Here is a 72,089-nt window from a genome sequence, read left to right as displayed (position 1 = left end):
CGAGACTTTACTGGTTTGATTATCATCTTACTTATGTATCAACTCCAAATCGCGTAATTAATGATCTCTAAAACTATTTTTGCCGATAACCCATTTGTAAAAAAGTTACGAATTTGTAAGAGAGAGGGGCTAAAATATTGGAACTTTAGTTGGTGGTGTTTAAAATATTACTTGAAGAAGATAAAAAAGAGATTTTTAAAGTAGGGAAACTTGTATAGAGTACGTGAAACGTCCAGAATGGAACTTTCTGGTGTGCTGGACCACATTTGGATTATGAGAAGAAAAGGGTGTATTAGATTGAGAAGAATGAAGGTTAGAGTTTGCAGAGTGAGTTAAGGGAAAAAATTAATGGGGGTTGAAGAGTGAGAGTGAGATATGCATTATTGTGGGTGCAGTGCAGCAGAGGAAGAAGATAACGCGATGCAAGTTGGTGACTGGTGGCACTGTGCATAGCTTTCTTGATTTGGAAAAAGTGTGTGGCAGTGGAGAACGTGGGAAGTGTTGTGGTTACCTGTTTCTAACATCAGCAGAAGTCACCTCTTGTTCCTTCTGTTTGGTTTGGTGTGGTGTAGTTTTGTATGTGTTTCTGTGTCCATCCACTACGGATAAATCCCCTCCCTCGCTTTATTTCTAGCTCTCATCTCTCTCTCTACTTGTTTTGTCTCTTTCTTCTGATTTCATCTCCAGAGAGAAAGAGAAAAAAAAGAAAGCAAAAGCCAAGTGTAAGTTGCAATATTCAACACTTGCTCTTTCCTTTATTGCATCGCGGTGGAAGCTTATTCTCAACGCTGATGGAACTCAAAATTCCAAAAATTATGACATCACGAGTGTTTCTTGTTTTGGTGATAGAGCTGAACCGATGGGGTCAGGTTTTGTTTTGGTGCAGTTAATGGACATTTCCTGTTAATTTGACATAGGAGAAAGTGATTTCTCGCAGCACAAGATTGGGTTGGTTTGGAATTTCAACAGTGATGTGCATTTTATCAAATGCTTTACCTGTAAAGTCTTGAGTGATGCAAATGTGTTACACTTCATTCAAATCATGATATAATGGTATATGGTGGATCCATCTTCTTCTTTTTCTGCCGCCATACTCTAAATAGGAAAATAACTATGATTCACTGCTCTCTTTTATGGCTTATAACATTTACTTCTCAGCTTCTGCTTATTTACTACTTGCTTTTTGTTTTATTTATTTTTAAAGTATCTTTTGCATTTTGTTATCACCAAATATCGGTGGCTTTAAGTCTTTTTAAGAACTTCCGTTTGGATTTAGGGTTTACTTCAAATCACTCTCTTTTGCTTTTTTCCATTTTCAGTGTAGTGTTCAAATTTGTTTTCGGTAAAAATCTCTTACAGTAAATTAAATAAGAGAAAACTTTGTTTGCTAACAAAAGTTCTAATATATATATTTTACATTATACATTAAAAAACACTCTTCTGAATCTCACTTGAATAACTTCTCTTTTTAATATTTATTTCACGTGTGATTTTTCTACTTGTATTCCATCTCCCATTCATATATAAGTTGATGACGTCTTATTTTATCTTTAAATGACAATTTTAAGTTGATGTTCTTAATTATTTATATTTTTTCTATCTATTTTAAATTCTTTATGTTGAATTTCTAAAATTTTAAAGTTAAAAGTAATATGATATTACAATTTAAATGGTTTATTATAATTCATAACATAACTTATATGTCTCATATATTTACTTATTTTTATTTTTAAATGTGTTTTTGTTTTATATATCACAATTTATAATATAAATTAATGTTTATTCTACACTATACTTATTCAAATATTAGTTTTAAAAGAATTACACATGAGGCATCAACTACCATACAAAATTTAAAATGGTGTTATATCTATTACGATGATATCAACAGATTTAAAATAAATACCACAAGAAAATTTTTATGTTTTTAGTAACGGTCAATTTCAATGATTAAAACTAATTAATTATTATATAGTAATTAATTTAGATATTAATTTATAAATTAAAAATTACTGATAACTAAAATATTTTTTATTATATATAAAAAATTATAATTAATTTTTAAATTAATAACTAAAATAATTTTTATTATGAATTGATATTTAATTTGTTATTAATATTAATTATCAAAATTTTGATTATCAAAGAAATTAGTTTATAATTTAATTTTTAATTAAGAAATTAGTTTTTAAATTGGTCAATAAACATTTTTTTTATTAAAATTGATTATTATTTAAAATTTTTCTTATACCGAAAAGTATAAAATTTGTTTTAAATTATTTTTATTTTCTTAATTTTAGATTATAATTTTGAAACAACTTTTTAAAATCATATACAAAAAGAATTTGATACTATCACCGTATATAAGTTATAATATATTTTAGTTCATTAATTATTTTTACAATAATTATCTTAAATAAATATGTGTTTTGTGTGTTTTAAGAGTATGTATCATATTGTGTATTATTAAATTTTATTTGAAAAAAAAGGCGTGATAAAAGGTGAAAAAGGAAAAAAATTTATACCATTTCTCAATGTCTTAGTTTCGATCTTGACTTATTATTAAAACCATACGTAAAAAACGAAATAGAAAATAATAACGGCTAAAGAAAACAGATTTGAAATCTTAAAATTGTTAATTCATGAAAGAATATGAATATGAATATTATTATTATTATCTTTAAGAGGAAAAATCAATAATTTTGACATAATGAGTATTTAAAAAAAACACATTTTTAGGATGATATAAAGCATATTACTAAAAAAAACACATTCGATTTTCTTTTGAAATTTTTTTTTAAATAATACTTACAAGTTTTGTTATAGTTTTTTTTATGAATAATAATTTACAAGAAATTATTATTAAATCTTTTACAAAATATTTTACATAAAACTATTTTCACAATAAATTTTAAAAAAAATATTTACGAATTTTATAATTTAATAAAAAAATAATTATCTATAAATAAATTATTTGTTAATTAAAATTTTAAAAAAATAATAAAAAACATTTTTGCAAAATTTATATCGAATTTGTAAGAAAAATTCTATAAAATAAAAAAAATTAGTAGTGGTATAAGTTGCTCAATTTATTATATAAAATCAACAAAAAGATATTTTTGCATAGATGTATAAAATTAACTAAATTAAAGAATTTCTTATGAAGAATTCAACATATATAAAAGTAAAATAAATAATGGTGAGAATAATCTACTTTAAAGTATTAAATCATAAAATATCTTACAAAATATATAGAAAATGTTCTTTATTTAACAAATGGTTAAGTATGTTTTTAGTACCTGAACTTAGACATAAAATTGGAATTTGTTTCTCTTTTAAACTTTGATACATTTTGATCTTTAAACTTTAAAAATGAAGGGATATAGTCCTTTTAGACCAATTACATTAAATTTTTGACATGTCAATCGATGTTTTATGCTAGTATTTGAGTTGTTTACACAGTTTGACACGTTCTCGTTTCAATATCTGCTGAAAAATGCATTTGACACGTAAAAAATATATAATGTAATTGGACTAAAAGGAGTATATCCGTTCATTTTTAAAGTATAAAGACCAAAATGTATCAAAATTTCAAACAGGGACGAATTCCAATTTCACATCAAAATTCAGGGAATAAAAACATACTTAACCCTTTGACAAACTTACATTATGTGAAATATTTCCCTCAACAAAGATTTGGATTCAACCATATTTTTATTTTTAATTTTATCCAATTTGACTTATGATAGACTTAACTTAATTTAATCAAGACTTTGGTGGATTACACTATGTGAATCTAACTTGATTTGGATCTCGTTCAACTTGACATGACTCGGGTTTAAGTTGATTCAAGTTTAGATCGACTTGACTTAAATCAACCTAACATGAGTTAAACTCGAGACTTAAGCTGACGTAGACTCAAGTTCACCAACCTTAACATGGACCAGTGTTTACTTGCTTCAACATAAGCCTTTCCAGTTTATCCCAATTGGGCAGGACTTAGTTTGAAATAAGTAAACTCTGATCCATGTTAAGATTGGTGGTATATATATATATATATATATATATATATATATATATATATTAACAAACATTTAATCATATAAATTATTTTGTAAACTTTTTATTGTTTAATTAATATTTTTATTTGGATAAATTAAAATATATATTACCTTTACATCTTGGAATATTTCATTATAATTAATAATTAAATCTTAATTTATAAGTATTAGTGGTTTAAGTTACAATATTATTACATATTTGCATACTTCAAACATATAATACAAAAAGTTAATATCTTCAACTATTTTTATTTCAATTTTTAATTTAAAAAAGTGAGTTGGTGGGTTAGCATGTCCTATTATCCCTTTGATCCACCAATTTAGTATACTTGGTGAGACGAGCCAAGGAAAGTTAGTGAGTTGAAAACATCAATTTGACCAGCGTACCAAGGTTTTCTTTTCCACCCATATGCCTAATATAGACCTATTTTAACTCAACTCAAATTGGCTTCTAATTAGTTCACCCTAAAGTAGACCCATGATGACTTGTCCTGCCTAAGCCCCTTAGAACTTGGTATGACTTGAACCTAACTCAGTTTGACATAAACTTGACCCAACCTAAATTGATTTTGGTCTAGCTTGATTAACTTAATATGATTCTAACTTGAGTTAACTTGACTTGAACCTAACCTAACCTAACCAAGACTAATTTGTTTCTAGCCTAGCTCAAATTGACCTTGACCCAAACTTGACTTGTGGTTGAACATGATCTAGCTTAGATAGATTTTGGTTTGGCTTAGCCCAACCTAGCTTAGGTTTGACCTATACAAGTTTGAATTTGGTGTAGTGCAACTTAACTTGCCTTGGGTCCAACCTGCTCTAACCTTGCATCACTTAGGCACAACCTAGCTCGACCTTGCATAAGTTAGACCCAACCTGACTGGTCCTACCTTACATAGATTTGATCCAATTTAGTTTTTCATAACTTATGCTAATTGAAGCTCTCCTTTATTTTGAATTTTCAAAATCCAAAAAAACTATTTAACTCATGTGTTATTATTATACATAGGGATGATAATGTAGAGTGGATCGGTCCGCAGACCTACAAGAAAAAGTGTGGGACAAGCTGTGATTTTGAGCCTATTGGTCCACAGAAACTCGACCCACATAGTCCACAGTCTTTACTAGGGATGTCAACGGGGCGGGTAGAATACGAGTAATAGCTCCCCCGTACCCTATCCGCTGGATAAATATTCGTCTCGTACCCGTACCTATATCCGTCGGGTATCCGTTATGCGGGTATCGTCTATTTTTTTTCATATCCGCGGGTATCCACCGGTACCCATGGATATTTACAAAAATATTTAAAAAATAAATATTTAATTTTAAATTCAAATAAAATAAAATAAAATACATCATTGTCATAAATTTTAAATAAAGTTTAAACAAACTCAAGCCATACAAGTTCAAATAATTATAAAAATAAATATAAAATGACGTTCAACACAATGAAAATTCTTTAATTAGTGTTTTGATCAACAAGTCTTGAAAAATAATCAAATAATAAATCCCAACATTCACGTGCCAAGTATTCTTATTTTGATTTCATCATTTGACAACAAGCATACCATAAATGTCACTGTCTATATAGGGTTTGATGTATATGCCCAACTTCAAAGAAGGGAAAGAGAAAAATGTCAAGGGATGTACTTGGAAGAAGACAACGTACCAATATTTGAAGCTGAAAGAATGAAGACAGAAGAAAATAAGATGTGCAGCTTATAAAATATTAGATTAGAATGTTTTTTACTAATATATAAGGGCATTTTTGTGAATTAAAGTTTAACGGGTACGGGTATCCACGGGTACGGATACTATGATACCCGTACCCGTCCCGTTAACATGCGGGTATCAAAAATACCCGTACCCGCTGATAGCGGATATCCATTTTTTAATATTTGTTTCCCATTGTAAGTTTTATATGTGAATACTCGTGGGTACGAAAATTTTTGAAATTCTTAGTCTTTACATACTTGAGACGGGACAAGATCTGTTGACTTGCTAGCCCACAAATTTTCCCCAATTCAATCAAGCCTAATTTCTTTTCGCACTACTTGGCACTCACTTAGTCTTAAGTTGTTTCACGTTCTCCTTCCTCACCTTACCACTCACTGACCTCACCAACCTACAAGCAATACTATGATCCTATCATGCAATTTGATTTTCATCTATAGTTCTATATGTTAAATTCTCTTGTTTGATTGCTATGATCCATGGGTACATAAAATTGAATTAAATTTATGTGAATTTTGTATGTCCTTATACGAACATAGTTGAGATTATGTATATTTAATTTTAACTTTAAAAAAATTATTTTTAAGCTAAAATAAATATCTTTAAATAAAAATATCATCTATAAAATAAATATAAAAAATATTTATAATAAAATTTTAAAATTATTTATATTTCATTTTAACTCTAAAAAAGTGAAAACACGCGCGTGTGTTTTCACTGGCCTTTTATAATAGTAAGTTTAAATTAATTATTTATTGATATAATTGTACCCTTATTTTTTAGTCTGTAATATTTTGTCTAATAAAAGTTTGAAATAGCTATAAGGATCCTAATCATCATTTTATCCTTCTTCCAACCATGCTTAACAAAGTAATTAAGATTGTAAAAAGGCTTTAATTCAAAATGCAGAAAAGTTAAATATATTTTTTAGTATCAAATTATTTTTAAAAATTAATTTTCATCTTTAAATTAAATTATACATTTATTTTGTTTCTACCCTTTACAAAAGTAATAGAAAAGAACAATTTAACAAACTGTTTGTTAGTGTACATTATATATAAATTATTTTAGAATTCAATTTATTACATGGTAAATATTTTACATAATGTTTCTTAAAATATATTTTACATGAATTTTTATAAAATATAACAAAATAAGTATATATACTTTCCCTTAAAGCATAATTTTTAAAATAATTAGATGAAGAAAAAAAACATTATAAACAATCATAATTGTTCATATAATCATTAAAAATGATTTGTTTTCAACCACGGTAGAAAGAAAAAAAAATTGTTTAACACTAAAAATAATCATTTGACAAAGAATTACAAGAATTAAAGGATCATAAAAAAAAACTTTTTATTTATAAAAAAAATGAAAAATAATGAACAACAATCTTTTGCAGTGATTAAAATATCTTTAGCCAAAGATGTGATTAAATTAAAACCTTTTGCAGTGGTGATATAACGTGGTGTGGTGTGATAACTAATTTATCGTTCAAGCCTCCAAATTTTGAAACTTTGAAAGAAGAACAAGAGTGACCATTTCAATCAAACTTTGACATATTTCTTCTCTTGGACTGTTACCATGATGTTTTTCAACAACCACAAACCTAGAAAAATTGACAAGCGTTGGAGAAGGTGACGTGAGGAAGAGAAGAAAAAGGAGTTAGCTTAACTGCAACAAAAATGGAGTCTGCTGGAACCTTTGACGGGGGAAACTTGGTACCACATTAACATTGATTTAGGTAAAAGTATTACCACAAAGTGTTTTCAATGGATTTTTTTTATCAGTTCTGCGAGTTTTGTTAGTTAACATGCAAAACACACTGTTCCAATTATTCCAGAAACTGTATCAATTATGAACCCTTATTAATTACTGTCACACTTATTGTTTGCATTAAATGAATAAATTCACAACTCATGCTTATCGGTAACCATAAACTTACCCCATTCTTCTACCTAATCTCTGCCCTAACCAATGCATAGCTATTAATATGTTTCCTATCAAGTCTACACCTTAACACCCTTTTGACCCACCAAAATACATGATTTGGGACACATGCGTCAATCAAATAAGGAGAAATAAGATTTAGGAACTTAGTTAGTTAACCATGTTCACTTTTGTGGTTGTGATAAACCAAAAATTTTCATGTTATCATTAACCCATTCAACTTTTCTTTCTTCTTTCTTCACTATTATAAGAACCGTACAAAACTTTCTTTAGGTTTTTATAATCTACTTTCCCTCTAAGTAAAATGACTTAAAATATAGATAAGAAAAAGAGGGGCAAGGTATTCCTTTTCCAATCTTTTTGAAAGCTTCCCACAACATTTATTTTCATGTTTAGTGTTTTCTCATGTTAACTCCAATGACATACTCGATTATAAAAAAAGAATTTTCATTTACTTGCAAATGAAAATGTACATAGCTATTATATCCGTATAGTTTTTCTTTAGCTGCTCAACTCCTAGCAAAGTTGAGTTTGAGACTCAAGCTAAAAAAATTTCAATACACATTTTATGGCCATTCGCAGCATGTAGCAAATGTTACTTCCTTCACCTCACATTTAACCCTTGTAGCATTTTGTTTTTCACTATTTGTCTAATCAAGCTTACTAATTCTTCTGCTGCAATTAAAAAAAACCAGAAAGGGACTAACAAATCGACCGATTTTTTTATCCTTAACTCTTGTAGAATTTGCCTTGAGAATGAGACTGATATTGTTGATTCAAACATCCTTTTATCTATGATATCTATTTAGTGTCATCAAAAAAGCTAAGGCTAAGGAGCGAAAGTCAATACTAAACAATTGTTAGCATCGAATTTGTATATTACATGTATACGATTCTAGAATAATATGGACACTAATCCATTAATGTTAAGTTTTAAGGTTAATTCTAACTAATGTCAAGCTTTGAAGTTGATTCTAATTAGTGTTGATTTAGATGACACTAACTCTTAATTTTTAAATTTAATTTTTTATTAAAGCAATAGCACTAATATGCTTTAAAATTTATTTAAATTAGCGTCAACTTGACAAGCGATAATGATATTAAATTAGAAAATAAATTTTCATATAGCCCCTTCATATTCAATATATATATATATATATATATATATATATATATATATATAAAGAATGAATGGACGAAAGAGATGAATGTATATAAGGCAGATGAATGTGAATGGAATAAATAAATATGAAAGAAGAAGATGAGGAAAAGAACGTAGATGAAGGAAATGAGGGAAGAAAATGTAAATGAATGTTTGTGGATGAAGAAGATGAATATAGGTCAAGGAGATGAGTGTGAATGAAAGATATGGGTGTGACAAAATTTATGAATGAATTAATAACATGAGTGATAAAATTTATTTAGAAACTGGGAGAAGAAAATTATAAAGAAAATTATGAGTGAGAAAATTTGTCATCTTTAAATGTGGACCATTAGATTTAAGGTAATCTACAACTCATTTAATATGAATAACACATATGGAATAAAAACAATTAACATAATATGGGTTAAGCCAACATTAACTTAAATAAATGTGATTAGCGGCAGCCAAGATAACCTAATTTATTTTATTTTTTTATAATTAGTTAGTATTTTGTTAAACCCACGCTAGTTTAAATAAATAAATATTAAAAACAAATAATGTTAATGTTTCCTAAGTTGATACTAAACTTATTTATTTTAGTTTTTTTTAGTATATTTAGTGTTACCTAGTATACGCTTGCTTAAATAAATAAAATATAAAAACTAAATAAGGTTAGTATATGCTAATTTGACACTAATCTTATTTATTTTAGTTTATATAAATATAAATATTATAAATAAATAAAATTAGACTCTATTAAACTGACATAAACTTTATTTATTTTTAATATTTATTTTAGTTTGTATTCACATTAACACATATTTATTTAATAAATAAACTTTACATTTTACATTTTTTAATTTTTTTAATTAATGTTTTGTGTCATATTAGAGACGGTTAAACTACAGTAATAATGTCAGAATTCGGGCAAAGCTAATATTTGGAGATCAAATTTATGTTCTCTTGTAATGTACAAAATCGATCATGTCCATCTTGTAATATGAAACATCATATTTTACTAAATCATATGCTTTCTAATACTTAACTTTCATAAGGAAACATTTTCTTTTTCCCTCTTACCTCTTCAACGATTTCGTTTGCTACAACTCTATTATCTACCAATTTTTTATTCCCAATGAGAGACGTCTTTTACCCTAGGTAGGAATTCTTTCAGCTTATTCAATAAAACCTTTGAAATTGTATCATACAAGTATCTTATCAAAGAAACTGGACAATACTAGAATGATGATCCCTTTTAGCTATTAATATTATAATTTCATCGACAAGTACTTTTGATCGCCAAAATCTTGTATCATTTTCCAAATATCTTAATTAAGTCTAAAAACTTCTTCATATATTTGTAATTAAAACCATTTGACACTGTGTAACACCCGAACTATTATATAAATAATTGTTACTTAATTAAAATTTTGAAGTAAATCATTTGTCCTTCAATAAATTTTTGTTAAATTACTCTTTTGATCCCTCTATTTGTCAAGAAATTTCAGTTTGGTTTTCAAGTTTTTCGTTGTCTTAATTTGATAATCATTTTCTTAAAAATGGTTCAATTTGGTCATCACTATTAATTTTGACCAGACAGTGTTAAAGTCAACGTCACGTATCAATTTCTGGTTTTTTTGAATCTTTGAATTTTTTTTTGACTTTTTTTAAATTTTTTTTATTTTGTACACGTGTCATTTCACAATTGTGTCACATGTCAAAATGACTCAATTTGGTCCCTATATTTGTTTTTAATTTTAATTTAGTTCTAATTTTTGTAAAAATGAAGCAATATTGTCCTTCCTTAGATTGACACTCAATCTAATCTTTGTATACAACTTATGATGATATTCTTAATAAAATTGACATTTTTACTAAATATTTGTAGAAATATTTTTAAACAAGTTTTTTTTAGTTTTATTATTAAACAAAGTTAAACCTCAAACTTAATTTTAAAAATTAACAATTTTGTCATCATATATAAAAACATCAAATATATCATATTATACAAACCTAGTGAAAATTAAAAATCAAATAACTTGTCACACATAAATTTAGGAACTAAATTTAAAGTTCAAAACAAAACCAAAGTCTAATATTTTGTATATAATTTAAAGTTAATTTAAAATATTTAATAAAAACGTTAATTTTAGTAAGAATATCACCATAAGATTTATAAAAAAGTAAATTTAGTGTCAATTTAAGAAAGGACAATATTACTTTATTTTTACAAAAATTGGGACTAAATTGAAACTAAAAACAGATATAGGGACCAAATTGAGTCACTTTGACATGTGGCACAACTATGAACTGACACGTGTAAAAAATTAACAAATTAAAAAAAATTAAAAAATTTGAAAAAATCAGAAATTGATATGTGGCATTGACTTTAACACTGTCTAGTCAAAATTAACAGTGAAGACCAAATTGAATCATTTTTAAGAAAATGAGGACCAAATTGAGACAATGAAAAACTTGAGAAGCAAACTGAAATTTTTTGACAAATAGAAAGACTAAAAGAGAAATTTAACCTATTTTTTTATTTAAAGACAACATTAATTATAACGCAATCTCATAGATGTATGTACCTCAAAAATTTAATTTTATAATTATTCATAATATATTACATTAATATATAAGTTTTGTGCAGCATTAAGGATTCTACATTAGAATATATGACTATCTATATTTATTATTAATTTCTTCATGAATCAATATTAATACTAATATCTCCCGAATTTTTTCTAAACAACTCTTACCAAATTTTGTTTCTATTTGTACCACGAGTAGTGACAGTTCTTTTATACGACAGAGGGAGTCATGGCTCCCAATGCTTTTTATTTTTTCTATATATATTTTAAAAATATATTTATATATTATTATACTTTTATATTAATTTAGCTTAAAAAAGTTTTTTTTTTAAGTTAAAAATTACATTTTTTTCTCCCTTCTATAATTTCTTTTATTTTTTTTATTTGGTTTCTTTCTCTTCTCTCCTTTTTATCTCAATTTTCACCTCAATCTCTTATCATTTTTAAAAACAAATTACACCACGACAAAATTGATCAGTTAAGGAACATTTTAGACCAAACAATTTCTTGTTGAGTAAGTTCAATCTTTACCCTTTTTTTTTCAAAAAAATATGTTTTACTCTTTTGTGTGACTTTTCTACGTTCTAGGCAGATCTCTATTTGTTAGAGGTCATAAAATCTTGCTCTAATTATTGTTCAAACTCTTCTTTGTGTAGATAAAGTTGTTTTAGGCCTTGAAGTTCTGTAAGGAAAGAGCAATATTAAGAATCTATTTTAAGGTAAGAGAAACTAATCATTTAAAAGTTAATTTTTTAAAGGTATAATTAGTCGCAACATACCCACTTTCGTTCGAATATGTCTAAATGGTACCTGCTTTTAACTTTGTGTCTACTTAGTACCCAAATTAGTTAATTTGCATCAATGTACTCCCTTTTCGTTGACGCCGTTAAATAAGATAATGTCTGACTATGTGAACCTGGTAAGTGAGAAAACATTTTGTGACATGGCACAAAAGTTGTGTGTGATGTGGAACAATGCAACATAAGACAAAAATTAAAAAAAAGAAGTCACAGATTTGGGTTCCTTTCTCTACAAATGTTAGTGAAGATGGAGGAAAAGGGTTTGCCGAATTTGGGGGAGTTTGCTCGATTTGGACAAAATTGAAGCTGTAGTTGACATCAAATTGGCGTCTATTTCGGATCACAGGTGTGCAAACCAGTATTTATTGTTGTTGATTGCATGATTTGTTGTTGAGATCGTGGGGTTTAGGGTTTTTGTTTGAATGTTGTGCGTGGTTTAATTTAATGGTGTTATGTAGTGCTATTATCATTTTTTTATGATTTGGTTGACGGTGATGTTCCATAAAGACGACCACAGATGACTAAAATCGCGAGACATTTTCCACTTCAAGCACCACCTTACCCTTGCAGCAAATGAGTTTCCCGACCTTAAGATGAAGATGGGAATGGAAAATTAGGGCTTTCAAATGGGGAAAATCAATTCAAATAGACATGACACGTTAAACAAAAATTGTCACTGTACAGTTATTTTCATTGACACGTATATGTTCTGCAATGTCACATCAGTGCACTGTTAACGACGTTTCTGAAAACTTAACAGGATGAGCCACATTGATGCAAATGAACTAATTTGGGTACTAAGTAGACACAAAGTTAAAAACGGGTACTATTTAGACACATTGGGACAAAAGTGGGTATGTTACGACTAATTATATTGAGTCTTGATTTTGGGATTTAATTTGAAGTATTCATAATTTTATCTTTTTCAAGATAGGTGAGAGGTGACAAATTTATATTAGAAAATTATGATAAAGTGTAAAAAATTGATTTTTTTTTTCAAAAGGAAGGTTTGTGATGAAGACGAAAAAATGCATTTACATCAACTAAACTTGAGAAACTTAATGAGAATCCAAAAATTAAAGAAAATGAAAAACAACTCTCTAAAGTTCTTAGAGTTATATATAATGAATTTGAAAATGTTTTAGAACGTAATATGGGTAAGCAACCTCATGAACATGTTGAGAAATAAGATATAGGCCAAATTTTAAACAAGTGCAATGATAATTTATATTGAAAGGGATATTGCAACAAACTTTAGTTCTGATTCATTCATTGAAGATTTTAAGTGTTTGAAAAAAGGTAGAGTAACACTCTAACTAAAAGTAACTTTTGATTTGTGTGATATATTATTATTTATGATAAAACTTTATGTTACACTTTCATATATATTATTTTCATTTGTTTTATTCTATTATCATGTGTGCTTTTTTTAAATAGAGGAAATTATGAGAAAAACTAATTTTTTTGATTAGAAAAAATAATTTATATATAAAAAATATAATTTGTCCCCCCTAAAATTTTTGTTCAAGTTCCGTCACTGACCACCAATGATGTCTTTGTTAGCCTTAAATATCAATCTTAATAAACTTAACATACAATATAAAAAATAAAGATTAAGATTTGACTTACAACGACACTACGTAACCTCACTTTATCAGTTATATGGATCCACGTTCCACCTCTTATGATCCACTTTGAACATAAAAAATTACTTAGAAACTAATTTGATAGTCGAGTATTTCTCATTAAAAATATCGATAAAATCATAATTAGCTTTCTCAAAAATATATTCATTTGTAAGCTCACAAAGGAGATGTGTAGTCACTACCTAACCTTGCACTACAATAAAATAATTAAAATATATAGAAACTAATTTAGAAACTAAAATTATTTAATCATTATATTAACTAAGTTAGACACTATTTTATAAATTAAAAATTATTGATATCTAAAACATACTCTATTCTTATTAAAAGTTTATAATTGGTTTCTGAGTCAAAGTCTAAATTGATCTTTAACATAAGCTATCAAAATTTTAGCCACTTACTATTATTAATCTCTATTATTAATTAGAAACTAATTTAAAATTTAAAATATAATAGTAGTAAGTAACTAAAACATCAGTAGTTAATGTTAGAGACCAATTTAGACTATAATTCACAAATCAATTATAATTTTTTGTTAATGATAAAAATTATTTTAGATTTAAATTATTTTTTATTTATAAGACAATGACTAATTATTTTTTATCTCTAAATTAATTATTATTTAATAATTTTCTTGTAATTTCGACAACTCATGATATAATTCTAAATCATTCAAATATTCATCTACAAATGAGTATTTTCTTAGACTGTACCATGTTTCCTACCTTTTATTATGCAATGTATCAAACAAAGACTTTTCAAAAACATAAACTCATACATTAGTATAGTCTTAACTCATCCTAATGAAACTAATATACTCTTTGTCATTTTGAAAGATCACAACGTGATGACTATTAAAATGTTATATTTGTCTTCATCAATAACTATATATATATATATATATATTATCCAAATAGATAAAAAATATATATAATTTTAACTAGAGATTAAATAATGTAATTATAACTCTTATAGAGGTAAATTAAATAGTATAATTAAATTAGTAAATATGACTAATGTGTAATTAAAAATTAAATGTCATAATTATAATTTAATAAAAATAAAATTAATGTATAACTTGATATAAGTTAAACAATATATATATATATATATATATATATATATATATATATATATATATATATATATATATATATATATATATATATATAAGAATAATAACTTAACCACATCCTCATATCTTATTGATTGGAGTGAGTGATTATCGAAATTATAAGTGGTTTTAAAAGGTTAAATTTTTTAAAAATTGATTACTTCTTTTCCAATTAATAATACAATGAAAGAATCTAGAATTTGAGTCTCTATGTTTGTTCCATTTCATTCTCCATCTATTCATATCTATAGTTCACCTTCTCTTTTTTCTAAATTTATTTTTTCCAAAGTCAAAGACTTTGAAGTATTTTGTTAAGTAGAGTAGGTGGGATCCTCCTCCATTTTTGCCACCTTGGTACCATTTATGTCAATTTTTCAACACGTAGTTGGGCACTAATACCATTCCCATTTTCCTTTTCCTTTTCCTTTTCCCCACTCCAAAACCAACCAATCATTCCTGCATCTCTCATTGTCTCATTTTTTATTGACTTTATTGCTTCTGTCCACATTTTTTCCATACCAGATTCTCGGTTTGGTTTATGCACACTATATATTCTTTGCACTTAGATCACAAATGGCAAAACAAAACCAAAACATTTTCTGCGTTTACCAACCCACTTTATTCTTTCTTCTCCTCATTTTACTCTTACTGTTTATGTGCACTTCAAACCTTTCAATCTCTTCCCCTCCTCAATTTATGCTTCTAAAATCAAAACTTCACCGTCAACTATTACACTGCTTTATTCAAATCATTGTAAGTGTACTTTTATGATTTTATTAAGATATACAAAATTACTGAAATTATTTTTTTTATCAATTTCAACTGATAATAATAATTAAATACATTTCATTTAATTTTGAGTAAGACAATATTGTAAATAAAATGTCACAAATCTAATATATGCGTATATAAGCATTAGTGTGTGCTTTCAACTCTCAAAAGACAAGTATTTGTGTGCTTTAAAATAGAAAAACCAATTGCATGTGATGAGTGTGTGAAATTGGTAAAATATCCTCTTTGTATGGTCATCATGAAAAAAATAGACAACTTAATATCTTAAATTCAGTAAGAAGAACACTTCAAATTCATTTTTATGTGTACTTGATTATATGTTTTTTCCTCTTTCAAATAAATACAACATTTTACTTCGTTTTTGAGTTTCAATAAGCTCAATCTCATATTCTTTCAATAGAATAACTTATAGTTTAAATTTTAAGTATATTATTAATTATCAAAACGGGACGTAATTTCATATATAATAGTTTAAATTTTGATTAACCAAGTGTCACATTCTTTATATATCAACAATTAATAAACAGAGAGAGATATGTGTATGGAATACAAAATTAAAGTGTTCACCTGTTTCCTGTAACATTGACGCAATTAATTTTGATGGTCCATTGAGTTGTGATTCAGTGAGCAGAGGCATAAATATAGTGGGGGATAAAGAATCTTTCTTTTCTTTGCTTTTCTCTCTTTCCTTTTTTGTTCATACTGTTTCGAGGTCAACATTTTTTAATTTTATCTCCACATTCAAAATATATCGATATATATTGACTTTAATATTTTAAAATATATTAAAAATTTATTTAATATGTTAAAATTAATATATTTTAAAAGCATAACAGATAAATACCGAAACAATCAGCAGAAAACTCGATTAATTTGAAAAGTACATCGTTAATAATTGGAGAATGCACATTCATGCTAGAAGATAGAGGAAGCAACCATAGTAAAGAGGACTGTGTCATGAAAAACGTTATTATTCTCATCTACATAGTTTTAAATGATGGTCTTTCAAGAAAGATTTATTGAAGAAATAAAATATAATAAAACTTAACTCCAATCTATATAATTCAGGATGCTTCTACTTGAAAAGAATTGTACCAATATGAAATTGACTCACTTTAAAATTTTGAATCAAAAATGGTACTAATTTTTTTACACCGTCTTTTTATAGAAACCAAGATGTCTTTTAATGAGAATTTACAGGAAATACAAATAATGACAGGCTTGAGCTCAACTTACATAAAATATTTACATGACTTTCAACCAAAAATTTTAAAGTAATAGGTTATATGTCTTTTTCTTATTTTTATTCAATTTTTCATATTTATTTTATGTAGAATTTATACTTACACTTTGATTTCCAACATTAAATTTCAATTATTTTTTTACTTTTTATAATCATAGTATTTATACCAATTATTTCTAGTAAAAAAGTATTCATTAATATTGTCGATGAACTTAGGTGCATACATTTTCAAGTAGGTATATATTTGTGAGTATATAAGGAATAAATTTAATAAAAAGATAAGATATTTTATAATAAATATATAATTAAATGTTAGTATTTAAACAATGTTTTCAATAACATATATTTTTTTTTCAAAGAAAGAAGAGATTCAGTATACAAATAATAAAATTTGTGTTTCTTAATCAAACAATTTAAATATTTCAAAAACAAAATAAACCATGACAGAAAGGAATATAACCACTTAAAATGATAAATGTGAAAACCCAATAATTCCTTTTTTTAGAAAACTTTTTTTTCTCTATGACCTTAGTTTTCCCAAAAGTCTTTCTTTCTTTTCCAAAATTTTCGATCAGCTTCCATCCTTTTCAACAATAACTATTGGAGTATTATGCCAAGAACCCTATCCTCAGTTCATTTCTCTTAACCGTGAGTTAGAAAATTTTATTCATTCTCTAAGAACAATTTGTTTTTAAGCCCATATTCACTTTCATGTCACCTCTTTCGTCTTTCGTTCTTAATGAACCTCTATCTCTTTATGATCTGAAAAATTTTGCCTTGGTCATTGATTGGGTCTTTGATTTTGTAGATAGGGTGATTTTTTATGTGTGACACTCTTTAGGGGAGGAAAGCAGAGTTAAATAAACTTGATTAGGTAAGGGAAGCTAGTTTCTTCTTTTTTCAAACCTAATGTTTTATTTTTGAAAATATATTAATTGATGGTATGATTGTCGTGTTTGAATTAGGGATGTCAACGAGACAAGTAGGGTATGAGTAATAGCTCTCTCGTACTCATACACATATATGTGCGGGTATCCGTTATGCGGGTACCCGCATATTTTTTTAAGGGTTAAATATGTTTTTGTTCCCTCAAGTTTCAGTGAATTTTGGAATTAGTCCTTCATCAAAACTTTATATCAATTTAGTCCTTCATCTTTCAAAATGCGTGAATTTAGTACTTTTAACCAAATTTTGTTAAGTTTATCTGACGTTTCAAGCGCATTTCATGATAATATTTAAGTTAACATTGAAGCAAAATGTGTCAAACAGTTTAAATAATTTAAATACTATCATGAAATGTGCTTGAAACGTCAGATAAACTTAACAAAATTTGGTTAAAAGGACTAAATTCACGCATTTTGAAAGATGAAGGACTAAATTGGTCAAAAGTTTTGATGAGGGACTAATTCCAAATTTCGCTCAAACTTGAGGGACGAAAAACATATTTAACCCTTTTTTTAATATCCATGGGTACCCGTAGATATTTACAAAAGAAATTTTTAACCATAAATTCAAATAAAAATACAATGCAAGACATTCATAAATTTTAAACAAAGTGCAAATAACCTATTTAAATAGTGTTGAATGATAGACTATAAAGAAATGAACATTTTTTAAAACCAATTGATAAAAAATAACCCATTCAAAATCAATGTGTTAATGTTTTAATCATATTTTTTTTAATTTAAATTAGAGTATAGCGGATACAAGTATCCACGGGTACGGATATGATGATACTCGCCCCATTAACATGCGGATATAGAAAATAACCATATTCGTTACCCGCAGGTATCCATTTACAATATCCATTTTCTACCTGTTGCATATTTTATCCATGGATATCGGCGAATACGAAGTTTTTTTACATCCCTAGTTTGAATGTTGCTGCAAAAAATTAGAATTTTTTAAGAGAAGTATAAGTTAATGCATAATATTTGTAATGATGATTTTTCCTTGGTCTAGAGAAAGTTAAGAATTTGTGAGAGGAGGAGATTTTTGAGTATGTACTGTGAAGTTCCCAAGTGGGGTGAAACTACCGGTTTGGGTATGTTGAGTCATGGTTGATGTTGTTACATTATGAAATTGGTATGAAAGTAGTGATGAAAGAGTTTGATGAGTAGAAACTTTATTAATTGAATGTGATTGCATGAATGAGTGATTTCTTTAGGTTTGGTTATTTGAGTCTCTCTGATGTAGTGAGAAGATTATGCTTATGACTTTATTATTATATGAAGGGTAAGGCTTACAAAGAGTAGAAGCATAGAAAAATATGAAACTAAATATATGAAGAATTGAATTATTAAAGAATATGAAGTTTATTGAGGTATCTATTGTTAAGAAATTTATGAATTTATTTTGTTTGATTTGGGTTATGTAGTTAGAACCTGTGGTTTTGAAATTCTGTTTGATTGATGAGTTAATTAAGAACATTGATACATTTGTTTTTTTCTCTGGTAATAGATTACATGTCGGTTGTAATCGATTACAAACTAGACTTTTCAAGAAATTTATAGAATTTAAAGATTTTATGTTAGAGAGATCTATAATGATGTTTTCATACCTCAATTGGAAATGATGATTGGATGAGTTGTGTCTGTTGATGTATGTTTGTTTGAGAAATTTTGGTTGTGATATAGTAGTTTAAATTAGTTATTTCCAAGGGGAAATTACTAATCTAAGGTCAGTCAAAGTGTATTGAAGTGGATTTGTTATATGAGAGTCTGGCTCTAATAGTATCTAACTCACATTGTTGAAGATAACTAGGTGGTGAGAGTCGAAAGAAACTTCATTTCGCAAACGCTATGATATGAAAAAGGATGATGCTCAGGTAACTAGTGAGGTTAACTTTGTCATGAGTGAATGAGATACATGAGTTCTATTTGATAACAATTTGTAGAAAAGATTGAGATTGTGGTAAGTATCACATTTGGAGAGTCTCATGAGTTCATTCTATACATTAGTCTTCCGGAAATAAAGACTATATTTATTTGGCTGTTGAGTCGCTTTGGAATGATGTTTGTTTGAGCCACTATGATGAGCTATGTGGGTTGTTACCTTGTATTTGAATTGATGAATGTGAACAAATTGTGTTTTTGGGTTGATTCATGTAATGAACTGTATTGTTGAATGGGTTGTTGGAATTAATTATTGTAGTTGTATAAATGGAAAAATAAGAAAGGTTAAGTTAAAGATTGATTTGTAGCAAATATTTGTTTTGATAAATCTTTATTACAAGTTATTAATGTTTTCTTGTTAAGCTTATTATTTTAAATGCATTATGTGAGTTTTTATGTTAGTCTTTAAAGATAATAGTCACTAAGTGAGTATTTGTTCAGTAATATATGGAGAAACGAGACAAGATGATTCAAAAGCTTATCTTTTATCAAATATACTTCGATATTATTCATAATTAGTTTGATATATTACTATTTTTGGTATATTGTTGCTCATTCTTTTTTTATGCATTAAAAAGACTTGCATTTGTGTGTCTTGTTTTCTTTCTAATGCGATGATCATATATTTTTATATACTGGAACAATGTTAGGAGCTGAGAGTGACAGTAGCACGGGGAGCTAAGATGAGAAAGTATTAGTATAGGAATATTTTACATAATTCGTTTAATTTTTTAAAAAAGTTGTATTAAGTTCCTATTTTATGTTTTGAATTACTTATTAGTTGATTTAGAATATATTTTGAAACACAATGGTCTAACTTTAAGAACTGTAGGATGAATCAGTTCATCTCCAATTATTAATATCACAAAACCTTATGATTATTGAGTACTTAATCAATATATATATATATATATATATATATATATATATATATATATATATATATATATATATATATATATATAAATTTAAGTTGTTACTATAAAATATATATTTGTGAAGGAACTTTTACTTATATAGACGTTTTATTTTTATTTTTTTATGTAAAGAATAAGAACTAGTACATATAATTTAGTATATAAGGATTGTCAAATCTATGTATATGATACAAAAAGGTGATAGGGAAAGGATCCAATAAAAAAACTTGTTTAATAATTCTTTTTGTTGAATAGTTCTTAAGAATAGTTTGAAATTGTATACTTTAAAAGAAATAAAAACTAATAAAATGTATTTTTGTTATTTGTTTTATACATTAAAAACAAAGTTGTAATAATGTTTCGTATTTTAGATTTAAAAATAAATTACTTCCTTCACACACTCGTCTTTACAAACTTTTGTTTTACTTCTCGAAAACAATTTTCAAATTAGAGTTATCTGTAACATCCAATTTTAGTAGTATAAAACTATTAAAATAAGACATTTCATATTATAAAATAAATTAGAGCACGTGACTGATGTATATGATAATCAACCTTCTATAATTATCCAAAATATACCAAAGCAGTAGTACCATAGGCACAAAACAATGCCACAAGCAGAACTTAAACATGAAATAGTTGTCCAAAAGGATTGCTCACAGAGCAAGAAATTACAAAATAAACAGTTTCAAAGGGGGCTCGAAAGAGTGTTAAGAAACATGCCTACACTAAACACCACCATCTCTGCCATTCGCACGATCACTTGACCAAATCCCTTTGAGGAACTTTTAGTACCATTTGCAAGAGTTATAAATTGATGTTTTCCTTGAAAGGAAATGGTTGAGAACAAAAAGGTATTACCAAATATGTGATCAAAAGCACATGATGTGATTGAAGTTTGAGAAGTTTGTGCCAAGCTATTAGACTTTAACCGGAGATACTCTTGGTATCCGTCCTTAGTGAACTTGGAGTCAACAATTTCAGCCTTTTAGACGTTGGCGATTTTGGAACGAAAACCATGCAAGGAATAACAATTCTCTTGAGTGTGACCTATTCTCTTATAGTAGGTGCATTGTGGTCGCCCTCGACCTCCACGTCCTCCTCCTCTAATGAAATGCCCTCCTCTTCCTCGATTGCGACCATGACAAATGGTTCCAGTAAAGCAAGAGCTTCCTGAGTTTGAGGTATTGGGACACAAATCAAGTGTGTGATCAAGGCATCCATGGAAGGGACCTCATGAGAGGTCAAAAGTGGATCTTTAATATGATTAAAGTCTAGATGTATAGTACGGAGGATCATCACCATATAATACTTGTCAAGTTTCTTCTTCATTTCATCTAAACAAGAAAAATTAACTATAGTGATACTAATATTCATCATTAAAAATTATAAATATGTCACTAATACCATCTTGTGACAATAATTAAGATGTCACTAATATCTTTGTCACTATTGTACTTGTGACAATAATTTTAAATGTCACTAAAATCAAAGTTTATTGTGACAAAAGTAATTATCTCTAATAATTTTATGTAATAGTGACAATAATCTTAAATGTCACTAAAATCAAAGTTTAAAATCAAATGCCTTTTGGACAATTGATTTTGTACCAATAAATGATTTAATCTCTTGTTTACTTCGACTAGCTTTATTTTTCAAGCTCATTTCCTATAAATGTAGAAATAATTTAGTATTATAATATAAAAGTACAAAAAAAAATTAAAATTCAACTTTAACATATAGATATAAAAAGAGAATAACTTTACCTTAAACTTTGAATCATTCCACTTGTTATTTATTAACCAATTCCCATCTTGAGGATGTACGTCATTTGGTCTACCTTTATTTTGGATGTATGTTTGATACAAGTGGTGATGTCTATTCCTATATTGCTTTTGCAATTGTTTCATTGTGAATGTGATAAAATAATAAAAAGTTTCAAATATATTATTGCCAAAATACATCAAATACCACTACAAGAATGTCACTGTTTAGCTTCCAAAAATGGCGTTGGCCATAATGGGGACGCAAAAGGGCGTGGGCTAAACCTACGCACAACCCAATCTATAGTATTTATAAAAAAAAAAATAAGAGTAATTTCTTTTATCGTCGGCTTGGCCGACACATAATCTAAAAATCAATCGTCGGCTGGCCGACACATATGGATTCAACAATTGGCATCAGCTGGCCCACACATACATCTCTTAAATAAATAAATAAATCCTTAATTAGGTTATGTTTCGTGGTGAAGTTTTCCCCTTTCTCAATTTCATTTTGGCTTCACCATTTATTTTGTGTAACATAAACTCGTTGCCCCCTCTTTCGCAACACAGTGTGCCACAACCATTGCATTATTTCTCAGTGTTTTGCATCTCTTTTCTACAGTGAGTGCGATAAGGTTTGGAATTGGTTAAGCGGAATCGGGGGGTTCTTGTGAAGGCAAGTTTTTTCCCCAATCTACCATAAATAGCGTTTGTGACTATGAGTTTGCTTCTGCATTCACTATAAGGGCTTCTTGAAGTAATTCTGCACTCTTCCACGACCTATCGCACACCGCATTGGTTCGAGAGCATCGCCTCTGCGCTCACCTTTAAAGCCCCTTCCAACAACACTCTCGCTTCTCCGTTCCAGTCACCCCACGAGGCAACAAGGGGAGCAAAGAGATTTCGGTTTCCATTTTCAATTCCTAGTAACTCCTTATCCCTCTCTTTCTTAGTTTTGGGTTTTTCCTATTAGGGTTTCTTTGCTTTGTGTGTTAGGATGATTAAATTTGATTGATTTTGTGTCATTCTTGCTTTCTCTATATGCTTGATGCACGTTCTGGGAGGCACGTTCTAGGAGGCTTTGTTAATGTTTAAGACATGTTTTTCAACTACAACTCTTTAATTTGAACACCAAGAGTGAAGGCTGTATTGTCTTGTAAAGATTCAGAACTGGTTGGTGTTGGTCATTAAGCGTTTTAAGTGGAGGTAAATAACTTTTGGAGAGTTAAAATATTGAACTTAAGGTGCGTAACTAAGTTGGGTTTTGAATAGCATATTATTTTGACTTTTGAATAGCATATTACTAATATGGAAACTTGTAAAAGAGGTTTGAGCTTCTGTGTTTGTTGTTATTCTTTGAGACATTAGCACAGTTAGGTGCTTCACAGTCTCTCACATTTTACTGATATGGAAACTTGATAGCAGAGGGAATATGTCGTTTCCCAATCTTCATTTATTGAAAATGTAATGGACACTAAGAAACTGCTACAATGAATTGATTAAATAAAAGATTAATCCATCCCCATCTATGAATTACTAACTAGGACTCACACATGTAGCATTTGGCACTTATGCACAAATATGGTGAAGTGGTAGTGGCACGACTGTTGTTGCACTACAGTAATTTCTGCACTGAGTTTTATCTGCATTGTAAGTTTTTTCTTATTCTGAGTTTTTGGCTTATTTCACATTGTGCTTAGAACAAAGATTAATCCACACACTTACTAACTGTTACAGATGGATGAAGCTGGATTTTAAGAGTGTATATATATATATATATATATATATATATATATATTCCTATTGTTTTCACATTTTTTTTCTCTTGGAGGTGATATTATTAGAATAATAATTGTCAGTACATTGAGATTTTCCTTGGATCTTGCATAATTTGATTTGTAGGTTCAAAGTGGGAGAATTAAAGAGGATGAAGCAAGAAGTTATTTCCACCAACTAATCAATGTAGTTGATTACTGCCATAGTAGAGGGGTCTACCACAGAGATTTGAAAGTCTATCATTATCTACCACAATCCTCTCCACTAATTTAATTAACTGATTCATAACTCATATAAGTGTGAGCAGGAATCAATTATTTTTCTTCTCGAGTGAGACTCATATTCAATACTCAATGTATTTTGCAGCCAGAGAATCTTCTTCTGGACTCATATAGTGTTCTGAAAAATACATATTTTGGATTAAGTACCTACACACAGAAGGTAAGACATGAATATACATGAATATACATTTATACAGATTTTGGATTAAGTACCTACACACAGATGGTGGCTTGGAGGTGGCTGCTAGTAGGTTTTACTGCCAATAACTATTATAGGCTCAGTATAGGCTAAGTAGGAAAACATATAATGAAATGCTAGTGGGAGTGTAATGCCAAGATTGGCACTTTTTGTCTGACTATAATCTGATCTTAGAATGCTAGTGGGATTGTACTGCCAACATTGGCACTTTTTGTTTGACTATAATTTGATCTTAGACTCCAGGATTTTTGTGAAACTGACAACTAACTTTATGTTTCCAATTTCAATTGTAAATGAATGAAATCATATGTTCGATTTCTGGATTGAATGAATGAAATCATATGCTGGATTGCTGGATTGATTAGATTGTTTGAAATGTTTCTGGATAGGTATTAGATGCAGGTTGAGGAATTGGATACAACTTTTGGGATCCGCTTGGAAACAGATTGGTCATTTCAAATTACGCAGTAATTTGCGTAGGCTTAGCCGACGCTAATAATTTAATTTCTAATTGTTTGCGTCGGCCTGACCCATAAAAATAACCTCTTTTAGATTCCATTTTTGTAGTTCGTGGGCTTGACCAACGCATAGTCCATGCAAAAGTCAGAATATTGCGTTGAATTCTTCTCATTTGCGTCGTATTGACCGACGAAAACTATTTGAATTTCTTTTTCGTTTTAATTGTTCGTGGGCTTGACCCACGCATGGGAAATTATTATTATATTTGTTATTCATTTTCGTCGGTTTAGCCAATGAGAAATACGTAGAAATCATGCGTCCCCATTTAACCAACGCAAATGACCTTTGCATCCAGGAAATGGACGTGGGTCATGTTGTTGTCGCTGGACCGACGCCATGTGCATATTATTGTCGGCTTTTTAGTTGTAGTGTAGGTTTTTGGCTGACGAAAAGATAAAAATTCTTGTAGTGTACATAAATAAAAATTAATTAAATACATTCACATTAATAAAGTTATACCAACCTCCATATGTTTCCACATTATAGTTAAATCATTGTCAGATATCTCTTTCCATGTTTTAACTTGTAAAGGAACTTCGTGACGTATACATACAATTGCTTCAGCCTTGAAATTCTTTGCATGTTTTCCACAAAGCTTGAAGTAGGGTGGAGGAAATTGGATATCAAATGTTTTGCCCAATACCATTAATTCTTCTCTTTTACTTGGGAGTTTTGCATTAATGGTATGTCCATATTGATCTAAATTAAATTCGAAAAAAGAAATCAATACCAATATTTGTAATGGTTTATGTAGTTTTAGAAAAAATATGTTATACGAATACCTGGACATGTTTCAAATTCCTAAACCTTATCCAACTCAACCTTCTCCAACTCAGAAGCATTGACCCTTTTAGAATTTAACTTTAATGGTCTAGTTATCAACAAAATAAAAATAATCATAAAGAAATGTCATGAAACTAAACAAAAACATTTATATATTCTAAGAGTCTCGTTACATACCTTTTTCTTATTGTACTTTTCATCATCTTCACTTGAAGATTGTAACTCTTCTAATTCTTTGGGCTTATACTCTTCATCATTCTCTTAATCTCTTCTTCTTCCGTTCTTATTCTTGGTATTTTGAGTTAACACTCTCAAAGAAGAAGCTTTACGTGATATTCCTAAAGCCTCAAATTTTGCTTCATTTTTTGCAATTCTTTGTAGCCTTTCTTCTTCATAGATAGACATGTTTTGCATCTAAAAAATGACATATTTACATTACTAAAAGACAACGTTTAGATAGCTACAACTCCAAATAATTACAATTTAAAGTAATAAATTAAAAAGTAATGAAAAATAGAAATTAATACCTTGGAGGAAAATTAAAACATGATGGAACTCATTTCTTGGAGGAGGAACCTTGATACTATAACTTGCTGAAATTTGTAGAACCCAACTGTGATTGCACCATAAAGACAATAAGTTAGAAATAAATAAAAGATATAAATTTATATCACAGAGATGAAGAGACTTTGGAATCTCAACTTACCACTACAAGTCCAAAAAAATAGACTTAAAACTAATAAATAACAAAGTAATGTAAAATAACATTTAATGGAAAGATTTGTAACTAAGAGATGGTATATATAACTCAGATAAGTTAAAAATAAGAATAGAAGAATATTTACTTAACCAATAGTTGAGTGTTAATACTAAAGCAATGATAATTATTTCACCTAACATGCAGAGATAGCAAGAGAACTTCTGAAGAATGGCATCACACTTTTTGCCCCTATTATCAGTAACAGCATAAGCACAGCATTGTTATCAGTTTTAATATCACTCCACTTAAAATTCAAACATTCTTCTCCGTGCAGGACCTAAAGGAATTAAAATTGGGAGAAAAACAAAATGAAAATTTGAAAAAAAGGCAAAGAATGAGCCAGAATTGCACAGTGATTTTTCACGAAGGAAGAAAAAGAGACTCATCTACCAGAGGACACTCATTGCAACGTGAATTAATACCTTGGGAAATTAATATCTTGAAGGGGTATAAATTAAAACATGATAGATGAAACCCATACCTTAAAGGAGGAATTTGAAACTGTAACTTGCTAAATTTAATAGAGACCCGAACTATGATTGCACCAAAATTTTACAACCCCACGTGCGATTGCACCAACTTTTATGAAATAATGGTTGAACCATAATTTTGTTTCTAAACTGAAGAAGTAAAGATTTACGTGAGAGTGAGAGGTAGACGTGAATGACGTGAATGTGAAAAATTGGAAAGCGGGGAATTTTTTGGGTAACTGTCACAGGCCTAGATGAACACACCTTAAAAATTTAATAAAAATCAAAGTTAAAATTTTTTCTACAAGTTGGAAAAGCATTGCATGCAAAAAAGTATGTTGAGTTAACTATAGCCGAACAAGAGCAAGCAAGAAATTATGTTCTCCAAAATTGTGATGATGTTTTGCCTTTTATTGGGTAAGTGATTTTCTTATATTACACATTTATATTATTGTGGTTTTATGTAATTCAATATAATCATGTCTTTTTGTGATCAAACTACATAAACAAGAATTAGAGAAAACAAACTCACAAAATCTGGAACAAAGACATCAAAAAGAATTTTTTCAGTGGTTCAAAAAATATGTAAGAATCAATTAAACTTACTTGGTTGTTATTATATAACTCTACCACATTTATCATTCTTATTATTATTTTTATCAGGTTGCACATTTGAAAAGAGAAAGCAACATAAAAAATGAGTCATTGTTTCACTTAGCTTGTGGACCAGATTCACGTGTTTTTTGATATACAAGTTATTTGGTAAATGATTGGAGTTTTAATGTAAAGGATCGAGATATGTACTTGAAATCACAAAATAATAGAATGCAGGTAACCTGGATTATTTTGGCATCTTAACAGATATTATTGAATTAATTTACTCTGGTGGAAATAATGTCATTTTATTTAAATGTGATTGGTGGGATGTGTATTCTAAAGAGAGAGGATACAAAGAAGATATGTATGGATTTATTCTTATTAATAGTAAGCGCAAGTTGAAGACAAATGAGTCATATGTCTTAGCTAGCCAAGTTCAACAAGTATATTATGTTAAAGATACCAAAGACCCGAATTGGCTTGTAGTAGTGAAAACAAAGCCTCGAGATTGGTATGATATGCCAGAAGAAGCTATAAATGAAGCATGCCAAGAAAATGAAGAGATTGGCTCAATGTCATTTATATCCAATGTGTTTGATAAAGAACACGAGTTTTCTTTAGATAGAAAAGACCTAACTCAATCCACTACTGATGGAAATCCAATGAGGCCTATGGAAGTTATTGACAATGACGATGAAGAAAGTAATGATGAAAATATTGATTTAACAGAGGATGAAGAAAATGATATTATTGTTAAAGATGATAGTAATAATAATTGATTATTATTTTATATAATTTTATAACACAAACTTTGTTGTTAATTATGTTTATTCTATTTATCTATTTATTTTCATCTATGAAAATATTATTTACTTTATTTATATATATATATATATATATATATATATCCACATAAAGAGATAGGGAGATAGAGAAAATAATGTAGGCACCACTTGATATTTTGCATACTAAATCTAAATTTGTAGTGAATATATTAATTACTAATATTAATAAAAAGTACAAGACTATATTTAAATAAGAAAAAAATATCAAAATACATATAGTAATTGTGAAGTGGTATAGTGGTCTAACTTGACTTATTACTAAGTTTAAATCTTAAATAAAAGGTTTTTAACGATTATTAATAATAATTGACATTAAATGATTATTTTTAATAAAGTTTTTATTAATTCTATTTTTATCAAATAAAAAAAATTTATTACATAACATTGTAGTAATGAATTTGTGATATGTATATTTGATCAATTTTACTTAAATTCGTGACAAATAAAAAATTTATCACTATTGACTATATTATTAAAAAATAAAAATAATATTGACTAAAATAACATAAATTTAATAATTTATTCCACTGATATTAAATTTGTAAAGCATTATTAATTTTTCAATAATAAGAAATAATTATTAATTTATCCATATTTAATAATTTTTATATTAATTGTATTCTTATTAAAAAAAACTAATTTTATGATGTATTTCTTTTAACATATGTGTTTTTATTTTTTTGAAATATAATTATTGTGATATCTTTTTATTTTATCACTATTGTAAAAAGTATTTGTGATAAATATAAAATTAGTCACAATTAATATGTAAATAGTGACGATATTTTATTTATCGTTGTATTTTTACTAAATAAAATAATAACTAAAAAAATATTTCACATTTAATTTATATAATTTCTTATTAAATATAAAATAAATTTATTATATAAATTATTCAAATAGCATTTTAATAAACAATAGTTATTAATTTACAAATTAGGAAGATGCATTTTTATTTTATAATAAATTTAATGTGACATTTTTTCCATTTTATCACTGTTATAAATAATACTTGTAACAAATAAAAAATTTGTCACAACTAGTATATTAATAGTGACAAAATTTATCCTCAGCACTATTTGTTTGTCACAAAAGGTTACATTTCTTGTAGTGAAAGAGTCGACTTCCAAGAACATGCTCAGTTCTTTCACGGCTGATGATTAATGCAGTGAACAGAGAAAGGAAAAGGAAAGAAAAGTGATGATTAATGCATATACCTGAATAAGTGTGAGGTGTCTAACGTAGAACATTTCAGCTGTTTCAGGAACTCCATTAATGGTTCTCCCCATCCTCACACACACATGGGAATCCCTAATGCATGACCCTATCTTCCAATAGTCCTCCAAGTAGTACTCTGAATACGCCCGGTTCATCACCCTCCGACCCGACCCTTTGGCCGTCACCACATACGCGAATATGATGAAGCCGATCAGCACCGCAATCACCACGAACATCACCACCAGGTACAGTCGCATCAGAAACGTGTTTCGGTAACACACGCCGGCGAAACCCGCCAAGGACACCACCATGATGCTCACTCTCACGCCGACAACAAAGGAGCAATAAGACGGCTAATATGATGGCCAATCAGTGCGGTGGAGGCACAAAACAGTGTGACGGAACGACGTAGAGGCACAGGCAGCGCTGATTTTCGAAGGTAGAAGATGCATCTATAGTGCAGCGAATTTGGGTTTTTAAAACCTAACTGACCTTACTGCCTCAGTTGATTTAAAACTGAGGCATAAACATGCATAGGCCTCGGTTTAGTGAATAACCGAGACATATACTCACGCAAAAAAAAAATCAACCACGTGGAAAAATTCTGGCACTAATAGGCCTCGGGTGAAATAGCCTGCTGCAGTAAACCATTATATGCCTCGGTTTAGTGGGACCTGAGGCATAAAATTGCCCAATTATTTTTGAATTTTAAAAAAAGAGTTAAAGTGTGAGTTTCTGACAGCGTTATTGCCTCGGTTGAATTTATAACTGAGGCATAAACATTCATAGGCCTCGGTTGTTTGGTTAACCGAGGCATAAAAGTTGTTCGAAATCACAAAAATGCCATCACGTCCTTATCTACATCGTTTGTGCGAGAACCGAGGCATATAGGGCACTGTCTAAACATGAAATTGCACTAGTGAGACTATATCATGGTTGGTCATTTTTAGAGACATAAGCTTGTTCTAAGTCCTCTTCGAGATCACAATTGAGGACCATAACCCTTTATGTAACTTCTCTCAGCTCCTTCCTTGATTTCAATATATGTAATTTGGCCCCTTTATCAAATTAGAATATTGTTTGCTTATCGTTTCTATATAGTAAATATTTCATGAAATATATGTTTTTAGTCATAGATTTAATTAATTAGATTATTTTAATGCTTTGACTAATAATATAATTTTGACTAATAATAATATAATGACGCCAATACATTTAATTATCTATTATATATATATATATATATATATATATATATATAATCTAAATTACTAATATTTTTGTTTATTTGTTAAATTTAACTTGTTTAATACTAACAAAAACAATATTTATACTAAATTATTTATATATTTTTTATTTATTTAATTAAATTAATTTTAGAAAATTTCTCCTCGACTCATTTAAAAAAAATCAAATGTCTAACTTCTATTTTTTATCAGTGACTTAATTCAATTTGACTCATCTTAATGAAAATTTAAGCAAATTAAATTGCATGTAACACCTAAATTTTTGCGAGTGAATTTAAGAATAAATAGAATCGAATAGTGGTTCTAAATCTACTTTAAAAATTACTTTTAGTATTAAGATATTTTATATATACATATATTATTGGAAGCTGTATATCAATTAAAATAAAATCAATTTATAATATTTATCGGTGAATACAAAATTTATTTTATAAATCAATTTTATAAAATTAAATTATATATAAAAATTATTTTTTAATATGGTATTGGAACGGGAGTTAGAGTAAATCATAATAAAGTTTATTGTTGTGTCTATTATTTATATCATACGACTATCGTACTGTCATCAATATTTAATCTTATGGTGATTATGTATATACTAGTGAGAAAAATGTATACAAAGTACCATATGACTTCTTAACTTTGTTAATTACAACCATATGATTAGTCATCTATAATTACTAATCAGTAATTAGGGAAAATGGCATCAGAAAAAATGCAAATTGATATGATGATGACGAGTGATTAGAGAACTGAGTTATGGTGCACTCTCTCATCCATTATTTTAGACCAAAAAAAAATTGAAATGCAATGGTGAGACTCATAAAAATGGTTTATCCGAAAAAGGAAAATGATAGAAAGGGACAAATTTCAAGTGTTGTCTGTCTTTGTTGATTGATGATTGACAAGACGTCATCTTTAAGAGGTTTTGAACTTTTGCCCTCTTTTTGGACAAGTTCACAATGGGTTCCAATGAACCCTCTTCTTAAGTTTCATGATTTTTTTCATACTAAGAAAATTAAAATACGAAGACATGTTAAAAAAAAACAAAATACAACTTAGAAAGTCTTTAATTAATGTGAAAACAAATAAGAAATAAAATAAAATAATGAGAAACAATGATTCATATGATTGAATCTCTTCTCGGTTAGGATTGTTAGGATATGTCTTGATTATTTAGTAAAATTTTCTATGTATAGGTAGAGCAACCTATGTAAGGTAGACTTTGTAGGAAACACCTTTGAGTCTATGAGCGTCTATCTAGGTAAGGGAAGTTAGTAATTTAAAACTTGTTGTGCTTTGGTTTATGACTATGAATAAATTGTAATTTGGTTCAATTGAATGTGTTGTGTGATGTGTATTAGCTAGATTGAAATCATGTATATTATTTTTAGATGAATTGATTGTGTTAATTAAGTTTGAATATGTGAAAACATTATTGTTCCTATTTTTCAAACTGAATCTATGTTGTTTTTTATGATGTCCACAGGAAAAATGATAGCATAAAAGTGTTGGAATTCAAACAAGACATATACGTGTGTGAACATGATGTGTGTCATGTTGTATGTGGTAAATGCCTTAGACGTAGTTGAGTAGATTATTAGGTCATGTCTGTTATATGTGTGATAATTAAAATGTTATTTTGTTGTCTCGATAGTCGATTAGAATACTAATCTAGTCAACTAGATTAGTTTCGGAACTTGGATTTGGACCCAGTCATAATCTAGTCAACTAGCCAACTAATCTAGTCAACTAGGCTCGTCCTAACAACAACTGATCAATATAATCAGATCACTGCACCTGCTATTTTTCACGTTAAGAAGAAAAATTGGTTGAATATTTTCTTAGAGCAGTCTTCAAAGATCTCTTTTGAAGTTCACCAAGATACATCAAGATTGGTCTCTACTACATGGATCTTGGTTTGGCAAGTTGAAGGAAACAAATGTGTATTCAATCTAATTTCTAAGCTGCATTTGTTTATTCTGTTATAGTTTGAAATTCACTATATTGCTGATTTTGTTTGAAGCAAGTGTATAGTATAGCCTTGCTTATTGTGTTTGAAGCATGTGTGGGTATAGCCTTGCTTGTATGGTTTTCTTGTCTTAGAGTTAAGATTTGCTAAATGTCTTTGTAAATCTTGTAAATCTTTGAGATATAGTGAAAGAATCTTTCTAGTTGTGGTTTGTTAGAAGAAACTAGATGTAGATTCTAAGGAATCAAACCAGTATAAAATCTCTTGTGTGTGTTTTATCTCTTCTCCTATTTATCTTTGAAATGGTATAAATGATCCAAACTTTAACCATCAAAGGTTTTTCAAAAAGGTTTCGAAATTTCTAAAACTGGTTAAAGATTGTCAAAACCAATTCACCCCCTCTTGGTTGTAAAATATTGGTGCATCAAAACTAACAAACATGGATTGTTGGTGTTGGTCTCAGTGAATGATAAATGGGCCTTCATTAGTTTCAAGTGGTATATTTGAGAAGTTGAATTTGGCTATAAATTGTGAAGAGAAAAAGAAAACACCATTTGAAACCAAAAGAAGTAGATTGTCATTCACTTGAGCTAATGTTAAATATTTGATGCATGAAATCTTGTTTGATGATGGTTTGGTTTCAAAAGATTAGAAACTTTATTTCAATTGATATCAGATATTGTTTTTGTTGTTGATGGGAACTCCTCTATGATATTTTTGATTGATTAGATTTGACACTTCTTGAGCTAACATATTTATATATCATAACTTTATGAAGTTTATTAAGTGGGGAACAACTCAAGGAGAGTCAAAATTACTACATTAAAACTCAAAGATGAAGTTTTAGTTTTTGATACACTGTCGAGCATCTGTGTAGTGCCATTGGCTGCCACTTCGATAGTGGCCTCTGACGTGCAATTTAACAATCAACTATAATTTTATATTTATAATAGTGATTATTTTAATAATCGATAGTTTTTTTATTTTTTAAATATCTAAATTGGTCACTATAGTGATTAACAACTTTTGATCACTAAAATTGGTTGTTAATGAGATATTTTCTTGTAGTGATGACTGTAAATTTTCAAATGTTAACTCAGAATTTGTCCATTGATAGATCATGTTGAATTTTGCAAAAGAGATTTATAAGAAATTATTATTTTATTAATTGTCAGATATTTGATTAAAAGTTTGGCGATAAATAAATATTGTTTGCAATAATGGCTCTATTTGAAGATTTGTTTTAATCTTCTCTCTTATTTGTGAGTAATGTTTTTTTCTAATCATATGCATCACTTATATGATAGTTAGAAACTCTCATCTATTTTTTATTAATAATAGCTGGTTCATTTCTTTAGTTTGAATGATTCATAGCTTTTCTCTTTACAATAAAGAGTTTTTCATGTTAAAAATGTTTGTCACATATACTATTTTTTGTGCTTTATTTTCATTTGTGTTTCTCATATATCATTGAAAGTTAGAAAAAAAAATTATTTTACTACTTACTTCTCTACTATTGAATTGTTACTTTGATATATTTTTCCAATAAAGTGACATGACAACTCTTTGGCTATACCATATTATTTGTGGAAAGGGAAAAATGAAAGAATTGTTATTTGTGAAGAATATGGATATATCCATCTTTTGTTATCTTATTACTTATTTCTCCATTATTGAAATGTTACTTTAACATATTCTTCCACTAGAATACATCACAATTCTTGGGTTAAAAAGTTGTTTTCTTCTTGAATGATGGAGGAACCTACAAAAATGACTTCTTTGATGGACCATATTATTATTTATGAAAATAAAAATGAAAGAAATGTTATTTTTGAATAATATGCATATTTCCATCTTTTATTATTGAATTATTTGTGGAAGTTTTAAAAACCTCCTTAATTTAATAAAATATGCTAAATTTTTGTTTAAATAGCAAAGGTTTCGTAATCTCTCTTAATAATGATTGTATTTCTCCTTCCTCTCACATACTTTCCCGCCTTTTCTTCTTCCCAAAATTAATATTTTGAAATTATAAAAACAAAATGATAGTTTTAAAAGTATTTTTTTTTTCTCTTAAATCACAACTTTACATTACCTCAATTAAATATTTCCAATAATCCACTGCTGCAACTCAGAAATCACACTAGAGCTCACCATTAACGCACCTCAAAATCTCCTAAGGGAAAAAGAAACTCCTATGGGTCACTTTACTTTACCTCCAATAAATCTCCTCTTTCCAATAAGCCACTACTGCAACTCACCATTGTCATAGAAAAAAAAAGAACATAGGGGGATTTCGAAGGCAAAGAAAGAGAGAGTGAAGGACTCACTGTTGCACGGGTTACACTGCTAGGAGTTTTCAAAGGTCCTTTGATTTATTACTTTACTCAAACAACATATTATTTGCTATCTTGGTAGTTTGGAAAGCAAACTATTGTATCCAAATTTTTTGTGTTACATTTTCTTACTCACTTGTATATTTGTGATTTTAATTCTATCTACTAATTAATTTTTTTTCTTCTTTTGTAGCCAAATCATGTTTCAAGGGTTCCTAATACTCTAGCAGGAGGAAAAGAATCATATGTCGCTGGCAACCCTTAGTTTAATTTTTTTATATTTATTTTTAGTGTTAGGTACAATATTACTTCTATTTTTGTGATAGAAAAAAACTCTCTTCCAATAATATATATATATATATATATATATATATATATATATATATATATATATATATATATATATATTTGAATAGTCAACCGTTTTATATTTTTATTTTTAATTCTTGGTACATGCCTACCTTCTATTGGAATTTTTGAAAAAATATTTGAATTGTGAATCTTTAAATATGTTATGTGCGTTTTTTTATAGTGAATCATATTGTATTTTATATAATTCATGCAAAAAAAACAAATATTTTGTTTTTATTATTATAAATGGTTAAATTATTAATCTTTTAAGATTTTTTAAACAAATAAAATAAATATTCTTTATAATAAAATTCTACATTAAAAACATAGGTGTAAAATAATGATCACATAGATTTATATAGTATCTCTTACAAAAATTCTACATTTCTTGTAGGTTTCAAAATTCAATTAAAACTCATTTTATAACTTGTACATGTAACATAGGTTTAAAACCTCCTCGATATAACTCCACAGTATATTATAGGTCCCATAGATTTTTAAAAACATCTGCTAATTGCTTGTTGCGAGTCTAAAACTTTCACAGTTTGTTAGGTCAAAAATTAAATTTCTACTGAACTGAAATAAAACCTCCACTATTTAGTTAGTTTTTTTTTGTAGTGGAAGTTGAGAAATCACATATGCGACAATTTCCTTATGCATCTCTAGTAGAGAGTCCAATACGCAATGGTGCACACGTGATTAGATATAACGCAATTTATTGGTATAGTTAGTAGATTTATGTCAAATCAACAAAGAGCATATGTGAAATGGATTATAAGCATTATCATGGTACTATTTGTAAATTTAAATATTTACAAGATAATACTTTTCATATGCAATATATAAGTTATATTATTTATAGTTACAAAATAAAGGAGAGAAGGAGAAAAGAGATTAAAGACTATTTTTTTTTATGTATCATTAAGAGGAAAAATCTCTATTTATAGATGTGAAAGACAAACCAAAGGATAAACTCAAGGGTTACAATAGTTAATACAAACAATTTAAATAACATCAATAATAATCAATTATAAGTAACAATTACCAAGTCAATGAACATTCATTAATTTTATAACATTTATAAATATATAAATAATTTTATTGTTTGAAAAAGATATATATATATATATATATATATATATATATATAATATTAGTAATCAATTCATCAAAAACAATCTGTATTTTAATAATAATGAATAATACTACTATTATTAAAATTAAAATTAGTAATAGAAAAAAATAGAAATATTAGTATTATAAAAATAATATATTTCAACAATCAAATGATGTCATTCAATTCATCAAAATTGCTTTGCTAAAAGATATCATGCATTTTCTAACACCAAATCATTAAGTTAAAATAGTGTTATTAACTAGTTTTCTTACCTAAATGGAAGATCCAAACTCAATCTTATTCCCAAGCATTCAAACTCTCGCATGATGCTCTATCTACAAAAAAAAAAAACACATAGGTATTAATTATGTACTCTAATAACCGTAGAGAGACGAAGATTCATCTTGAACTCTCTCGAATCGCATGCAAACATATAGGTATTTGAGATCACAAATTTGATTGGATAGATTTGTGTTACTCTCAACTAGGACTCGTGACATATGTGATATTCACGTAGATGAAAAAGAAAATGAAAATCTAGGAATATAGAGAAATGTAGTTTTTATGTAATAAAACTCGATTAATTAATTTTTTCATTAATAAGTTAACCTTTTAATAATAAAATAATAGAATATCATTTATAAAAATTACCTCTACTTTTTCTATTTTCTATATTCTTACATAAATAGGATTAATGTATTTTTTTATTTATATTTTACTTAAGGAACACTACTTCAATTTACTCTTGAATAATTTAGGAAGCATAGTAATTGTATTTTATTTTCAGTTTTTCTTTATTTATTTTCACTTTCAATTTATAGCTTAGATATTGATTTTAATTTATTTTTTTTTAATATTTGTGGAAGAAATAGATGCATATTTCAAAACAGAAAATGAATTAAAAATAATGTGACATATTCATAATAAATAAAAGAAGGAAAATCAGAAAAAGATAACAATGAATAATTTCTCATTTTAACTTTTGTTAATGACGATAAATTATGATGTATAAATATTTTAATTTGTGTCATTTATCCGTTAAAAAAGTTTATTGATATTTATCAATAAAAAATATAATATATAAATTAATAATAATTTTATGACGATAATAGTTTATAAATTGTTATGTTAAAATTTTTTAATAAATTTAATTTTAATTTAGATTCCCACAAAAATAATTATATATTTATTATATTTTTAAAAAGAAATTATATATTTTTTAATATTCTTATATTAAGTATGATGTCCTATTATTAAAAAAAAAAATAAGTGTATCGATATATATATATTTAATATACGTGTCGTGAGCCTACTTGATCACGGGTGTGGAAGAAAAATGAAAGGGCACATTGTAATTCATGAATCATGATTCGCCATCTTTTCCCAACTTTCTCACCATATGCTCAAGCAGAACATCAATCATAGGGCCTACACAATTTTAATCTCCTTTATACATATTTCAACTTAACCAAACTCACATCTTCTTTCTTTTTTCTTCTCCGCACTCATCTTCTACTCAACCGAACAAAACATAAAAACTGCATCCCCAAAACTGTATAAACTTATCAGATTGGAGCATCCCAACCCAAGACAAGAAAAAATCTCAAACCAATATACTTTAAATCGCATGAAAAAATCTCACCTATATTCTGTTCAACTACTTACATATTTGTTATTCTAATTTAAAGAACTTTTGAAAGTTTTATAACACCAGGAATTTGCAGATTAATTGAACTTTTTCAAACATCAAAGATGATCGATCTCACAAAATGAAATACATTCGAACTATAATAGACTGATATGAAAACAAGCCTTGATTCGAGGTCAAGAAAACTCCTACAGAAAAAGGCAGAGAATAGATGAAAACTTTCTTGTTATTTTTTCATTCATTCTTTCATAGCATTTATAAGACAGAATCAGGGAATAACAAACTCATAACAAACCCACTCAAATAGTGACACGTAATATATCAATATTCCCTCACTCACTCCCCCACGTATCAAAGTTTGTAATCCACTAAATATTTTGGCATCCTGCGAACCCTTGTTGACGTCATTGTGTCAGCTACCTCATTGGTCTGGTGGATGGTGTTGATTTCTTCATTTGGGCCTGTACTGCTATCATTATTGCTCCCTAGGAAAATCACCTTGTCCTCAAGGTGATAATTCAGCTGCAATTCATTCCAATCTTCCTAAGTGGTGTGTTCCGGAGCCAATCCTTTCCACTGTACCAAAACGAATTTTACAGGAGGGGTCGTGGAATTGTCTATCTTCGAATCCAGTATAGCCATAGGAGTAATTGTCGGGCTATTACCATGGGTTTCAACTGGCATCTCAACTTGGTGAACAGGAATAGGACACGATGAGCTTTAAGCACCGAACAATGAAAAACTGGATGAATTTTGGAATTTGAAGGCAGCTCTAGCTTGTAAGCAACATGTCCAACTCGTGCTAGTATGCGAAATGGGCCATAAAACCGCTTGCCCAGCTTTGCATAAGATGAACCACGAACAGAATTTTGGCGATAGGGTCGCAACCTCACATAAACCCAATCATCAACCTGATACTCCACCTCTCTTCGCTTGCCATCTGCACTTGCCTTCATCTGATCTTGTACCTTTTGGAGTTTCCTTCGAAGAGTAATTAGCATGTCTTGTCGAGTTGAAAGTAGAGAATCAACTGCCTCCACTGACGAGGAACCCACCAAATATTGAGGAATCGAAGGAGGCTCTTTCCCATACGTGACCTGAAAAGGAGACATTCCAGTGGCTGAATGAGTGGTTGTATTATAACACCACTCTGCTAAGCCTAAATATTTTCCCCAATCATTCGGTTTGTTGTGAACCATGGAACGTAGGTACTGTTCTAAGACCCTGTTTAAAACCTCTGTCTGGCCATCCGTTTCCGGGTGAAAAGAGGTGCTCATGCGCAACTTGGTGCCACACAACCGGAATAATTCTCTCCAAAATTTGCTAATGAAAATTGGATCTCGGTCTGAGACCAAGCTACGAGGGAATCCATAGTGTTTACAGATCATATCCAAAAAAAGTTGTGCGACCTTAAAGGATGTGAAATGCGCGGGTAGCATTCCAAAATGCACTCCCTTCGAGAAGCGGTCAACAACCACCAGAATGATCGTACAGCCTTGGAAGAGTGGCAAGCCCGTAATAAAATCCAAAGACAAGTCAACCCATGGTTCTATTGGAATAGAAAGAGGTTGCAATAGTCCGGCTGGCCGCTTAGTTTCATACTTGGTTTGCATACAAGTTGCACAGTGAGCAACGAAATTTTGAACATCCTCACGCATGCCTTTCCAATAAAAATTGTGCTGGAGCCTCGACAAAGTTTTAGCAACCCCGGTATGCCCGCTGAGTGGAGTGTTGTGAAATTCCTCCAACAATACCGGAATGAAGGGATTGTCATGATTTAACCAGATTCTGCCTTTGTACAACAAGAGGTCTCGGTGGATGCTGTAGTGCGCCGGAACATTTGAGTCATTTTGTACCTCCTTAAATAATTGAACAAATTCAGCACTTGTAAGGAGAGCCTTGCGGAGTTCCTCAAGAAATAAGAAGCGAGGCATAGATAGAACAAAGAGATGGCTGTCACCAAAATCAAAAGGACGGGACAACGCATCTGCCACTACATTTGTGCTCCCTGTTTTATATTGTATGGAATAATCGAAGCCCAACAACTTCGATAAATAAACTTGTTGTTCCGGCGTTTGGATGACTTGCGACATCAACTCCTTGAGGCTGCGATGGTCCGTGAAGATTGTAAAGAAGTGCCCCAGTAAATATTGGCGCCACTTTTTAACGGCGCTGGTAATGGCATGAAGTTCCCTGACATAGGTAGATGAACGCATGAGCTTTGGGCAGAATGGTTTACTATGGAACGCTATCGGATGACCCTCCTGCATCAAAACCGCTCCCATGGCGAAGCCAGATGCGTCAGTCTCCAAGACAAAAGGCAAGTCAAAATTGGGTAATGCTAAGACCGGTGCCTCAGTCATGGCTGTCTTCAAGGTGTCAAAAGCGGTTTGAGCTTCACTGGTCCACTGGAATGCATCCTTTTTTAAAAGTGCAGTCAAGGGAAAAGCTATGGTTGCATACCCTTTTATGAATCGCCTATAAAAGCCTGTCAATCCCAGAAAGCCACGTAATGCTTTGATCGTGGAAGGGGGTGGCCAATCTAACATTGCCTGAATTTTTGAATGGTCTGGTGCCACACCAGCTGCAGAAACCACATGTCCCAAATACTCAACTTGTTGTTAGGCAAATAAACACTTAGTCCCACGCAAAAAAAATTCGCCCTGTATTAATTGTTGGAAAGTCAGCTCCAAGTGGTGAATATGAGCTTCCAATGACCTGCTATAAACCAGTATGTCGTCAAAAAAAACAATCAGGAATTTACGCATAAATGGTTTTAACAGTTCATTCATAGTTGCTTGAAACGTTGAAGGGGCGTTACAAAGCCTAAACGGCATGACCGTATACTCGTAATGCCTGTGATGCGTGCGAAAGGCGGTTTTAGGGATATCAGCTTCAGACATGCGAATTTGATGATATCCTTGCCGCAAATCCAGTTTTGAAAACCACGAAGCTCCCCCCAACTCGTCTAAGAGCTCGTCGATCGTGGGAATGGGAAACTTGTCTTTGATGGTGATCGCATTAAGGGCACGAAAGTCAACACAGAATCTCCAACTACCGTCCTTTTTCTTGACAAGCAAGACCGGGGAAGAAAAAGGGCTATGGCTTGGTTGTATCATGCCGTCAGACAACATCTCCTCAATTTGTTTCTCAATTTCTACTTTCTGGAAATGGGGATATTGATACGGACGTACAGAGATTGGTGAGGAATTGGGAATGAGGTGTATTTGGTGATCCATACGACGAGAAGGTGGTAGGGATGCCGGTTTCTGGAAAAGTTTAGAGTATTTCTTTAAGAGGGTCGATATTTGATGAATAGGATGGTTAGGGATGGCTTGTGAATTTGATGAGGGTGTAGTAGGCAGTATACGAATGTGAAAAAAACCTACAGCAGCATGTGTTTGTAGAATTCGTTTAACCTGTTGAGCTGAAATGTCACTGGGCTTTGGGGGGCATCAGCTTTAAACTCCACAAATTTCCCATCCTTAACGAACTTCATAATGAGTTGGGAATAATCGGTGACAATAGGACCCAAATTTTTGAGCCACTGGATGCCAAGGACTATGTCAGCACCACTAATGGGGAGCACATGGAGATCCACCAAGAACTTATGACCCTGAATTTTCAATTCCACCCCTGGACAGATGCTATCACACTCAAGTTCACTACCATTTCTCACCATTACTCGTAGTGTTTTAGTGGGCTGAGTCCCCAAATTCAAAAAACGTGCCATTCTGTCTTGGATAAAATTGTGAGTACTCCCCCCATCTACCAGAATAGTAGTGGGCTGGTTAGAGATGTAGCCCACTATGCGAAGGGCTTCAGGGGCTGGCAATCCAGCCAAAGCATTGAAACTTATTTGGGCTTCACTTTGGCCCAGATCTTCACCTTCTTGATGAAGCGTACTAGGATCCGCCTCTAAATGTGGGGACTTGGTTTGGACTTCATCTTCCTCATCAACGGCAACTAAAAGAAAGAAACGACCCTTGCATTTGTGACCTGGACTGAATTTTTCTTCACAGTTGTAGCATAATCCTTTCTCACGACGGGCCAACATCTCTTCGTGAGTCAACTTTTTATACTGCGACTTAGACGAGTTGGATAGCGGTGTCGGTGGCCGAGAAGGTGTGGGAAGCAATGGCAGTCCCGATGAAGATGATATGGGTAGACGATGTCGTACTGAACGACGTTGGTCATTGAGTTTGTCCTCTTGCAACTTAGCTAACATCGCGGCCTGCGTTAGAGTCTGAGGTTGCAACGCTTGAACCTCGCGACGAATATCCGGTGTCAACCCAGAAATAAAATTGCTCAACAAAAAAGTTACAGGGAGACCCACAATGCGGTTAGCAAGCCATTCAAACTCATTCAAGTAATCTTGTACTGAACCTTTCTGTGTCAACTTAAAGAGAGAACCACGAGGATCCTCATAATAAGAAGGGGCAAAACAAACCTCGAGAGCTTGAAGAAACTCTTGCCACGAAGGGATCATATTGTTCCGATGCAGCCACTGGAACCAACTGAGAGCTGGTCCCTCCATGTAAAAAGATGCAATCCGAAGTCGATCCACTTCCGGTGTGCGATGATACTCAAAAAATTGGGAGATCTTAAAGATCCAACCCATGGGGTCGGTTCCATCAAACCGTGGAACATCCAAACGGAGATGCGGTGTGAAAGGAGGGGAATCAGAGTGAAAGGAACTTTGGGTACCAGAGTGTGGGGATTGTACGTCGCGACTGGAAAGCTGAGAAGCAATAGCGTCCAAACGTGTAGTAATTTCATTTTGGTTAACGGTGAGTTTGAGAATAGCTTCTTCCAAATTGGTGATGGATTTGGAACGGGTGTTGTGGTCTGACATGTTCGCCTCTCAACGAAAGCACCAAAAAATGATATGAAAACAAGCCTTGATTCGAGGTCAAGGAACCTCCTACAGAAAAAGGCAGAGAATAGATGAAAACTTTCTTGTTATTTTTTCATTCATTCTTTCATAGCATTTATAAGACAGAATCAGGGAATAACAAACTCATAACAAACCCACTCAAATAGTGACACGTAATATATCAATATTCCCTCACTCACTTCCCCACGTATCAAAGTTTGTAATCCACTAAATATTTTGACATCCTGCGAACCCTTGTTAACGTCATTGTGTCAGCTACCTCATTGGTCTGGTGGATGGTGTTGATTTCTTCATTTGGGCCTGTACTGCTATCATAGACCCTCCGTCCAACTTTTCTTAGCATTTTGTAAGAAAAACACATTCCATAACATACATACAATCGAGCTTTTAAAACCACGTAAAGCGCTTAGTGAGGAACTCGCAAAAAATTATAGAACGTACTTGATTTACGTTTTCTTTAAATACAAGTTTGAGTATTTAGTCTTGTTCAATCAACCAAAAAGTAATATGTTCTATTATTCATACTAAGCTATTTCTTTTAAACTCTTCAAATAGCATTCATTCTTAATTGCGAATTAGGTTTTTAAGCACATTATAGAGCCTGTTTCGTTCCAATCACATTCAAGATTCAAAATAAAATAGAGACATTAAATGTGTTGATTGCTACTGAACCTGGGCAAAGAAACAGAAAGATATATTATTTGCTACTGAACATCTGAAATGTTTGATTTACAAAAGAAAGAAAAGTATGAGTGTAGAAATAACTAAATGATTTGGGATTTGATGAGAATGAGAGCAGCCTAACCTACAAATATATTATTATTAACGGTTCAGGGCATCCCAACCTTTGTATAACTTGACTTTATACACCACAATTTCTATCCTGCTCTCTGTACAGAGTCAGTGAGTCTCCCTAAACTAACGCTAGTCCTACTACTTGTATCTATCTAACTTCCTATTCCTATGCTCTATAATTATGTCAGGATCAAAAAGGGCAAACACCTCCACCATTCCTTTAACTATCTACCAAGCCTGTTCCTGTACAAAACACCTTTGAACCTGGGGGAGGTGCTTCCAACCCAGTTCAATGCACCAAAACTGAATCATGTCGCTCAAATATCACAAGAGGGAAAATATCTAGTGTGGGGAGAAGACGACAATGCAGGGGAAATGTTGGAGTCTGAATTTCTAAACGTGCCGCCTGAGCCGCGTCCCAAATCACCAAAAATATAACCAGCAAAGTCATCCGTGCTGGTTGAATCACTCGTGCTATCTGTACTGCAAGAACCTTCATCGGAATTGCTGCTGATAAGGGATGAATTATCACTTGATGAATCTTCTTCCCAAATCCTTCTCTGGCGGAGAAACTTTGAATACATAGTATCCAAGGAAGGTGAACCATCTGCACAAGTCAAATTAACTCCAGCACCAGAAACAGTAGATAGTCGTCCTTTCACTATGGTAGTTTTTCCATTGAGTTTCCATTTTAAATCTGAAGATACTATACTGTTCCTGATTGATCTAGGGGCCCTAGGTGAGCACCTACCAGGAGGTTCAGAGAGTCAGGGAAGCATGAAATGATATAAAGAAACCTAAGACAGAAGTGACCAATAAGATATCAACCAAAACAGAAATCCATAATCAGAAGGTTACCTTGCATAAAAAAGCATGTAAGCTCCTTTTGCCAAGACGCTTTCCAATTCAACAGATGTCACCTGCAAGACAAGTACGATTGATGATTAAATGTGTTTTAAGCTACATCTGCAGTGCAAACATCAATAGATCAAAAATAGACTCTGTATCTTAAATCCACAAACACAATGCAAGTACAAGATTAGCATCCTTGGGCGTAGTGGTCCAAACTCAGTATCTTGTGAATGACTTAACCCATTAAGTCTCTTTACATGAAATCTATGTAATAGGATCTAATATAGCCACGTAACAGGTTTTGCAGATTTCCTCATTAGCAGAATTAACTTCAGTTAACTTTTTGGTAAAACTGCTCATGTACATTTGAATCAATTAACATAAGGTGTAAAACTTCAACCTTCACTTAGCTTAAACTCTCCAAGGACTAAACTGTACCTTTCTAGATTGATGTTTCACCAACAACAGAGTGAGAGCACGGATTTGAAGGACATGTTCATCCATATAATTTGAGTTTTAAATCTGCTAGTATTCATCAATGTCTTTGATCAATTTGTTTTAAGGATATTTTATTTGCAGCTTCATGAATAGAGAAAAAATTTATTTCCCCGGAGTTAATCTTTTCCCAAACAATCAAAGGGAGAAATTTGACTACCATGTTCACACACTGAACCAAGAAGTAGATCTGATGGAAATGGCTTTACATAAATTAATTTGTGGAGCTTTCACTCATTGACTCACTTCAGTCAGTGTCCTGACCTTTTATCATTCATTTATGGGCCTCAGTTCAGGCTGGATCCTTGCATTGTATGATTTGAAGTTCTATTGTATTGTTGACACAAATTTGTTTTCAATATAAATGATAGAATTACTGATAATAAAAGTTTTTTTAAACAGATCATACAGATCCACTAAGACTATGTACTTCAAACTTTATTCAAATATTGCTTATAACAAACTACAGACGGCAATTTCAGCTTATGAGTAACCAATGGGTAAGGGAAAGCATAAATCCTCAATATATATAAGAACCATATAAATATGCTCTCACAGAAATTCAAATAAATAAAAACTTGACATACCACGCTATCATCAACCTTGAACCACCTGCTTTGAAAATTCTTCACATAGCATACATAGTGACCCGAAAAAGCAGCATTCATGTTATCCAGGTGAACAACTACCCCATATAGCCTGTATATAGCCAAATCACTCGTCCCACTCATAAAAGGTGCCAAGTCAAGTATTTCAGGAAACTGGATAGGTTTATTGAGCTTCCCAAATTTTCCTGACTGCAACACAGCAAATATTTAATCTTCATACAAGATAGGTGGCAAAACCTTCACCTTAAATTTATCACAAAAAATACCTTAAATCTCTTTAATGCAATTGTAAGAACATTAGGTGCCTCCAAAACTGTCATTCTCTTCTTGGCCTTCTCATAAGACTTACACCTGTTTGACATAGAAAAGTAAGGAAACTATTTTAATTAGACAGAAAAAGAAATAAAATTCAAACAATAATGTACCACAAACAGTGTGACAAAGATAACCACACTTAACACATGAAGTTTTAAAAACAAGAGAACAAACATTAACGAAATTTTTGGCCAACAGAACAATGGAGGAAAAAGAAGATAAACAAGAAAACAATTCTCTTTTGGGCAATGAATCTTGATAAACAATTCTCTTTTGGGCTCTATTACCCAACTCCTTTGTTAAATCAGACTCAGAGAATAAGAATAAATAGAGAAAATATAATCCTTAAATAATAATTAATTTTTATATAGAAAATATAATTAAAAAAGATAAGAATAAATATATGCTAGTTTAAATAATATTGATTTTTTTATAAAAAAAATGAAATTAAAAAAATAATTAATTTTACGTGAAAATACAATAACACTTATATATTAACTTAAATAATAGTTAATTTTTTCTTAGAATATAATATTATTTTTTTTATAATAAAAAATAAAATAAAAGTTGATAAGATTAAAGTTGTCAGTGTAAGAAGAAAAAAAATGAAAAAAGCATTTTACATCTTAAAATATTACTTTATATTTATTGTTGAGCTCACTGTTCATCTTTTTCAACCAATTCATCTTTCTCCTATGTTCATCTTCTAGTTTCATCTTCTGGGTTCATCTCCTCCCTTCTCACTGATAATGTTCATCCTCTCTCCTATTCTCTTTACTATTCAAAGGATGATTCATAATGGGAATCGTGATTCATGCAATTTTGGGACCGAATCACACGATTCAATCATGATACAGGAGCAAAAGAAATTGTTTCTGCGATTCATATCGCACAAGAGATGAATCACAATGAATCGCACGATTTGTATCGTGCATAGTTTGATACTACTTACTACAATGGTTACAACACATTTCTACAACAATGCCAAGCTATTATCAGTAAAAATAAAAACTTCAAGTTCCACTACCTCTACTTTTCTTGAATGGAAAATATTAAGCTAAAAGAGAGGAAAATATCACCTAACTTCAAAAACTAATATACTCTTTGAGCCAGTTGAGTTATATAATACTGAAAGCAACATCAAGAATCCCACTACCTGTATTTTTCTTGAATGAAAATAATAAGCTAAAAGAGGCAAATATCACCTAACTTCAATACGGTATGCACCAACATATTCTTTAGGCCTGTTGAGTTATATAATATTGAAAGCAACAGCAGAAAACAATAATATTTGAAACCAACCTGACACAGTTGTACTTGTTTTCCCCATCCAGAGTCTCAGCAGTTGTAAACTGTCGAAGGGCATCCTCCAGGGTTGCTATCTCCCCATCTATCTCAACAGTCAGATCCATCATCCTTTCTTGACGCTCAGATTTCCCTCCACACTTCATGCATTTTATCTGCCAATATATTACCAGCTTCACATCATTGCGCATCATACTTCCATCAGCAAATGATGGCAAGAATAATTGCTCTAAGTATTTAAAAAACAATCCAACACTGTATTGTACCCATAATTGGGGAAGTTATTAAACAGCTACAGATAATTGCAATTTTTTCAGATAAAAGAAAAATATATAAGTTTACCTTTGATTGAAGATAACCTCCAAAAGTTAGGCCCATTAAATTGGTTTCCTCTCTTAATGAGTCTGATGTTTTATCCCCAGAATCCATAAGGCAAACAGATTGCATTGTCTCAACAGCAAGCCTGTTAAATATTACACGACTTGTTAAATAGAAGTGAAATATGTGACAAGAATTATAAAATATCAAACTACACTGATTCAATGATGTAAATAACACCTTAGAAACTCATGTGCATCTTCTTCTCTACCATTACCAAGTTGACTCCCAATATTCTGTAGTTGAGAGAGTAAGCCCACAGGTGAAATGGGAGATTTTGTGTCTTTCGACTTCAAAATCAAACTTTCAAACTCACAGGTGAAACACCACTTTTTATTTGCACCTGGAATTAAATCAAATATTAACCCGGGAACATTAACACAGTATTCGAGTGCATGATGATTCCAATATGAAACTATGATTGCATACATACATGATTTAGAATGAAGTCCTTGAAGTAAATAAGCAGTCAGGGGTGGTGTAAAAGCCAAGCACTGGAGTACAGCATTAGCATAACAGCTGAAAATGACAGTACAATCAAGAACAAAAAGTGAAAACACTTCTATAAGTGGTAAGTGGTTGATTCTATAAGAAAACACAAGAAACTAACAATGTAGATCAATCAATTACTAACATGGAAAGGAACAACATAATGCAGTAACACTATTAAACTATTTAATAAAAATATCATAAATAGTGAACACAAATAATTTCAAATTACCTGTTTCCACAGTTTATAAGACCAAATGGTTGCAACTGCACTCTGTTCAAGTTAAAAAGCTTGACAAACAAATCATATGGAAAATGACCCTGCAACAAATTAGTGGACAATGTCAGATACTGGCTCCTATTGGCACAGAAGAACGGAAAAAGACTTCTTCAGTAGTAACCTTGTCACTATATTTTCCGGCGATATTACTCCCAACAGCTAATGGGAAAGGTTTAGATGATTTTGATCCTCTAAACTGGTCAGAAACTTTCTGGACAGATGTTTCCAGGTCATTCTTAGACTTTGGCGAGCTAAAAACCCTAGATGAAGTTACAGTGCCAGACTGGATACCCTTATTCCCACATTGTGTACTATAACGTGAATGTTCTTCCTTTTTAGAAACTAACTTCGTATCAGCAATTGCACATGGCAGACCTCTACTTTCAGCTAACTCCAAGGTGCTAGTAGGGTTGATAACATGATTTGATACCCTAGAACCAACTGTTTGCAAATTATGGATGCTCACAGCATCAGCACAACCTGAAGAATCAACTACATTTTTCTCTGAAGATGATGATCCTGGCATATTGTTCTCAACTGATTTTGGGAAAGAATCACCCTGGGATGGAAGATGGTCACTATTTGAGTCATCTTTTAACCTTGTTGAATCAAGTGTTTCATTCCAGAATTCAGAAGACACTGTGGAAGGCTCAATTGTTGACCCTTTCCGCATACGCAAACCAGAACTGCCATCTGATGAAGTGAGCTTACTCTCTTCTTTGCCCAAACCAGGTGTAGTTTGATATAATTTATGCATTGCTGGATAATCATCTACCGAATCGACCAAACTAACAAACTTAGGTGATAATGGAACGGATTCATCAATGTCGTTATGACTTGAAGTGGTATCAGAAGTGTCATGGGTGTGATCCACAAAAATATGTCCCTCAGATCTCTCGTGCTCATTTGAGATGACACTCTCACAGACAGAAGAATCATCAGAAGATTCACTGGCACCAGTGGAAGCTGAAAATCCAGAAAATGAATTACTGGATAATTCTGAATTAGAGCCTGTAACATTTCCCTCTTGAAGAGACTCATCTCTTGCACTATCATCCTTTGCTCTTGAAATATTAGAACTGCTCTTTTCAGACAAGTGATCCTCAGATGCCGTTGCATACTCTGTGCTTTCAGTCTGAGAACTATGTTCATGGATTCTGCGATAGTCAGGATCTGCCACATTCTTTCTAAGATCACTAACTAAGTCATCAGTCTGGCAAGTTGCGATGGCTGGATGGCATTCTTCTTTGTGACCTTGACGCCAATGAACGATTTGGCACTTTCCAGAACTAAAACACATGAAAACAAAAGTCAGCAATATTAACAAAATAATTTTCTTAAAAAGTTAAGACAGAAACATGCAGACGAGAAACAATGAATCAGAAAACTTTGTAACGTTGATTGGACTGTCATGTAAGTTAAATCACTACACAAACTGTACAAGAACACAAAATCCAAGAACCTAAAGAAGGTCTTTAAAACGTGAATGCATAACTTCCGGCTATAAAATTTCATTCCCTAAACTTGAGAAAAACACTTAATATACCACATGTTTGGTTCAGATTTACTAAAGACTTGCAATTTTCCTTTTAATTCTAAAAGCTACAAAGAGTAGCTTCTCCTTTATATGAGGATGAGACGGGCAATATGTATATTTCATATTGGACACCAAACAAACACAACGTAGAATTTATTTCACACGGAAAGAGTGTTCAAGTTCTGTTTTATGTTCATACCCAAACTTACACGATTCTTTATTTTCACAGACAACAAACCTTCACTTTGTAGAAAGCCACAAACAACTGATCTCGTGATCGTTTAACATGTTCAAGGACCAAGCAACAGAATTTGCATGTTTTTCCTTTACGGTTTACAAACAAACTAGCCTATCATAGGCCACACGCCCAACACGGAACCCCGTGCAGTTAACGAATTACAGCAAAAAATTAAAAAATAAAAAACTAAAAAATAAGTATCCATATTCAACACAAAGCACAGCAGTAACAAAAGTATTTAAAAGCAAAAAGAGACACGACTTCTGTTTTTTTCTTCTATTTCCAATTTGCAGAATATGAGCACCTAAATTGAGTCTATCCCCTCATAATCCTAACGGCTACTTAGCTACATATACACCCACAGAAAGAGAAAAGTTAAACAACACAGTGTAGAAAAAATGGATAGCAAAGAGAAAGATAAAAAAATAAATAAATAAGTATAATCAACCATATAGAAGAAATTAAATCGAGAGCGCACCAGTAGTGAACCGCTTTGCACCTCGCGCAACGTGTAGTGGTGGGAGAGAAACACACGGCGCATACTTTGTTCTTCGGGACTGAAACGGCGCCGTAGCGGTAATACGAAGCCTCGGTCTCGGCCCTAACAGTCTCCTCCTCGGCGAGAACAAGGAGCCGCTTGATCTCCTCCGCCCTGGCCTCCGCGCGCCGCCACCTGCGACGGAGCACGAAGCTGATCGCCGGCAAGACGAGGCAGACCACCGCGACGAGGACCAGGCTCCGAAACCCTAGATCGATGGTGACACGCATTTATCCAGCGAATGCGAGGGAACGCGCGCGGAGGCGCATGGACGGTGTGATAGCGAGCGATCGCGGTAGGGGTCTCTCTCTGGCTGGGCGGTGACGGCGACGCGGGTGAGGTTAGCGGGGAAAAACGAGTATGGTAGTGGGAGAGAAGGCATATGTAGCTGGAAGAAGCAGAGTGAAGGTCGGTGACGTGTCACGCGTGAGTGTGTGAAATTGGAATTTTAACGGAAGAGGAAGAAGATGATGAAAGTGCGTTGCAAAGTTCGATTTGGGCAAGGGAGAAGAAACAAAGAGAGATTGTTCCGTTTCTGCTGCAGAAGATGAATGATGAAAATGGAATTTTACCTTATTTGGGAATTTAGGAGGAGGAGAGATAAACGAGGGTGGTAAATAAAATAATATATAATTAATAATTAATTGTTTCCGTTGAGATAGGTTGTTACGGAATTTAAGAAATTGATGGTCGAGGGAAAGGAATTTAGCAACACTGAATTGACTGAATTCTATATTCTCTCGTCAAAATATTATTCTTAATAAATTTAGAGTTTGATGTAAAAAGAAATTCTTTAATTTATCTTAATTGTAAGTTTTTTAACCATTTTTACAGTCCACGTTTCCATAAATTTATCCGTAAACAGAAAATTAGTAATGAAATATTAAATTCATGAATCAGTAGACTAAAACTAATTGAGCAATTTAATCAATGAAAATCTCGTTTTAGTTTGAAATTTCATTTGGCTTTGTTTAACATACTATAAATGGGTTTTATTTGGTTAAAACTATCTTCTTTGTAAAGTTTTAAATCTTTTTATTTTTTCCTTAAATATGGAACAATTCAAATTTTATTGACAAGAATACTTGAAATTTTGAAAAACATTTGAATAATTTGTAGAGTTATTCATCTAAAATTAGTATAGTAAGATCATAAATTGAGAATCTTACATTAAAAATCATCATTCTTTCTTTTATTCTTAATTTAATTTGGAGTATATTTTCAAGCAATATTGTCTCATAATTTGTTTGCTTTTTGAATTGTGTTATTCTTGATTAGGGTGGTCAGAGAGAGTTTTCTTGTGATAAGGTTTCACAAATGATGTTATATTATATACGTTATAAGATTTAAGATTTTAGGTTGTATTGTGTGCTTTCTTGTTTTTCTTAAGGGCTTGTGAAACTTGAAAATTTTTGTGGATTAACATAATTAGGATAATTAAACAACCGATTTAGCTCATTTTGTGAAGGTAAATTAATATAATTCTTTATATTTTTCTTGTCCTTATCTGATACTACTATTAATTGCATCGATTTTACATTGTATGGTAGCATGGTTAATTATAGTTATAATATTAAGCAGAAGAACATTTTAAATTTTAAAGAAAAAAAATATATCATATAATAAAACACTGAAGGGAGTTATTACATTTAAAAAAATAGGTGTAAGAAATTTATATGATTAAAAAATACGATATATATATATATATATATATATATATATATATATATATATATATATATATATATATATATATATATATATATATATATATATATATCTTATAATATAACGTACTTTTAGGTATGACTTAGTATATTTTCTTTCTTCCCAGTTACAACATCGTCATTCTTACAGCAAATGTAGCAATGTCAAAAAACACAGACAAATATAAAATTATTTTTCAATTCTTCTAAAATATAGATATTCCAGATTTCCAAATATATGTTAGATAAAGCATAACTACATTTCTATATTTAAAAAAATGAAGAATATGACACAAAAATAATATAATATCATTTCAGACCATGATATTTTATATTAAAATCAGACCGTAATTGCAATTTTTGAGGATATTTTAATAACTCTACCGTATGCATATAATATATTTACGAGCAGTATATTATATGAAAAGTAAAAAATTATCATGTAATAATTTCGTATATGAAAAGTATAAAATTTCAGCATCAATTATTAAAAATAAACATCAATGTAAGCTACCTAACAATAGCAAGAAAAATCAAAATAGTTGGTCTGGTATGAAATTGGTGAGTAGGTGTGGTATGGAATACGTTTTCTATTGTAGAATTTGGAGTGCCTTCACTCTTCAAAAGTCCTAATCACGTGGAGAAAACCATTTATAGACAATAACAATCACTATCACACGAGGTTTTGACTTTCTCATTAATATTTTTTTAAAATATTTTCCTTAAAGAGACTGAATGAATTACTTTTCATATAATTTTTTTTAGGCCGCACAAATTAGAATATATCATTTTAAATCTTATTTAAGAAAATCTGAGATATAAACTTTCTTATAAAAAAGATCTTAAATTTAAGACAATGTATTTTACCATTAAAAAAATAATATTAATAAAATATAATAATACTGATACTATTATATTTTAAATGATCTTATAATTAATTATTTTTAGATTTTTCCGAATGTTTTCAAACAATGATCGTATATTTCTTTCTCACAATATCTTTCAATCTTGTTCTTGAATTTTTAGCGTTGGACAAATCTTAGCGTTGTTCTCATTAATTAGAGTTGTTATTAGAATCAATATTTTCAAATAAGTCATTTACTTCTTTGACTTTTTTTGGATTTAATCTATTTGTAGCTTGAGATGGTGAGATGGTTAGACTTTGGTGTATCTAAAGGTCTCTTACATTTGTAACACATTCATTTTTCTGTTCATTTTCTTTTATCAAATCATGTGTACTTAGTCTTAGAATTCTCTCAAACTTCTTGGTTATGAGAGTAGTGACATCATTTGAGTTGTTTCGGTCTTTGTCTGCCTCTCTATATTCCTATTCCACAACTTTCAAGGTTTTAGCTTTATCTTTAGCTCTATAGAGTCATCATCGTTTTTGGCTTTAGATTCTCGTACTTATCATATATTATGTGGGATCTTTATGTTCTGCTGAATTTTGCCATATTCTGATTTTCTTTTCTGGAGCAGCAACCTTAGCTTTTTTTTTTTTTTTTTCATAGGTAACACATTGTTCTCCATATTTATACATACTGTTCTCCATATTTATATGTATAACAGTTTTCTGTTTAAGTCATAATTTGTTTTTTGGAGAAGCAAATTCTGACTTTCGATTTGGTTCATCGTGGTTGAAATACGAGCCGGAATTCAGTTACTGAGAAATCGAATTCTGAGCTGAATTTATTTTTTTTTTAATTTTTTAATTTTACTAAAATAAAGGAGAAGGAAAAAAAAGAAGTTATATGTTTTTTAATGAGAACATATTTATTTATATGGTTAGATTTTATTAAATTATACTTTTAAATTAATTTTTTTTATTTTCATTTATTAAACAATAGGAGATGGGAATAAAAATTAAGAAATGAAAAATGTATAAGTATATGGAACAAATAAAAATTCAAATATGAAAGAAATAAAAAATAAATGTACAAGTATACTTAATAAAATTTGAAAATGAAAGAACTAAAAATGTAAAAACATAGAAATTATATAAAGAAAAAATAATCAAAAATTATGAAATGGTAGAAAATAATGGTAGTAAAAATTGTGAAATTAGAAATAAGGTGTTAAGAAATAAGTAGTGTTTTATTTTAGAAAAGAATGACAGTAAAATTTTGAATATAACAATATTGGCATAAAGATTTTGTTATAAAGTTATTTAGACAAGCCTAAATAAATTGAAAAGTTAAAAGTCAATAGAAGTCTTATGGAAGGGATAAAAGATAATACAAAATTTTAATATAGTTAATGATGTGATGTGAACTCTCTAAGGTCAAAGTTGTGAGAACAATGATTTTTTGTGTGTCTTGTTGTTTGAGAGTATGACCACTTTCTTAAGCATCCTCCTTCTGTGATGTTCATCCCATTCCTAATTCTAGATGATTTGAACTGACCCTTTATGTTCCTTCTTGTGGTTGGATGAGGCCAAAGTTGTGATATGGTGGCCAATATTCTTCCTGCCTTCACTACAAAAAATTTAAGTAAATATGGCGGTTTTAATATTGCGGTTATGAAAAATCGCCATAATTTGCTTCATAATACGACAATTCTATAACTGTCACATTTTGTATGCAAAATATGGCATTTGTAAACTGCCATTATACTCCCATTACATCTCCGCTAGTGGCGCCATCTTTCCCTCCATAATACTCTTTTTCATTTACTTCTCATTTAATTCTATCTTTTTATTACACATAAAATTAATTTTTAATGAGACAAATAGGTAAACAAGACACAAACCCTACAAACCCCAACCTCTGACGAAGATAAACCCTGCAAACCCCTAACTCTACAAAACCCAAGTTCTGACGAAGACAAGCTCTGACGGTTTCCACACTCCTCGTCGTTTCCACCCTCCTCGTCGCACCACCATGTGAAGATAAAACTTCGTCGCGACTTCGCACTCGGATTGCGACCCAACAACGCTTTGGTACTCCACCTTTCCAACACCACCACACCGTTCTTGCTATTGATTTCCTCACCGGAGATCTCGTAACTCGTCACTGCAAGTGGAGATTACTAAGTCTCCTTCGCCACACTGATTGGGAACCAAGTCGCCACGAGCATTCACTTTACATTTCCTCGTTTCCGGCAAATCCATTATTGGCATGGACAAGGTCATTCCAATTCTTTCCCTCTGTTACGATTTCCTTTTTGGTTGGTTTGCACTTTCCTCTGATTATTGGGTTAATTATAGTGTGCTCTGTTGCATTTGGCTGAGATTAAAAATATCAATTAGGAAGTTTAATTTTTGTATTCTGTTATTGCAATCCCCGATTCTTGCTTATTTGGTTATGGAAGGGATATGGAGATTCTTGCTTATTCGGTTATGGAAGGGATAGGGAGAACGCTGAAAGGGAGGGACCTGCGTCTTACATACTATAACTTCTTGGATGATTTAATGCATCTATCTTCCTAGGGTTGAGTGTGGTTTATTTCTCTGCTTTAAACACATGAACATGGAATTGTTCTTTGCTAGTTGGTTGAACAAATGCATTATGTTATTTTGAAATACCATATTCAAGTTTAACTGTGATATGTATATGGTTTCGGGTCTGAGTATATGAAACGGAAAAAAGGGATGGTGTGGGCAAAGGGGGATGACAATTTTGAACAATTGTTGTGTGAGTATAGTGTCTGCAAGTGTCTTAATAATTAGAAGCTCAAAATGGTTGGTCTCGTCAAGGGATTATGCTCTGAGTTCTTACCCACTTCATGAACCTTTCAATTGAATATTCACAAAAGCGATTTTGTGGGGAAACCATTATTGTTCAGTCCACATTGTTTTCTTCTCTTCTTGATGGCACTTCTTACCTAACCCGCTTCCATTTCTCTTCTTTTTCATTTATAATCTGCAACAGAAATTAAATATAGATGGTAGCCATCTCCTTTTTTATTCATTTGTCTTCTTGTTGTTGGTTTGGAATGTTGAAAATGTGAATTAGTTTAAGGAGTGAAACTAGGTATATGCATAGTGTGGTGAAGGGATAAGTAATGATGTGTGTAACAATGTTGTGTTGGAGGTAATGGATGGAATGGAGATTTGTCTGTAAAGACAGTACATTTTTGTCCACGAATATGTATTGGCTGAAGAGAAGAGAGATTCAAAAAGTTCAAACTCTAGCAGTGGAATTCAACATTGAAGTACGTAATGGCTAATGCTTTACATGTTTATTTATATCATAACAACTTGAACATTAGAGGAAAAATGAGAAACAAGGTAAAAGCCTCATCATCCTTAATTTTTAAAAAAAAATGACCAACCATATAAAAAACCTTGGTCATCGGAGAGGGCTCTGTGTCTGTCTGTGGTGTGTGTTCTTTTTACAAGATACTGTTATTTTGTTTATACAAGAACAAATTTCTTGAGACTAAAAAGAAAGAAAGCAACACTAGGTAGTGGTCATGTCATGGTGTCATGTGCTTTTTTATTTTAGACATTTAGAACTTAGAAATGCATCTTCTGTGACATGCAATAGTGCGCTGTTTCTTTTGCTTAGTCTCGTTTTTCCAAACTTGTTTGTTCTACTAAGTCTTTTTTTATCATTTTTTTGCAGTAGAACTTGGTCTACTAAGTCCTTTTTTATTCACAAGTTACATCATGCTTTGTTAGGGGAATAAGGGAGAATCATTTTAATTGAAGGTTTAATAGATAGGTAAGTTCACATGTGAAGGATGACTATGAGCCAAATTGAATACTTTTGGATGTCTTATTCATAATGTAATTTAAAAAGAATTATATCTAAAAATATCTTTAATACTTGTTTAACGAATAAGGATGACAACATTTATTAGAGCATAGCACTATTTTAGCCCCAATAATTGTATATTAATTAGTTGTTTGGTGCATATAGTTAGTTGTTCATAAAAATACATATTTCAATTGACAACATTTATTAATTTGTTTATTTTATAGATCGATTACTCAAAATTTTTACATATTTCAATTGAGTTTTTATTTTTATTTTTTCATGATTAGTTAATATAAAACAATATTGTATGTTTTATTTTAATAAACTAGAATCTATGCCTGCATATAATAAGTCCATGGCTATAGAAACATGTTACAAACCTACCTTATCATTTGCCATTTTCTCTAACTGAATCGACAAGTGCTGAATTTGTTCCTGTTGCCATTGAATTGTATATTTAATGATCCTTGAGTGGATATCATGATCCTTGAGCTATAATGAGCATAACATATGGGTTCCTAAAATCTATTTGATTGAAATATGTTTGTTCAATGTTCTGACTCCTTTTCATCTCTTTGTTATGTTTGTTTGAAATTTGTTTGGTGCTGGAATGAGGGTTCTGGTCTGTGTTTAGTGCAGTGGGAAAGGAGTTATGGCAGATTTAGTGGGAAGTGGTGATAATTGGAGGAATTGGTGTTTGGAATTAGAAGAAAATGGAGTATATTGTATAGGAACGACAATGAGTGCATGGTTTCTGTTGCCATTTAAAACCCTTTTACAAAGTGCATAGAATTAGATTTATTTTGCTGCTTTATTGATTTTGTGAGTTCTTCAAGCAATTTCATTTGTGAGCATTAATTGTTGGTTTGCTTATTTAAGTTTAGACATCTTTCTCTTAACCAAGTACTTTAACTTATATGATCACTTTCAATTTGCTTATTTGAGTCTGAACTAATTGTTGGTGTACTGGTTTACCATTTTAAGTTGTCATAATTTGTTTGTTTGGCGGTCTTTTGCACTTCTAATTTAATGCAGGAAAAAATAGATGAGCTAATGTTGAATAACCCAGATATTGCATCAGATATATCTCCAAATGATCCAATTGGTCTCATATTTGGTAAGGAGCATCCAGGTCGGGTCAGAGGATTGTCACATGGAGCTTGTCCCACTCTTGCATTTAAGCAATCCACTACAAGGTTAAATGGTATGAATTTTGCTTCATGTAGTGCAACATCAACAAATACGGATGAGAAGTTTCTAAAGATGGAAAATGAGCTCACAACTCTCAAAAACCAAATGCAAACATTGGTTGCCTATATTGCTTCTAGAGATGACGTTCCTAACCATTTTGCTGTTATGGCTGTTGGTTTGGTACATACTTCGGTTAATGAGGTAAAAATTGATAGTTTATTTAACAAATTACATAAGTTTATTATAATACACATGTGAATTTTGTAACGTCCTAGCCGGAAATTACTATTTAAAAATAACTAAGAAATAAGATTTATAAAACATCGCATTTACTCTCGCAATTTCCCAAAAACGTGGGAAAATTAAAAGTTCAACATCGCTTCCGTAGTAATTAAAATCGTACTATTTAGTTATTACAAAACCAAACCATAAAAATTACAAAAGAAAATCATAATAAAACTGAGTAAATAATCTCGTCGTGATCCCCACTCCGTCTCTACGTATCCGCCTGCTCACCTGCATTAACATCTGCTCCCATGTAACAAGTTACATGATCATCGTCACACACACACAGATAGGGTGAGCTCATTTAAATAAAACCAAACAAATATAATATTAAATTCAACGTCGCGACATTAAAACCCCGGGTTAGTATTCTTCTCCCTTTTTCCTTTACTCTCCACTTCCAGTACTTGCATTTAGACGTCTATCATTTCTATACCCTTTAGGTGAGAACAATTATCGATCTTTGCTGCACGAGTGTCTACTCGCCCCTCCGACTACAGGCCACCACCTGATAGTCCACACGTGGGAATAACCTTGCCACAACATCTCACCGTGATACCAAGTGGAGCTCTCCGAAATAAACATAAAGTTTGTAGTTGTTCCAGACTACCAAAACTCTATCAGAATACTCTGAAGAGGGCAATCATCTGAACCTCGCCGTACGAGCCACAACTCGCACACTCCATTGGACTTCCTAAACCACCAGGCTACAACCTAGAGTGGTCACGTGTTACTCCAATACGGGTTACACTCGTAACTGAACCCCCAGCCAAAGCCTCGCATCATGAACATCACCTAAAGTTGTGTAGAAACCTTTCCTCGCGCACCATCACTGAACCAAAACCGCTTGGCGCGCATCTCACGTCGCATGGCACACACTAGGTTCAGACTGCCTGGCGGACATCACACACCGCCAGGCGCCACGCACCTGCAGCATCATCACCGCCTAGCGCACCTACCTCGCGTCGCCAGTTGCCACCGCACTATTAGAGTCTCTGCTGCACCATTCCGCCTGGCGGAACCCTCCCTACCGCTAGGCGTTATGACCATTGTCGCTGATTGCGTTCCGTCCGCCTAGCGGCTCGTTCACGCCGCTAGGCGCCATACCAGTAGCGCACTGTTACTGGTTCCTTGGCACTTAAACAGATCCCCAAGGGATCCCAATCATACAACATAACAATTTACAACACAGCCTGGTTTTGCAGTCATACAACTATAATAAGATTACACCACACCCATTCAAACATGCCATCAAATCAAGTATTGTCATGCACCCATACTCTCCTTCACTTACCCCTTTAAACATGCCACATACATTCCACATACACCCCATCTTAGGATCATACAGTCTGATATTTTTATAAACTCATGACACCACACTTTTGTCAATATTGCATATGTACCTTAATAAAAATTCACAAGCACAAAACCACGACTAGGGTAAAGTTTCACCATCTATACCATATCTCACATAATTATCTCACTCGTACCCAATTAACATACATTCTGAATTTAACTTACCACATGCACCCAATTATGCTTCATTAGAAGTTACTTGAACTCATCAAAGGCTTATTCATGTATTTTACAAACTCCAAAATCAGCAATATTAAGTAATGTATATCTCTAGCTACTGAACTCCAAATCCAATCTCCACCGTTCAAAGTGAAGAACCACATGTTATGGATCACCTGTCAAAATGTCACCTAAATCGGACGGTTAATGAACCGGGAAATGCAGTTTTACAAAAATTACGCGAACTAGAAAAATTGTGGCGCCTAGCGCTCAACATCAGACGACTGGTGCCCGGCGGGACTAAAATACCGCTCGACGGTTACTGTTATGCAAAAAGTACGAAAAACAGCGTTTTTCGTGAATCAATACACCATGCACCTCTGATGTGGCGCCTGGCGGCCAATATGGTGCCGTCAAGCGGTTCCTACAGTTCCAGGAACCCAAAAATATCCTCAACACCTTCAAACCTTATTCCAACCCCTACAATTCTGATTCCACTCGATTTACGATCCAATAGGCTGCCTTCACATGTTTATATTCATTATTCTTTCATAATACTCCTCCATATACGAAATTCCACTAACCTTACCACTTAATCTAGTGCAACTATGAAATCCCTAATTCATCAACCCACCAATTGATATTCATGAAATTTTCAAGTTCACGCAATGTCCAATCAATTTAGTAACTACAATCCCATAATTCATCATGCCAATTAAATATGTACAATAGAAATACAACCCAAACACCACAGCATCGCTGACAAATCAACCAAAAAAAAAAAAGAAGACGCATGTTGCGTCGCCTGGCGGGCCACCCTCAACCGCCAGGCGGTTCATAGGCGAACCCAGAAAATAGGATGAAAGCACATAAGTCGCCTGGCGGTAGGGCATGAACCGCCAGGCGGTTTCTGGAAAAATCCAGAAACGCGAATATAACGAGAGAAAGCAGGTTCTACGGTCTCAATATGGTTCAGATCATACATTCATATCATTGCGAAATAAAACAAGCAATACGAACTCCCCTAACCTGGATCCTTCGTGCAGTACCAGTCCAGACCAAGAAAAACCTTCTTCTCCCTTCAATTTTTGTCTTTTAATTACTTCTTAATGAAAGTTAATTAGCCAAAACGAAAATGGGTTTTATTGCTTGTGATAAGTGTCATTCAAGACCATTATGGGGTTGTTTTTCAGCCGGTTTGGATGCCTTAACGTGGCGGCTAGTTTTCTACCTCCTCTCTTCTTTGCCAAAAGTCAAGTTTAGCAAAAAGAAAACTTAATTTAAGTCTCACCAAGGTTTGAACCCCTAACCATGCAAATATTAGGTCAATGCTAACCATCATGCCAATTCATGTTTCATGCTAAACTAACATAACTCAATTAATATATTCTTACTTAACATGCACATTCATATTATTAAAACAATAATAATTAAATACACATAAGTGGCATACATAGGACTCAAACCCAAGTCCTCTTACATAATAAAGTACTCTCAACCACTTGAGCTAGTACTTTTCCACGTCACATCAACCACTATTAAATGACATAAAGGCTTCCATGACCCGCATTTATTAATTATTTATTTATTTAATTAATTAAATTTCACGGGTCTTACATCCCCCACCTTAAAAATTTTCGTCCTCGAAAATTAGTGTTTATTAAAAATTAGTTGCGGTTAAGACTATCTCATTAAGTCCTCCATCTCCACGGTCAAATCCGTCATGAACCTAGATCTTGTCAGCTTCCAACACATGCGGAGGGTCTGCAATGTACTTCTGCAATACTTGACCCCTGCGTACACATGCCTTTCCTCTAAATTGCAGAATGTCATCTTTACCCATCCGCTTCAGGAAATACTACACTGCGCTGTCTACAGTCTATAATGACATGATTGTCCGACAACCAATCCATGCTAATGGAGATGGAACATAAGGTTTACTAGGCCTTGAAGTTTATGAACTTTGATCCCTCTTTGTATGCTAAAAAGAGGATTCTGCAATTGTAAGAGCTTGAGAATATTAAGGTAAATGTTAATCATAATCATGTATAATTATATATAAAGATATATGTGAACAAGAAAATAAATAAAAAGAACAAGTAATTGAAATATGATCACGTAGTAAATAAAATTAAGATGTGTGTCTAATTATAATAATAATACCATTATAATAATATCGCATAGTGATAATAATAATAATAATAATAATAATAATAATAATAATAATAATAATCACTACTAAAAAAAACTCATACTTATAAATTTTGTTATGAAAAAAAAATTAGCAGGAAATTGGTGCCAATTTTTTTGCAAAATATTTAATATAAAATACTTTTCGCAACAAATTTTGTAGAAAATACTTGCAAATTTTATAATTTTGTAGGAAATAATTATCCATTAAGGAATTACCTGTCAATTAAAATTCTTAAAAAAAATAGCAGGAAAAAGTCTTTTCTTGAAAATCTTTTTAACAAATTTGCAAGAAAATTCTCATGTAATATGAGAATTTTTAAGAGTGAATAATAATAATAATAATAATAATTTATAATAATATATCTATAACAATACCCTCTTTTGTGTTCACATTTCACATTTCCACCTTTACCCTTAATTATTATTTTAAAAATTAATGATTTTATAAATAGTTTATCTTTAATGTTATTCTAAAAATTTCTTCTTAACTGTTATTTTAAAAAGATTTTTTATCTTTAACAATTATTTTAAATACCTCTTTTCTGTATATATTTTATTTTTCTAATTAATATTTAAAAATTATTTTAAAAATTAATTATATATTTTTTATTAATCTTAACTCAAATCTTTATCAAAAATAAAAAATGCGAGTGCATGTGTGTTCGCTAATAATAATAATAATAATAATAATAATAATAATAATAATAATAATAATAATAATAATAATAATAATAATAATAATAATAATAATAATAATGCAACAACTACATATATTGAGATACACGATTTTTGTGTCCTCTTTTGTTTTTACAATTTTACCATCTTGGTTATTATTTTTTAAATTTAAATAATTATTCAGAAAAAAAATTATTTGTCAGTTTTATTATTTTACTAATTTTAGTAACTATAATTTTTAATTCAAATAATTACACAGATATAAAGATAAAATGAACAACAAAATAAATTAAAAGTGCAAGTGATTGAGATATGATCCCGTAGTAAATAAAAGTAAAATGTGTGTCTAGCTATAATAATAATAGTAATAATAATAATAGTAATAATGAAAATAATAATAATACAACTATATATATATATATATATATATATATATATATATATATATATATATATATAAAGAGATAAACATTTTTTTGTATCTTTGGTGACCTTTTTTATTTTTTCAATTTTATCATCTTAATTATTATATTTTAAATTTAAATAATTATTTATAATAAAAAAATTATTTTTCAGTGTTATTATTTTACTAATTTTAGTAACTATTTTTATGAATTGAAATAATTATTTATTGTAAAGATAAATTAACAACAAAACAAATAAAAATGGTAAGTAATTGAAACATGATTCTTACATAGTAAGTAAAAGTAAAATGTGTATCTAACAATAATAATAATAATTATAATAACAATAATAATTAATAATAATAATAATAATAATAATATAAACATAATAATTATAGTATATAATAATAATTATTATTATATTTATAATAATAATAATAGATAATAAAAATAATATTAATAATAATAAAAATAATAATAATAACAATAATAATATTAATTTTTCTAGTATTTTTTTCTCATATCACTAATATATAATAATTAAATTAATATATTATATATTAATATTACAAATAACTTTACTATTAATAATATTAATAATACTAATGGTAATAATATATAATAGTAACATATAATAATAATAATAATTATAATTATTGTTATTATTATTATTATAATACTAGTATTGATTATAATTTTACTATTATCACTACAAATAATATTTATAATAATATTATTATTAATAATTACAAATTCTAATATTTATAAAAATATTACAAATAATAATATTACTTATAATTACTATTATAGTTGAAATCATAAATAAATGAAAAAATAAAAATAAATTGACTTTTTGTAGAATTTGAACTCAGGTCTTTTTGTACCTGAGTTTTAAAATGACGAAAAACTAATTTTTATGACATGTGTCAATAAAAGAAGACGGATAATGTAGTAATTTTGGTAGTATTTTCTTTTCTTAATATGTCATAGATATCAAGCTAAACTTTTTTTTTCCCTTTGCAAATGCATAGTTTAGTTCAAGTGTTTTCCATAACACAACAATAGTTTTAATATGACAAATTATTTTATAATTTTTTTCATACAAAACACTTAAAATATATTCATGATTTAGAAGATCTTTATCAGTTGTAAGAATATAAGTTACTAAATCATAAATTAATATAATAGAGAAAATATTAGCTTTAGATATCACACAAAATTATTCAGTGAGTCAGAAATTCATTTATCCATAATTTTATTTATTTTTACAAATGGAAATAAAAACAATTATATACATAAATTTTTAGGTTTAGTTAAGACTGATTTAATTATAACTATAACAAACGCATTAGTTATAAAAAAGATGTGTTCAATTTTCTGCTCTATATTGTCTTTAATGTTAGAAATGAAGAAGATTTTTCTCTTTAAGAATGTTATAAAATGATTAAACAAATAACATTACTAATAATAATATGAAATAATATAATAATAGTTATTAGAGCAATAATAATACTAACACACACACACACACACACACACACATATATATATATATATATATATATATATATATATATATATAAATCAACCAATAATTCTTATAACAATAAGAGATAAAAAGTTAATGAGGGAAGAAGTAGAAATAGTTTGGGTTGAGGAACACATAGCGCTATCCTTAGATAGATAACACCCACATTGCATAGGGCAAGACACAATAGTATGCGCTGCTCTCCCAAGATACAACAACTTGGTCAGATCGATCGAGTGCAACGAAGGATTTATGAACCTTATGAACACCAATGTCTTAAAGATAATATAGAGAAGAAAAGAATAGCACTTTTGAAAAAACTCTAGTGTTTGTTGTTGTTCTTCCCATGCACCTAGGTGGTATTTATAGGTAGAAAAAGGAGATACAAGAGTAAACTGTAATAAAAATATAGTTGTTAAACATAGGTTTTTTATTTTAATAATTTATTTTTTAAATTATATTAAAATATTTCCAACAGTAACCGCTACAACTACAAATGTGGTTTACAAAAAAATATATTTGAAAATCTTTAATAAGAGGTATACAAATTAATCTTACACCATTATGATTATTTTGTTAATTATTGTATTGCATTCTTTTGTTTTTTGAATCCAATTTTAAATTTAATAAAGTTGTATCGGTTCTATATTGCAGATTATAATGATTTTCTAGACAATGAAATTATGTATGGATATTTATAACAGGTACATACATAAATCTTTAAAAAGTTAAAACTTCGTATTAGACAAAACAATGATTACTATAATTAGTGTTGTCATAATCCTGTTCAAGATTGTTACATTCACTTATAAACATGGAACATGGTAAAATTGATATCTCTTATTTTAAATCATATTTATCATCATTATTTAAAAATTAATACATATTTTTAACTTCTTCCTTTTTACCATTACTATAGAAAAAAATCATTTATCTAAAAAATAACCCGTGCGGGTCAAAATACTAGGTTGAACTTATATATTTATATATTTTTAATGACAATAAATAAGAGTAAATTAAAATAAATCACTTCCTTAGGTTGAACTTTAGTCTATGCATATGTGATCACCTATGATGTATGGATGCGATACATGTATCAGATATGACACGTATCCGATATGTCAATACATTTATTTTTAAAATAATAAGATATGATACATGATAAATACATGATATATGAATATTGAAAAGTGTACAATAATTCTTAGAAACATAATAAATATATGATTGTTATTTGTGAATCCACATTAAAACTATATGTACTAAATTTGTCAACATAAAAAAATATAAATGATTGTCATTATAAAAGTATCATTATAAGACAACTCTTAAATAATGACCAATTTTAGTAACCAAAAATATGGTAGAGACAAATTTAGAGACCAATTATTTTGGTAACCAAAACCACATAGCTAATGTTAGTGACCAATTTAGAAACAAATTATTTTGGTAGTCAAAACCTTGGTAGCTAATGTTTGTGACCAATTTAGAAACAAATTCATAATAGAAACTCTTTTAATTATAAATATAGAGACCAATTATTATTATTTTTGAACTATTTTAGTTGACAATCATTTTTAGTTTTTAAATTGGTACATAAATTGGTCACTATATAGTGACTAATTTTTTTGTCATTAAAATTGGTCATTATTCAAAGATTTTCTTGTAGTGTACTACGACTTTATAAGTTAGATACTCCAGTAATAAATATCGATAAAATGTCCTAAAATATTTGACACATATACGTGACCCAAATTGAAGTATCGTCATAGATAATCACCTATCTATAGATGTTTTGATAATAAAATAAAAAAATATACAAATTATTTCATATTATTTTAAATGGCTCTAATTTCTAATTTCTAATTGATCGAATGAAACTAAATTTATTAAGTGAGAGAATTTTAAATAATAAATGTCAATAACAACTTCGAAAGGTTGCTTGGAAACAATTTAAGTTTATTTATTTCCTTTTCTATTGAAAATTTTTTTTAAAAAATAATAATTAAGGTCATTCGGTTATTACAATTGTTTATTTTTATTCCAAATACCTTTTCACACATACATATACTTTATTATTCAATTTGTTCTAAACTTAACATATCTCCTGTATTAAATCACAATATTTAAAAATAATTTATATTATTATAAACAAACTTATCATACTTTTTTATTATTTACTATTTTAATTAATTATTATTTTAAATAAATATTTTATAAATCCTACTATTATTTTTATATATAATAAAATATATTCTTATAAATATTTAATAAATCTTTATTTCAATAAACCCGTGGGTCAAAATACTAGTAAATATACATTCATCAATTCCAAAATGTGCATTCATCTTATTATTAATTTTTAATAATTAACTTTTAACAATTAAATTTTAATAACTATTCTTAATAAAAAAAACATATAACTACATAAACATTTCAAAAATTATATTTTACAAAATCCATACACAAATATAAAATTTAGATCATTTTATACACTTATAATTTTTTTTATCTTCCAAAATTTTACAAAACACCATAATTATTACTACATTATTTTTCTCCATCTTAAAATATTATATTACTTTATTTAAAATATATTATTTTTAATTAAAACAAAAATAAGAAAATAAAAAAATCCAACTTAGAATTGGGATTTGTGATAGGAAAGAATAATGCAAGGTGTTCTTATCGAAAAGGTCATCTACAAATGGAGGGGTCCAAATTATGGTTTGGGTGTTCGTGCGGGAGGGAGCTCCACCTGTAAAAGACTCTCTAATGTCTAAGTAAGTAAGAGTATTTAGTAGATTTGGTTAAAAGAGATTGTGAGTGAGTAAGCCAAGTGGAGCAACCTATATATATATATATATATATATATATAAAATGTTGTGAAACCTGCGACATGGTTGATCGTGCTATGTGCAATTGAGGCTATAATATCTTACTGGATATGTGGGTAGTTGAGGTCGTGCTGTCGAGATTGGTGGATGCGTGAAGACATGGTCAAGGGGATGTAATGGATGTGTTGGGCCTTATCCTCTGCTGGGCCAGGTAAGTACACAAGGTATCAATGAAAATAAGAAATTCACGAAGTAAAAATGAAAAAAGAGGGCAAACATGTTTTTTTTTATGTTAACATGTGACGAGATAACCTCATATGTCCATGTCGACAACATTTTCCTAAGAAACATAACTTAAAATAACTAATAAAGGATTAAGGTAACTAATCACAATTAAGGAAACCTTAAAGTTAGATACACTTATTTATTCTAGGCTCATGAAGTACAAAAGCTCATACAGGTACTATGAATAGGCTTTGTTTCACAAGGTATGCCATATGATTCAATTATTACAGTATTTATTGTTGACTTGAGCATCAGAGTGATTTTGTAGGCTTATCGACCAACGACTTGGACCTACATACAAGAACGCATTTCTGATTTGTAAGAACATTTTGGCGAACCCACCGTGGGGTCGAGTTGGATTCTACAACATATATGGTTTCTACTCGCAATATGACGAACAACGACAAAACAGACGAGATAAAGATTCTTGTAAGTAATTTTAGCTAGTTGGTGATGTTGTTGGAGTTGGAAAGGGAGTTGTCTGAGTTAAAGATGAAGAACGTAGAGGAGATGGACGCCTTGAAGAAGGAAAATGCAATGATGAAGAGGAAGTTGGAGGAGGTTGACCACGATAACTCCAAACGGGTTCATACTAAGACGCTCAAGACCAACATTTTGAAGTCACCCCCTTTGACTATGGTTGAGAGTAAGCAAGGAGCTTCACATCAGATAAATAACATAGTTAACATCCCTCTCACTACCATACTGGACAAAGACATCCCTTCACGGATGAAATCATGGAGACCCCCTTACCTGGTAATTGGAAGGGTCTAGCAAATGATGGGTATGGCATCACCACGAATCCATATGAACACATGGTTTTCTACCGAGTGACGCAGATCTACCATGCTTGTACACCACTAACAATGCAATTTTCTATTGAGTTTTTCCCACATCGGTGAAGGGCACAACCGTGAGTTGGTTCACCCGACTCCCTCCCTATCAGTAAATTGGTTCAAAACGTAGATAACCGCTTCAAAACACGGTTGGTACAAGTCAAACTCAACACATAACTTTAATCATCTTGGTTAATGTTCGACAAGAAAATGGGGAGTCCCTTAGAACGTTTATGGAACATTTCGACAAGGTGGCCATAAATATCTAGAATTTCAATACTAAGGTTGCGTTACATTATATTTATAACAACGTTAAGGTTCAGACCATTCGTGGATGGCCTATGTAAGAAGCTGGCTACAAACTTGGAGGAATTGAGGCAACGATCCACAAAGTTCATGCAATTGGAAGAGCTCAGGGAGTTCAAGAATAAAAGTATTCATGCAAGAATGGTAGTTCCTTAATATTAAGAAATCAAGTGGAAGTACATATATTATAAAAAGTATTAATGAAAAAATCTCTTTCATATTTTCACTACTTTATATATATATGATTTATATTAGTAGTACAATTATCATATCTATTTTCCTTAATGAGTTCTTATACTTAATATCATGACCATAAAAGGATACAGTACGACCATGTACCAAACACATGTCAATACATATATATTAATCATGTGCAAACAAAGATGAAGAACTATTTTAGTTCTAAGACTTATGGTGTTTAGAGTCAAGAAAATCCAAGAAATATTCTCATTGGACATTAAGATAACCAAATGGTTATCTAGATGTGAAATTGTACTTCCAAGGATTCACAAGAGAGGAGAGGATTCAATTAAACAAAAGAATAAAAACACAATATATAAGAGGGAAAGTAGCATGAAAGGCTAGAAGGGGGAGGGAAAAGAGGTGTAATCACACCACTTGGGGAACAAAGTCATACCAAGATAAGCGGGGATGTTGCCACTTGAGATTGTGCTCAAGATAAGACTAAGAGGAATAGACACTCAAGAGAGAGCTCACTCACAAGGTAGTCAAATATATGGCATCACACTCAAAATATTCAACCTTGTTACAAGACAAAGAGGTCTCCTTTTATAGCCAAAGGAAAGGACCTCTTAATGTAACATCTCAACTGAATATTACAGATTTAAATAATAAACTAAAATAAGAAAAAAAATTCATTAATTATAAATCAATTTCCCAAAAATGCAGGAAATTTCAAACTTTATGGTCGTAATAAATATTCTCAAATATTCTTAATAGGCACCATTCTGCTAAAATCTTTTCTAAATTTGACATGAAGTATGGATTTTGGCAAATACAGATCCAAGAAAAAGATCGATACAAAACTGCATTTACTGTTCCTTTTGGGCAATACGAGTGGAACGTTATGCCATTTGGACTTAAAAATGCACCATTTGAATTTCAAAAAATAATGAATGATATTTTCAATTCGTACTCCAATTTCACAATTGTTTACATTGATGATGTGTTAATATTTTCTCAATCCATAGATCAGCATTTTAAGCATGTTAATATCTTTATTAACATTATTCAACAGAATGGCTTAGCTGTATCTAAATCAAAGATCAACCTTTTCCAAACAAAAATTCGTTTTCTTGGTCACATGATTTTCCAAGGAAAAATTATTCCTATTGATAGGGCAATAGAATTTGCAGATAAATTTCCAGATTAGATAATTGATAAAACCCAACTCCAAAGGTTCTTAGGCTGTCTTAATTATGTAGGGGATTTTATTCCAAATCTCAATAACATAATCAAACCTTTGCATGATCGTCTTAAAAAAACTCCTCCCTCTTGGACAGTTGAACATACTCAAGCTGTCCGAAAAGTCAAAACCTTGGTCAAAGAATTACCTTGTCTTTATTTACCAATCCCCCAAGCTTTCAAAATTGTTGAAACAGATGCTTCTGATTTAGGATATGGAGGCATTCTTAAACAAAGGATTGATAAAAAAGAACAAGTAATTGCTTATACTTCTAAACATTGGAATCCTGCACAACAGAATTATTCAACTGTTAAGAAAGAAATTTTAGCAATTGTTCTTTGTGTTTCAAAATTTCAATCTGATTTGCTTAACCAAAATTTTTTAATTTGTGTCGATTGTAAATCTGCAAAAGACATTTTACAAAAAGATGTTAAAAACTTAGCATCAAAACAAATTTTTGCAAGATGGCAAGCAATTTTAAGTGTTTTTGATTTTGAAATAGAATATCTCAGAGGCACCTCGAATTCTCTCCCTGATTACCTCACTCGTGAATACTTGCAGGGAAAAGGTACCTGACGAACATGCCTAAAAAGGCAGTATTAGCTTCGACAAGAAGCCAAGGTATAAAACTAGCCATATCTGGCCCAAATAAATCATCAGGGTCACAGACCCCAAAACAAACTGGGTCATCAACCCAATCTGGGT

The 72,089-nt window shown here is 30.5% G+C and overlaps 2 protein-coding genes and 1 pseudogene across 2 annotated transcripts; all 3 read right to left on the bottom strand.

The window, feature by feature from the left end:
* Positions 1-22,455: 22,455 nt before the first annotated feature.
* LOC146884396 (uncharacterized) lies at positions 22,456-29,004 on the bottom strand. Its single transcript, XM_085665969.1, has 5 exons — positions 28,988-29,004; positions 25,887-26,089; positions 23,769-23,796; positions 22,656-22,806; positions 22,456-22,557 (listed from the first exon to the last, which is right to left on the bottom strand). The coding sequence occupies exons 1-5, from the start codon at positions 29,002-29,004 to the stop codon at positions 22,456-22,458; spliced, it is 501 nt and encodes a 166-aa protein (XP_085522095.1).
* Positions 29,005-30,029: 1,025 nt separating this feature from the next.
* LOC146884395 (tetraspanin-3 pseudogene) lies at positions 30,030-30,411 on the bottom strand (annotated as a pseudogene).
* Positions 30,412-44,340: 13,929 nt separating this feature from the next.
* LOC114194416 (ubiquitin carboxyl-terminal hydrolase 16-like) lies at positions 44,341-52,079 on the bottom strand. Its single transcript, XM_028084611.2, has 11 exons — positions 51,438-52,079; positions 49,306-50,473; positions 49,137-49,225; positions 48,849-48,934; positions 48,596-48,758; positions 48,380-48,500; positions 48,035-48,192; positions 46,684-46,768; positions 46,397-46,606; positions 45,321-45,382; positions 44,341-45,209 (listed from the first exon to the last, which is right to left on the bottom strand). The coding sequence occupies exons 1-11, from the start codon at positions 51,725-51,727 to the stop codon at positions 44,780-44,782; spliced, it is 2,862 nt and encodes a 953-aa protein (XP_027940412.2). The 5' UTR covers positions 51,728-52,079; the 3' UTR covers positions 44,341-44,779.
* Between the last annotated feature and the right edge of the window lie 20,010 nt (positions 52,080-72,089).

The sequence above is a fragment of the Vigna unguiculata genome, chromosome 8 (assembly GCF_037176805.1).
Source record: "Vigna unguiculata cultivar grain cowpea cultivar isolate G323 ecotype 2 chromosome 8, ASM3717680v1, whole genome shotgun sequence".
Classification (NCBI taxonomy): domain Eukaryota; kingdom Viridiplantae; phylum Streptophyta; class Magnoliopsida; order Fabales; family Fabaceae; genus Vigna; species Vigna unguiculata.
Note: the sequence above shows the minus strand (reverse complement) of the source record. Positions and strands in the feature narration are given on the sequence as shown.

Excerpts from the sequence above, each read along its gene's own strand:
- LOC146884396 (XM_085665969.1), bottom strand. Across the intron at positions 22,807-23,768 it reads CTTGGTGTTCAAATTAAAGA|ATTCACAATGAAACAATTGC; the intron begins GTTGTAGTTGAA and ends TTATTTTATCAC. Across the intron at positions 22,558-22,655 it reads GGAATGATTCAAAGTTTAAG|GAAATGAGCTTGAAAAATAA; the intron begins GTAAAGTTATTC and ends CTACATTTATAG.
- LOC114194416 (XM_028084611.2), bottom strand. The coding sequence starts at position 51,727 with ATGCGTGTCACCATCGATCTAGGGTTTCGGAGCCTGGTCCTCGTCGCG. Across the intron at positions 50,474-51,437 it reads TGCAAAGCGGTTCACTACTG|TTCTGGAAAGTGCCAAATCG; the intron begins GTGCGCTCTCGA and ends CATGTGTTTTAG. Across the intron at positions 46,769-48,034 it reads AACAAGTACAACTGTGTCAG|GTGTAAGTCTTATGAGAAGG; the intron begins GTTGGTTTCAAA and ends TATGTCAAACAG.